This window comes from Uloborus diversus, chromosome 7 (assembly GCF_026930045.1).
Source record: "Uloborus diversus isolate 005 chromosome 7, Udiv.v.3.1, whole genome shotgun sequence".
Taxonomy (NCBI): domain Eukaryota; kingdom Metazoa; phylum Arthropoda; class Arachnida; order Araneae; family Uloboridae; genus Uloborus; species Uloborus diversus.
The window spans coordinates 21,181,739-21,253,827 of record NC_072737.1 but is presented as its reverse complement, the minus strand read 5'-3'; positions in this window follow the sequence as shown (position 1 = coordinate 21,253,827).

The following is a 72,089-nucleotide window of genomic DNA, read 5'->3' as shown; positions in this document are numbered from 1 at the left end:
TATTTTCATTTCAGGAATTTGAGAGGAAGATTTATTCCATAATTACTTCTGAGAAAATGCACGTTTTCCTCATTTGTGCAATAAAATGTCCGACGAGTCAAATTGACCCTTAACTGAGGTTGTAGGTATATTTGTCAATAGAGTCAAAAACTTATATATGCTACGAGTTTTTAAATCTGGAAGATATTTTGGCCGTCTATATGTTCGAAGGTGCCTATACCCGTTAGGATATCGTCGCCTCAAAGCAACAGTAATATATCCTAACAATTGTTTTATGCGACGATAGGCCGAAATACTAGATTAGACTTCTAGTTATTTTGTTCAAGTTAATTTTGCTATATATTTTTTAATACGGCTAACTACTGTACGATCTGTTAACTAATAACTAAATAAGGTGGCAGCTTTCTGTGCATTGCACGTTTTTATTTTTTGCGCTGACTTTACTCAGAATACATATGCAAAACGTTTTTGAAAACAATATTGATTCATTAATGCATTTTTGTGCATAAAACACAATCAATCCGACATTTTTTTTTCCTTTTTTCGACTTAATCATGTGGTCGCTTTAGTGGCCAATAACTGTACCCCTTCCCCTACATTCATAAATGTATTTTTTTCTTAAATAATTGAACAAAGTATAACATTTTACAGTCCATTAATTTCACACCAAATGCGATTTCATTTTTAACTCGTACCTACCTCCACAAAAAATATATTGTTAAGATTTTTAAATCTGCCCGTTTGTTATAACGCATTTTTATAGAGAATACAAACTTTAACAGTCTCTTAATAAACACATAATTTTCCATTTTTTTATAGGAAGAAAGTGTTCATACATGAACTGCTGTTGTTGTTGACCTGTGCCAGCTAGGCTGGCAATTCGGGATGCGTTGCTTCAATTTTTCAAATGAAACTTAATTTGGTGTAAAATCCGACTTCCACAGTACCACATATCATGCCATATGGGCCTGTTTATAGGGTAGACAACCATTCACAACACAACAACACATTCACACAAAGAAAGTACGAGGACAGGAGTGAGAAAGTACGTCAATGCCCGAATCGGGATTGGAACCCAGGACCTCCCCATCGCAATCAGACGAGTCTGACCTCTAGACAAGGCGGTCGTGTCACACATGATCTATATTTTATAATTGTATAGAATTATAAAACTTAAAAAGAAAACAGTTCATTAAGATTTAATGAAAAAAAAACTTTGGACATGCATTTTCTCTAGCATATACCAAGATAGCTGGTAACTAGGCTTTAATACTTTCAAATTTTTTTTCTGTATTTTCAGAAAATTTAGAGTTTTGAAAAAAGTTCTGGATTCAACCCTAAAAACAAGTGTGAGCGGTTTAATCTGAAGACCAGTTTTGTTGTTTTGCTAACGTAACATAACTTAGTAACCTTCGCCCACTTCAGCTGATTGACGACTAAAAAGCAGCCAACTGCCACATTTACTCCCCAAAAAAATGTTATCGGAATTATCAGTAACGTTAAACTTTACCTGAATTAAATGCTTTGACCATTGGACACTGGAAAACTGTTGAAGTTGAAACAAAAAAAAAGCGGTTAAATTATTTTTTTCCAGCCATTAAATTACTGTGAAATATTTTAGCTATATACGTTGCCTGTATTTTATCTAATAAATGCTATTTAGTACTCTGTACATGAAAACATTTTGAATAGTTAAATTTCTAAGTGAGCAATTATAGAGTTTATGAATAAATAATCACCCGATAAAGTCCATTACCTTAATTAACCGTCTTATTACTAGAATATCTTTAAAAATTGCATTTTAAATTTAGAAGTAGAGAAGAAATGCTTTCACTTTCTGAACTTCAGTAATTTGCTATCTCATGCAACAACCTCCTATTGAAACCACTTATTAAAAAAATATTATTAAAGCTTATGTACGATTTTATATCAATTTGAATTTCCCATGCAGTCATTGAAGTTGCTCCCTTAAAAAGAAAGACTGGAGAAACCTGATAGCTTATTGCGGAAACCGAAGTATGATTCTGAAAAAAAAAAAAACATCATCAATGAAGTGGAAATGTTTGAGAAAAATCGGTTTTCAGGTTCAGTTTCACTGAGACTGATTTCTTTTAAAGTTTTAGCAGAAATAGCTAACCAGTTCATTAGATGCTAACATACTTTTATAAGTATGTAAAGGTAGATGGATCTCTTAACTTCATTAAGGTACATACTAATTAGTAAATTTTTAAAAATCTATTCAGAGTTTGCAATAATTTTCGAATAAATATTTCTAAATGGGAACAAAACCCGACTAGATTTTTGTTTTATTCAATGAAACTTAAATGTGCCTAAAGATTGAATGAAGCATTGAAGAGGGATATGTTTAGATTTTAGCAATTATTTTGAGTGCTTTTGATAAAGTAAAACGATTAATTTCCCTTACTTAATGCAGAATTTCGAACTTTTAAAATTAGTACATCTTCTGGCTTACTCTGCAAAATTTTCACAAAATAAAAACATTAATAATAATAATATGACAGTTGCTTTCAATAAGAAATAAAAAAAAAAAAACTTGGATGCATTTTTCTTATGAGAAGCTGTTTTGCAGTGCTTTTTCCATAGTACTTCACACAAAAATAAAGATAGGCCTTGATATTTTGCTAATACATATTTTGCGAATCTATAAAAAGACATTCAAACCAGGTTCAAAATTTCTTCTGAAAGATGCTTTGAAACTATATTTGTACCTGGCAAAAAATTAAAGTGAAAGTCCTAACTTGTTCCTAAGATATTTTGCAGTCACTTTGTTATGATATTTTGCTTTGAATTTAGTTACCTATTCTCAGCACAAGATGTTTTGCGGCTACTTGGTCATGATATCTTGCACTAAATTAGATCCTGGAGTTTAGTAGTCCTTCCATAATACCAGCGGAGAAATAAAAGCAATTTTCAAGATAATGTTTTGTTGTTAGTTTATCATGAAACCTTGCTATAAGCTGCTAAAATGAATGCATCAAACAAGATTGACCTCATCATTGAATAAGACTCTATGCCATACAGATTAACTAAAGACTTTTGGTTAAATGATACATTTAAGCCAGATGCTTACAAAATTGTGGTGGAATGATATATTTGAGTCACAGGCCTTCACAAAAGACTTGTGGCGCGATGATATACACTGGTGTGCAAAACTTAAGCAACAAGTGCGTTTTTTGTCATAACTCTACAAGAAATCATCCGATTGACATGAAAATTGAATATGATGTACATTATTTTGTACTTAAACGATGGTGAAAGAATAATGGCACAGAAATGAATATAAAGCTTAAAGTAGGGTATGGAACAAAAAAAAAAGGCTTTATTTGACATACAGTGGCGTTACACATGATTGCCTGAAGAAGCGTAAGTACAACTGGCAGATGTTCCCCAGTATGGGATATGCCCTCCCCTTGCTGCAATTGTTGCTTGGCATTGTCTCTCCATGCTAAGCCCCAGATTATCCAGGAGTTCTTGGGGTAAACATCTCTATTCCTCCTTTAACGCATCTTTCAGCTGATGGGTGATACCAGGAGGATAATGTCGTGTCGCAAGACGTCTCCCTAATGCATCTCACACATGCTCTATGGGATTTGGATCTGGAGAGTAAGTTGGCCAATCCATTCGTCTGATATTTTCCCCTTTCCAGTAGCTCTTGAGCATTAGCAGTACAGTGTGACCGAGCATTGTCATCCATAAAAATGAAGTCTGGTCCAAAGGACCCCTCGGAACAGACGCACATGGGTTAGGATTACCTCATTGCAGTTGCGATCTCCAGTTACAGAACCTCGGTCGAAGATCTGAAGCTCAGTCCGCCCGTTCAATATAATGCCACCCCAGACGAGAACTCCAGGACCACCGTAACGATCTCTTTCCGCGATATTATTGGGAAGAAATCGAGCTCCAACCTCTCTCCAGATCAACTGACGTTGAAAATCGCATATAGCACTAAAACGACTCTCATGTGTGAAGAGGACACGATTCCATTGATGAGGTGTCCAGGTTTCGTGTTCTCTGCACCACTCTAAATGGTCTTTGATAGGGTCTGGAAGAACAAGCTTATTTGCAAACTTCATACTATTTTCAGTATAAGTGGGAAGATGCTGCCTTGGCTGGCTGATTTCCTAAGAGCTAGATATATACGCGTGAAATTTAGAGACATAACTTCAAGCAAATTCAGACTAAGTCAAGGCATACCACAAGGATCTGTACTCAGTCCAACCCTGTTCTCCTTATTTATAACCGGAATCGAGATTGGGGATAATACTAAGAAATGTATAGGACTATATGCTGATGATATAATTATCTGGAGCACCAGCGGAAGTCTAACTACTGCTCAAGAGGACATCAACTCTTCTCTCGTTGAACTCGAGAAGTTTGCTATAGAGCACAAAATTATATTCAATCCTTCTAAGTCTGTTGCAAGTATATTTACCACAAATAGACATTTTTATAATTATGAGCCTGAAGTTTTTCTGCTGGGAAAACGGCTGAAATGCGAAAAGCACCCGAAATATTTGGGTTATATCCTTGATCAGGAGATTCTCAGTCATGCACATATAAAACCTTTGGTCCTGAGAGGCAAACAGAGACTGAAAATTTTGAAATATATCTCTGGCAGGACCTGGGGAGCGGATGCTCAGACACTTCGAAACACTTATACTGCGCTCATTCGTCCCGTTTTGGAATATGGGTTTCAGGTATATCGGGCTACCACTGTCAGTAACCTTGAAAAACTGGAAAGGGTTCAGCTCTCTGCTGCAAGAATCATCACTGGCCTCCAAAATAGTTGCCCTAGGGATATTGTTCTGTATGAGGCTGACCTGCAACCTCTAGGACTCCGAAGCAGATATCTCCTGGCTAAATACTTTGCTAAGCTTGTTAGTTATGGTGACCAGAACAGGACCTCCAGTTATGTACGAAACTGGAAGAATAATCAACGCCTTAAGAGACAGAGTCCACTTAGCTTTGCTGAAAACGAGGGTTTCCTTTTTAATGAAGTTGAATATGTTTCACTGACTTGTGGTCTGGATGCTGCCCCATCATTATATGAACGAGTTTTCTTCAAACTTCATTTGTGCTCGTACACCAACAAGTGCTCCCAACACCCGGACTATCTTAGACAACTTGCTTTGGAGGTTATTCACCAAATCCCATGTGATGCATTGCAAATATATACTGACGGTAGCAGGAGTGACGGAGCTATCTCCGGTAGCGGTGTTTATATCAGAGAAGGAAACGGTATTAAGATTTGTATTAAAAACCACGATTTTTGCTCCGTCTTCCGGGCTGAACTTCTAGCTATTGAGGAGGCTCTGAATTATTGCGTCACAGAGAGTGTTAGTACTGATATTTGGATCTTGAGTGATAGCCGAAACTCTTTTCAGCATCTGTCTGAATGGTGGAAACAAGGTGACAAAACGACTCTGAACATAATCCAACATCTAAAACACTTGAGTAAACGTCTCACCATTACTTTTCAATGGATACCGTCACATGTGGATGTATTTGGAAATGAGATTGCTGATGGGCTGGCTCGTCAGGGGAGCCGAGAGATTTCTCCTCATAACGGATGCCTTTCTTTTTCAGAAATTGCAACCCGTGTTAAGCAAAGCATCAGTTCCTCTTGGAGACAGCCCCTATACATGAATGGTACAAAGCATGTGCTGCTTTACTTCGGGCAAGTAGTAGAGAACATCAAACCGTCCTAGCCCAACTGAGAATAAGGACACACTCGAGCACAGCGACATGTGGCTGGTATTAAGGCTTTCCCCTTGTGCCCAAAATGCAATTTGACTCAGGCTGCTCCCGCCCATATTTTCTCTTGCATCGGCTGTGACCTGAATCAGCTGTATTCCGACCCTTCTGCTGTTATGGAGGGACTTTGTTCGCACGGCTACATGGACTTGGTATGATGTTTCTGTCTGCCAAGTGGGACAAGCAACAACAACAACAACACACTAAACGGTGCCGCCGATGGCTAACTTTTAAAGGTATGCAGCGTTCAGGACGTCTAGCAAATAAGCCACCTTTGTGAAGGCGTCTGGCCACTGTGAATCTTGATACTTGTCGTCCTGTGGCTGTGCACAGTTGCTGATATATGGCGCTCGCTGACTGAAAACGGTTTCTTTTCGCGTGCACGACAATATAACGGTCATCTCTTGGGGTTGTTTTCCTTGGACGGCCACCACCAACCTTCCGAACAGCTGCACCAGTAGTTTTAAAGACATTCCAAGCACTAGAAAGAACACTTTTGTTGATCCCGAACTCTTCGGCGACACTGGTCACAATACGCCCCTCCTCAAGCTTCAGAATTATTCTTCCACGAGTAAAGTCGTCTAAATGATTTTTTGAAGACATGTTTCACAAAACAAATCTTTTGCACTTGCAGCGAATGTCTTTAACTACGGTGCTCTTCATCCTTTTATCACAGTTTTGACCTGCGCGCGCCGACCCACAAGGTTTACATATACTTACATCACCTATGACGTTTTATTTCTAAAATTTGCATACAAACAGTCTTTCTACTGAATTACGCACATATTATACTGCAATTTCATGCTATCTTGTACTTTGTTGGGGAGCTGTGGCCAAAAACTCACTTGTTGCTTTAGTTTTGCACACCAGTGTATTTGAGTCGGATGCTTTCAAAAAAAGAAAACTGGAGATACAATGACATTTTTGAGTCAGATGCCTTCCCAAAACACTTGTGGTGTAATGATATAGTTAAGCTAGATGCTGTCACAAAAGACTTGGGGAGCAATCATGTAGTTGAGGCATTTATTATTAAGATCAGCTAAATCCTAATATTAAAATTTTACAATAGAGCCAGTAGTAGTAATTAGTAATACAGTTAACGGGTCTTTATTGAATCATTGGTTAATTGCATCAACCGAAGAATCAAATCGCCAAAACCAGAACAGAATCCAACTTTGTTTACTAAACCTTTTTATTCATCACCCGCTTTATGGAATCAAAACTGATTAGAGCAAGCGTAATTCGTATAAACGGCGGCCACTGCGCAGTGGCCGCCGCTTATTTGAATCACGTTTGTAGTGCATATGTATCGCTGCTGAGCCTTATGAGCGGCGAGAAGTTAATAGAATTGTTAAATTGAAGATATCACAATTTCGTTTTGTAATACATACAGTGTAATTCAATATATATCTTATGGTTTTTAAATCGCATACATATTAAGAAGTTTATTAGGAATTAAAAACACACGTTTTCTAACACAAACAATTGCACAGAGAAATTATTATTCAAACTTAGGAATTCTTATCGTAATCAGATTTAAAAATTATTTTAATTTCGTCGATCATCGTCATTAATGGTGAATCTTTCCAGGAAAGTAATAATGTCAAGACTTGGAGTCAAAAATCTCCTGATAATCTCTAAATAATATATGCATGAGAAAATGATAAACCCTAATTAGAAACAAAATTGTTTTTTTGCGTCATCTCATCTGATGACTTAAAGGCAGAATACATTATCATCTGAAATGCAATACAATACTTAATAAAATTATATTCTGAGAACTGCAAGAATCATAAATATATATGAAAATAAGGTAATCAATAATTTAACTGATACATCTTTATGAATGAGTTCCGAATAAATCAAAGATTTGAGTGGTTTAAAATGTCCTTGAGTAATTTACAAGATAATGAAGATTATTGAATGATATCATGGTAGGTTGACTCTGGATATTCAATTAAGTTCTTGTTTTTTTTAAACAAACATCTTCTGTGTAAACTGGCGATATCGTTTTGGTTCATGATCCGTAATAGAGGAGGCGTATCTTCACACTGCCATCCACGAATTTCTAAGTGACCAAGTTTTGAAGCTGTACTTTTTTCAAAAATCACATAGGTGTTTATATGTTGAATTACAAAATATGCTAGTCTTTTGACATTTTTACGGAAATATTGGGCTACGAGTGTCTATAAAATTGTGATGTGTCAATTAAATGTGAGATAGTTTACGAAGCAATGCGTATTATTAAAACTTCATTCTACACTAACTGTCACTCGGCAACACAGCTCATTTTTCTTGTCTACCTTACAACGCCTTTGGTATTTTTATGTGACCATTAAATCGGTTCTTCCTATTTCATGTCTGGCACTATAGCATTGAGTTTACCATCTTTGTATTTAAACAGTGAAAGTACATTAAACGATTTTTTTGAATGCAAATTTATGAAATGCAGAAGTCTGACTCAACAGTTTGAATGTGTAATTTCCAATTCGTGACTACCAATAATCAAGTGTTTTACAATGATAAATGAGCAGTTCCGATTTCGCTTCTACATTCTGAAATATAAACTTCAAACTCTGTTGCCAGTCTTTTAGTATTTGTGCGACATGTTTTAAACATTATCTAACTTTTTTTTTTATCTTCATTTGAGTCAAGAAAGTCCTTAACCATCTTTATTCGTACTTTAATACGTGCAAGTACTGGTTTGTCTTTTGTGCTTCAAAAAGCAGATTACTGAAGAAATTGAATTACCTCAGATATAAACAACGTGTCTTGAACGAACAGTTGGAACAGTTACCACAGATATGTTTAGGTCTAAAAACTTAAGATTTTTTTTCAAAACTATCATCGTGCTACTACCGCTGGTGTACTTTCCTGCACACTTTAACGCAAGCTTAGTCACATCAAACTCGTCCACCATGGGATACGAAACAATGAATCATTTTTTCTTTCTCAAAAAAATGTTAGATACTATTTAAAAATGCCTTTGTCATGGAAAACTGAGAGTATCGGCTGATCTTGCAATTGTAAGCGAATGTTCTGAAAATCTTTCAGTGTTACAACTACCGTCACATAATTAGTGTAATCAGCCGGAATTATTGACTGGATCCAACCTGATACAAAGGAACAATATTTATTGATATGAATACATGAACTCTGGACCACGTTGGAACTTGACCGCTTTCTTTCCTCGGTTAGTCCAAATCTGAGAAGTAGAATTAGATGTCCTTTGTCACTTGTCCTTGATGAAACAGTACTGGGTACTTTGAATCCGAAAGAGTTAAGTTTTAGTGCATGCAAAATACCCTTACTGATTCATAGTGACTAATCAGTTTTTGACGTATGATCCATAAACAAACTTACGGTGGCGCTTGCTTGTATTTCTTAATAAAATTAATGTCTTATCAGTCACCCTTACCACCACTTAAATACAAATTTAGTTTTTCTTTTTAATGAGGCTGTTTATGGCGCCTTAGGTTTTTTCAGACCTAGTGCGATCCCCCGATATGACATCTACTCTTCCATGAACCACCATTAAGGCGAGGATGTCAATAAAACAAGTAAATTTGACGTTCAGTTTCCACCAGATAGAGACACCTGGGTTATCTTCATTGCGAAACTGCACTAGGATAAAATTTTGCCGAGGGCATTCGAAGAAAAAGATGTACCCATGGGGAGGGAGCATGCTACAAAATCATGGGGCATTGGCACTTACTTATTTTTGCATACTGAAAAAGTGCGATAGCTGAATCACGAGCACAGAATTTGCCTGATAATGAAGACAACTTCAAAGTCAAAAACATCAGACGCAGCCGTTGTAAATGCAGTTCTTGAAAAATGGCTAGAAAGGTTTGCACGTGACTTACTTCACATAATTCCGCAGCATGTTTCTATAATAGATTCCCTCGTCTCATGACTTCATTATAGTTTGCAGAAACTCCATTTCTGTTCATTAATGTCAACATAGTAATAACTCACAGTTAAATCTCGAATTACGCCAAGGATCCCTCACGTTGATTAAAAAGATATATATACACTTTTTTAATAAACATACCAACATATTTTAGACACTTGTAAAAACTTCTAAAACTGTTTTAAGCCATTCCTTAATTGGAAATTGCCGTTTTTCCCATAAATAACTGAATTCTAACTGTACTATAAAAAAGTTTTTTTTATTCAACATAAAATATTGTTACGATTCACAAAAGCAATGATCAGTGGGAGAAAAAGACATAAAATAAAGCAGTACGATACGTACAGTACGCTGTAATAAAAAATGCAGGACTATGATAGTATGGTACAGTAGATACAATAATTATATTTATGACTTAAAATGAAATGATGAGATTTATGCTGCTTGATTAGACTGTTATCAATCTCCCCTTGACACCGCATGGGCATCAGGAATTTCATCAGAAGAAGAGGGCGAACAAGAAAGAGTGATGAATTAATATTCCGTTTTCAGCTGAAAATATTCATCCGAAAATTTTCGCGTTGAGGGCAAGGACTTCATATTAGCTCTAAAATACATTATCTCTGAAAATCACGCGTTACCGCCATTTTGCTGAAGTTGAATCGTGTTGCAGCGGAGGTCGACAGCATACATATACAGTGTGGTCAAATTATTAGACTAATACTGTTTTAAAAGCTAATTCTTTATTAGTTACATAAATATAGACACATTAACGAATAGTGAAATAATTATGTAATATTTAGTATGCATTCCCTTGTTCTTCATGAGCATTTTAAGTCTTTTTGGCATACTTTTCACAAGGTATACACCATTTCTTAACTTTTTAAAAAAGGAGGGAAAAAATTGTTTATACTCACTATTATATATACTCACATACGCATACTCACTAATTACCTAAAACTAACTTTAAATGTTACCAAACACACTAATAAAAAGAACTAGTGAACTGTTTAAGCTGATTGAGGTTATGTTCCTGGTAGGTAGATAAACAAAGAACATAAACAAAGCAGACAGTGCTGCCACCTGCAAACATTAAAATGTTGCTAAAATAATGTAATAATCATTGTACAGTATGTACTGTACTTTAACGGTAAAATAAATAGTATTTTAGTACAAATAGTGTACAAAAAAAAAAAACTCTTTAGTCAAATAATTTGGCCAGCACTGTATATGGATGCTTCACTTGCCAAATTGATTATCTCTATAAAACAAAAAGTCGAGAATAGTGATGAAGAAGATAGTGTTATCCATAGGAGTGAAGGGGGATCTCGTGTTGCATTTTCTGCCATCGCAGGATCAGAAATGTACTAAACCAAAAGTTTAATATAAACTCACATGCTAAGCATTGATTAAGCAATATTAAAGCAGAAATGAGATTTTTTTTTTTAAAGTCGAGTTAATCGATTTGGCAACTGAGGCATCCATCTATCGCTCGTTTAGAAAAAGTTCCACAATACAAAATTTTTCATTTGTTTTACTTCTTTTTACAAAAAAGGAAGTATTGTATTCGCAAAAAAAATTTCACTCAAAAATTGACCCTTATTACTATTTTGCTCACCACCGAATGAATGTTAACTATTTTTTCCGACTCGACAACATGTGGATAAGTGACTGAGAACGTATAGACAAGTGAAATATCCATTTTGACGATTCCCGAGTTAGTTACGAGTTTTCTCGTGACGTCTGTATGTACGTATGTATGTATGTGCGGATATGCGTTATGCGTATGTATGTCGCATAACTCAAGAACAGATGTTCTAGAAAGTTAAAATTTGGTACGTAGACTCCTAGTGTAGTCTAATTGCGCACCTCCCTTTTTGTTTGCATTCGGGTGTTTTAAAGGGGGTCTTTTGCCCCTTTTTTGGAGGAAATCATTCATAGTTTCGATGAAAACACTGGTGTTACAATTTGGCGGACACTCGGCGATATATCGCCAGTCTTTTGGTCGCCAAGATTTGTAGCCAACTTGGCGACAAATTTCGCGGGTTTTTTTTATCTGATTTCAATTTGGCCACTGTTGGTGATATTTAGAGAGTAAACCATTGAATCACATTAAAATTACCAATAATGGGAAAATGACATTAAATTGGAGTAAAAGGAAGTCATGTGAGGCACACATCAGCTCGTTTTTTTAAGCTCGTTTCATTAAAGGCCTTCAAAGGACGTTATCTTCTTTGGAAAATAATTAGCTTTTTTGTTCTAATATTAACCACTAGAGTGCACAGCAAACTTACTTTTCTCTTAATGCAAATTGCCTGAAGAGTTCATCTTCAAACGCTTCTCCTGTAAATTTCATTTTTTCGTATTGTGGCACTCTTCTTCCAAATAAGCAATATACATGAATGATATATATGAATTAGAAAAATATAAATAGAAAGTAAAAAAAAGGATTATCGTGGCCTTTTTTTTACATAGATAAATATTTTTCCTCAGTTCTGGTTTAATTACAAGAGAGAGTATTATGCAATAGAAAATTATTACGGTTGTGTACGTTTAAAGATAGTTAAACATTGCTAAAAATTTCCTTTTTCTTTTAAAATTTTCTCCCAAATTCATTTTTCATTTATGTCTATGAAAATTCAACAATTTTATGCCATGACAAAAACCTAGACAAAAATAAAGCTAATAATCTCTCTACTTAGCCAAAAAAACAAATAATGAAGTTTCTAAAATGAAGAATTTCATTCAATACCGTACTGTATTTCTCGGGATGATTAATTTTAGAGCAATTTTAATAACAATATATGCTTCATTGCACATAAAAAAGCATTCAGAATAGATTTTTAAAAAAAAATCTGTAAAATCATTTTTTAACGTAATTTCATCAACTTCGTTTAATTTAATAATATTATTTCACTTTTATTCGCATTCAAAAAGAACTAGTTATGTAATAAGTGAATTTTTCAAATTGAATGCTTTTATTTTTCTCAAACTAATTTCACGCACTTCTTGCAGTTTCAAAAAATGCTCTATTTTATTTTCATAAATGAAATGAGGCAGTCAGAAGCAAAGAGATGTAAGTTCCATAATTAAAAATTTGGAGATAATCAGCACAAACAGTAGATAACCTTTTCCTCTGTTTTGGGGCAAGCGACAGTACTAGTAGCCCTGATAAGTTATGTTATGTAGCATGATTTAGGGGCAAAATTCAAAGAAAGTCTTTTTAAGGCCGGAAATTTTGGTCAAACTTTGAAAATGGCCACTTGCATCCCTTTGCTTCGCACTGCCTTAAAAGGCGACTGCTTGATTCATTCTTTTTTGAAAGAAGAGCTTTCAAATTTCAATAGAGTGTTTTATTTCATAATTTTTACATTTTATTAATTTACTTTTATTGGTAAGGGATTTCCCCCCTAACCATTCAGTCCGAATATTTGAATAAATACTTTTGTTCCGGAAAGAAAAAATGAGAAATGGAAAAGTTTCATTGCACAAATTGCAGATTTTTGCAGACACGTGTTTTGGTGTCGCAAGAAACACCTTCATCAATGTAAAAGAGGTGAGTTATTAGATGAAAAAGCTTTTGTCGTATGTCTTTTCCTTCGTAAACTCACCTCTTTTGCCTTGAAAAAGACGTTCCCGGTAACGCTGAAACATGCTTCTGCAGTGATCTGCAATTTTGTGCAATTTAACGTTGTTATTAACTAATTTTTCTAGTCATTCCTGTTCTAATAAATAAAATGGTGATTACTAGCAAATTTCAGAAATGTTCAGGAATGATATTTTTTCATAGAACAGGTTTTTCAAATACAAATACAAATACAACAGTGACGACCAGCAACAGGCTCTGGGCCCAGCTAGACTGGTCCTAGTCAATTTACAATCCCCAGTGAAGATCAATGGCCCTCTTAAAACTATCTACTCTCTTGCTAATTACCACCTCTTCCGGTAAGCTGTTCCAAGGTTCCACTACCCTGCTAAAATAATAATTTTTCCTAACATCCATGTTAGCCTGAGATTTAAATAATAACTTGAAACAATGACCCCTTGTCCTGTTTTCAGTGCTGAACTTCAGCCCCGTAACATCTTTCATTTTAACAAATTTAAACAACTGAATCATGACCCCTCGGTCTCTGCTTTGCTCAAGACTGTACATTTTTAGCCTTCTAAGCCTGGAATCATTGTCTAAGTGAGAAAGTCCATTTATTAGCCTTGTAGCTCGCCTTTGAACCCCTTTCCAATACATTAATGTCTTTCTTAAGATAAGGAGAGCAACACTGAACAGCATACTCCAAATGAGGTCTTACCAAACTTCTACATAAGGGCAGAAGAACTTCTTTAGATTTGTTTGAAATAGATCTATTGATAATCTTGTTAACTAGCTTTAACTTGCGGTTTCCCTCTCGTTGATTCAGATTTTCATAATCAAGTCAGGTTAGTGACCAGTATAGGCAAAGGATAAATAGTTACGAAGAAAAACTACACAGTATAAATTAGAATAACGTATAGGGTAAAAGTGGGATAGACGCCATACCTTCAGAAAATCAGCGATTAAGAAAGAGTTGGCTGTATTTCTCACCGTTTTTATTTACTCATAGACACTTTCTTCTTATCGTGTCAGTTCTTAATCGACTGTGTTTCAGTGTGACGTATGTATGACGAAAAGATTATTTTAGCATGAGCATTTTTCGACGAAAATTTGAGTCGCTGAGGTTTTAATAACTGATAAATGTAAAACAAAGACACCGTAATGTAAGAACTGGCTTTTGGATTTAGCATGTTATTAACTTACTTCAACTACATTTTGCAATATATGTTAATCCTTACGTACTTTATACCTATGCGGCATGCTTTCACATAGTAGGGATATGGGTTAAACTTTTCAAACGTGTAAATGAAGGCATGATTTATTTATTATTTTTTGTTTTTAGAAAGCAATGAAAATACGCGAGGAATCATACTGTAATAAGGGGGCAATGGAAACATACTTCTGCCTATTGAAAAAAGAAAAATACAAGAAATATCAAAAAAACGAAGCACAAAAACCTTATGAAATGCTGTGGGAAATGCTAGATCAGGTTTAAAAGCTTGTGGAACATTCTCACTCAATCCGAATGCTATTCCTGATCATTTCTTTGCTACATCTGAGTTAATTGAAGTTAGCTAATATCGATATTCCTCTAGAAAGTTCTGCCACTCCAACTTAATCTTTACAAAATCCATCAACTTCAGGACGATTCCCCTACAAAGATCCTTCAGAAGTCTTATCCAATCCCAGAATTACATAGCTCAACAGTGAAGCGAAAACAAGCTGCTTGTGTACACGGAATGTAGGGAAAATTATTATTTGACAAAAAAAACTGACTTGATTAAATGTTCACTACGCCGAAAATGGCTGCATGAATCAGTACAATGTACGCACCGCATTGTGATAATTGTGGTAGGGAAATAATCAGCAAACATCTCAAACCTGAGGAATAATAAAATATATGGCATCTCTCCCACACTATATGGCATCTCCCCTACATGTTATGGGAGAGATGGCCTGCTGTCAACTTACAATTTTTATTTTTTATTTCTTTTTTATTCAAGTCTAAATCACGTTAATGGTAATTTTTATACTTCATAATAGTGTAACTTAATAAAAACATACAGGATTGATTTATATCGCATTTTGAGTTTTTTATCTAATTTCTACGAAAAGTATGGCGTCTCTCCCACTTTTACCCTAGATATAACGAGCTGATGTGTGCATCACATGACTTAATTTTACTCAAATTTAATGTCATTTCCTCATGATTGGCAATTTTAATGTGATTCAATTGTTTACTCTCTAAATATCAATAACAGTGGCCAAATTGAAACCAAATTGAAAAAAAAAATCGTCAAATTTGTCACCAAGTTGGCGACAAAACTTAGCCACCAAAATACTGACGATATATCGCCAAGCGTCCGACAAATTATAACACCACTTGAGTTTACACCGAAATTAACAATACTTTCTCCCAAAAAGGGGCAAAAGACCCCCTTAGGAACATCCAAATGCAACCAAAAGGGAAGGTGCACAAATGGGCCCCACTAGGAGTCTACGTACTAAATTTCAACGTTCTAAAACATACGTTTTTTAATTACGCGAGATACATACACACATACGCACATACAGATGTACATACAGACGTCACGACAAAATTCGTTGTAATTAACTCGGGTGTCGTCAAAATGGATATTTCGGGTGTCTCTAGGTTCCTACGCATATATCCACGTGTGGTCGGGTCGGAAAAAAAAAACTCAACATTCATCGGGGTCGAGAAAAATGCAAATTAAGACCGATTTTTGAGTAAAATTTTTTTTTGCGAATACAATACTTCCTTTCTTGTAAAAGGAAGTAAAAAATACGAGTAATTCTTTAAACTTCCCATTGGAATAAGGTCAACAGTTTTAATAGCGACAAGAATCACTGCAAATTCTAGCTAGAATACAATTCCATAAAAGCCTCTCGGATTCACTGCTCTCTTACTTAATTTTTTGAATAAAATTATTGATGCACATGATTCTTCAGCGTGTTTCTGCGCCGTTTTGTTTTGCTTCTGTGCAACGCATAAGCTTAATTTCCTATAAGGTTTTCTTATATTTTAGAAACGTTTCCAAACGGAAAAGGAAATTGCTTTTAAAAACAGTTATGGCTGCTTCGGAAAAGTGCTTGTTTTACTAAAAAAATTCTGATATTTTTTACACTGCAGTTTATAATACAATTTTTTAAGTGCTGTTTCGCGCCGTGGGAGCTCCGATTCTCATCATCTGGTGGACTGTTGGCCGTCAAAATTTTAGGTGCCACTGACATTTGAACCTTAAAAATGGCGAATGAAAGCCTGAATCACACATTCGGGGATCGCACTAAATCTGGAAAGAGGCTAAGTGCTTCTTTTGCAGCTTCATTCGGAAAAAAATATTTAGTTAGGCATCATGCAATTATTTATTTTGACATTCACCTTGGTCCGTTTATCGACAGAGTACTGCTTCAAACATTTTTTCAATACCGCAGCCAATTTTCATTTTCAAGTGTTCATAGCTTCCTTTCTTTAGTTTGAGTGCAAGTTTTTCCCATTTTGCATCTGCACATGTAATCTATCGTAAAACTTATGACTTAAAAGTCTATATTTTGATTTCTTAGAAAAAAATAACTCCTTATTTAAGCTCCATGGGTTCATTCGGTTACGTAATAAAAAAAACATCGCATTAAATTCTTTTGTACTGAATTTCCTAATTAATAGCAATGTGGCGAAATGCGAAAATTGTTGCTCATCTTACCACGAGAAAAATTATAGTATCTGTACAAAAATTGTGAAATATTAGTAGTTTTTTTAGAAAATATGAGTCAACATTTTGAAAGCAGTTGAATTACAATTCGGAACTCCAGCGCTCGAATACGCTACCTTGCGGTGTTTTACAAAACTGCAAATGAAACTAAAACATTGCCACGTTGCGTTCCACGTGTGTCTGTTGACGTAAACACAGGCAGTTTGTTCTGAGTATTTATTAACGCAATCGATGTGTCTTAGTTTGCTTTCAGCTACAGAAATTAATTCGTCCCTTAGTAGTATTCTCGAGCTTCTCAAAATAATGTTAGTTTTCATTATTTCCTTAATAATTGGTGAAAGCGAAAATTCTGGATTGACAAACTTGGATAACGTTATACAAGGTAAAAATGTTTATTGTTTTGTATGAATTTGTAAGAATATGGGGGGTTTTTTAATCTTAAATTAATTAAACTTACCATATTTTACAGCAGTATTTAGTTGGATTGGACGGTATGCAAAATATTTTCTTGAATATATTATCGTAGAACAAAATGAATAACCGAGAAAGAATTTACTTTATTCCTTTTATTCTCAGCTGAAAGGTTTCGCTAAATTTGTTTAGGGTTATAGTTTTGGTATAGTGCGAGCAAAGCAGCCTTGGCGAGATTTCGCGTTTTTAGTTAAACCATTTTTAATTTTTATCATGAGTGGAATAAAATGGTAGTAAGATTACAGAATTCGATAAGTGAAAAGAAATAATGGTCAATCAACTGAAAAGAAAACTACCACCATATATCCGTGAGAATTTTGTTGATGATTTGCATAACATGACACAATTAAATCGTAACTCAGAAATTAGAAAAATCGAAACAGAAAATTTTTAAATTAACCGATTCGGGAATTCGAGAGAAATAACTCAGCTACAAATGGAAAACAATAATCGCTAGCCAAGCAAGGCAAAAAAGTATCTTCTTTCGATAACAATTTGTAATGTCATATTGAATTTTCTAGCATTAATTGTTATTATTGTCAGGCCACAATTATTATTTAGTTTAATCAAGAATTGATAAATATCGAATTCAACATCGTGGAAATGGCTGCTTAGAACTACGAACTACGTAGTTTGCATTAATCTTTGACGTTTAGTAATGCTTCTTGGATTCTCATTTCTTTCTACGTGGGCCAGAATATCCACAAGACTTTGAAAATTAATTTAAAAAGAATAAAGCGAAAAAATCATACGTACGAACAAAAATCACAACACTTTTAGCATTTTCTTCGTTACCATGTGCGTTTGTTTTAGTTTTTAAGTCCGCCATTAGACTGTGACTTCATGCCCCCTATAGTTCGTTGGAGTTGCGAATATCCTTATAACATAACTCCAAAGTATAAATTTAACTGTGCAAGAGAATTCTGAATAATAGTTGCTTTTTGAAACTTCCGGCAACATTCAATTTCGTTTTTCTGCAATTTTTTTACCGAAACGTGCAGAGATTGCTCCAAAAACGAATTGCAATACAGATTAAACAAAAAGCAGTTAATGACAACATCCTCAGTTTCATAGTAAAATATGTTTTAAAAATACAACACATGCATTCGTTTTACATAATATGCAGGGAAAGTGGACTTTGCAATGTTTTGTAAAATTATCTTCAACAAATGTTCACTCAAATCCTGTTAAAATAAATCGCACTTGCGAGAAAAAAAATATAATACGGGAACATGGGGCAAAGTGAATTAGTGAAATATTTACTCTGCCTATCTGGTATTATTTAACTATGTAATACCATATGTAGTCTATTCCAGTCAGGAAAAAATTACCACCGAAGATTAAAGCAGATGGTAATATAGACAATTTTTTAAAATTGGTACTTACATTGTAATATTTTATTGTAAGTCAAAAATTATTTTTGTTACTATAAAAAGAAAAAGCTTTTGTTATTAACCTTTTAAATATTAATTGAGACCTCCTAATACTCAATGAAGTATCAATTTAGTTAATATTAAGCTTATTTTTATTTTAAAAAAATTGTACAGCTAGTCCAGTACATGCGGGGTAAAGTGGATGGGGCAAAGTGAAATCCTTTGTTTCATTTACTCACTCAATTATTTAAAATAAATCACTTACATTTTCAATTATTAATTAATTCAATTTACATTCCTTCATTTAGTTATTCACTTTTTTATTCAGTCATTGGCTTTTTTTCTTATTAATTTTTCTTTTTTACTCTTTTTTTTCTTCATATTACTACTTGATTTATTCATTTATATGTTCGTTTATTTTATCATTATCTTTTCATTTATTCATACAACATTTTATTTACTGATTCTTTTGATAAAAAAATATGTTTATACTTGAATAGAGAATATGTCCTGTGAAAAATATTTTATTTTTCACTTTGCCCCATGAAAAAAAGGGGGACATTTTTCCACCTTCTATTGAAAACTCAAATTTCTGCCAAAAATAAAAAATTCTGTTTCAACGCAAGTTTTACTGTAAAATACAATGTTCTTTTTTTGTGTACTGTAGTTTCCAAAACAAATTTCGATTTCTTTATTTTGAAAAAAATCGGTCATCTTAACCATTTACTTTGCCCCACATTCCCTTACTTTTTATTTTTACTTTTTAAGACATTTTCTTGATTTTTTTTTTTAAATCAATTATGTTTCGTCTAACAAAATGGTCGATTAGCAAAAGAAAAAGATAAATGCTTATTCTGTTCGTACGTCAGGTTAATAAGCATTTTTTCTTCTGAGAAAAAACTTTTTAACACAAACATTTTTTTTTTTTTTTGTCAATGAATAACATGGTGAACATACTTTAAGAAAAGGCTTAAAAAATAAAAATGAAAAGTTTTCATTTTTTAAGATATATGTTACACATACATATTTCAAGTGAAATGATACCGTTGCAAGAGCTGAGTTACGATAAATTGCCAAGTGAGTGCAATTAATATTAAATTTGTCAAGAATTATACCCCCATCCCTTCTAAGGCAATAGATTCAATCGCGAGATGGGAATCAATTATGCAAATGCAGTTTTAGATTTAATATAATTGGTAACCCAAACGCTTGCAATGATACGAAAACTGCATTAAAGCAATATGCAATATTTATCTTGCTTGGATCAACTTATACACTCCCACTTTATTTGATTTGAAAATCCTTGTTGACATGAGATTTGAGTTATCGCTTAATATTTTCCTATTTATTTTAGTGTTTTCTTTAACAAAAACATGTTTTTTAATCCATAATATGAATATTTTCCTGAAACCAAAACCAAAAACAATGGAGAAATTCAACTTAAAGCGTAACACCACTGAAAAATGTATTCGAATTTCAGTATAATTTAGATGCACTTAATAGCAATAACTTACACAATCGTTTATTGCTACAACGCCTTTAACTACAAATTATTCGTTTATTACACTTTCCTACGCATATATAAGGATGGAAATAAAATAATAGTTTAAAAAGCTAAAAAGCATGCTTTTGAAGAATTTCAAACTAAAAATTGAAAAGTAATCTTTTAATATTCAGTAATTCAAAACTGGGATACATCTGCAGTTTGGAAAAAGGAAGCAAAATGAAACCGTTTTTTGACTTACAACTTTTTTGATGTAAACTCCTCCATTAGTAGTTAATTAACTAACGTGATATAATAATATTGTATTGTCATGACGTCTGAGGTTGCATACCAAATTTCAAAGACAGCGATCGCAGGAAACGGGTGAAAATTGAGTTGTAAGATAAAGTTAAGTTGCAACTTAAAGAAGTATAATATTTTGTTTAAGGCTAAGATTTGTATATAACTGTAATAAAATTTTTTTAAAAAAAAATAAAGATGCAACGAGTAAGAGGTAAAAAAGTAAGGCGCATAATAGGGCATTAGAGCAAGCAGAGAAACGAAGTACTTGAATAAGCTGATTGCCAACTAATGCTAAAAAAACAGAGAATAATGTCACAGATACCAGCAACTTAAGAGTTGAGTCTACAGGAATCTCGCTAACTATTATCTCTAAATTGACACTGCATTTGTGATCTCAATTTTGCCGGATAATGGGTCGCCAACTTGGCAATATATTGCCAATCGTCAGACCCTACAGAAGACTTTAGAAATGTTCATGCTGAAACCGCTCCAACCATCATGCGACCTATTTTCCGGTAATTAAGAGCTTTTCTGTAATAAGTTCTATGTACGAGTCCTGTCATTTCATTGATGCTTTTAATTGTAAAAAGGAAAGAATTAAAAAATTACCATTGTTCAGAAAGATTTAAAAAAAATAATAATAATAAGAGGTCTCCGTGACTCTGAGGTTAGATACTTTACTTCACAAATAATGGAAGTTGTGGGTTCGATACCCAAAGGGACACTGGATGTTATTTCATCTCTTTTTGCTGTAAATATTTCTTGCGTAAAAAAAATTTTCGAGGCAATGGTGACGAATAACTTTAAAATAATTACTATAACACGAAAACAACTACAAAGAATAATAAGTTCGTCGCAAGGAAATAATTCAAGTTTATTTTGCATCTTTTACTCATTAGGAGGTACAAGTATTTGCATTTTGATTTTCTCAATTTTCTAAAAACTAATTACTTGAAACAATAACCCAATAAAATGTACTCAAATTTTAAGAAAACAATATTACATTTTATCATTTAATTTCCGTATGAGGCAGTGAGAAGCAAAGGGATGTAAATGGATATTTTCAAGTTTTGAGAAAAATGCGTTTAAAAATAACATCATAGGTAGGCTTTCATTGAAACTTTTTCTAAATTATGCTGTCTAGCAGCAGCTTTCAGGGCTACTAGTACCATATCTTGCCCCAAGACAGAGAAGAGTTTCAACTTGAATGTGTACTGGTTATCTCCAAATTTTTTAATTTGCCACTTACATCCCTTTGCTTCTTACTGCATCATATCTGTATCACATTATTTTTGAATCAACTGTGAAAAGGGTTTTTTTTTTATTATTACTAACACAGTAGATAAGTACATAGCAGATATTTCTGCAATATATACTAATTGAGTCATAGATACATGTTTTTTTTTTTTTTTTTTGCCCACTTTTCATAAAATTAAATCATACCTGCCTTTATACTGAAGTAAATACACAAAAAAAAATCTTGTTTATGTTTTCGAAAGACAATATGCCTCATGCTGTATGCCATGTTCAGCTTGGAAGCAAATAAATTCAACGTTTTGAATCCTTCCATTTAAACTCACGCACTGACGTGCCTGGCTGACTTTAGCATCACGTAATCTGCCCGTGATAAAATTGGAAAGGGCTTTAGACACGTTAAGCACTCGTAAATATTTGTCGGAATTTTATTTATTTTTCTTTTCTGTAGTGATTCGTCAGCTGGAATTTCACAAAATGGTGAGAACTATCTTGTTAAATAACGCTTGATTCATGTAAGAAATTACTTTTTAGGGTATCTGTTGGTACAAGTAAACAAATAAAAATTAATACATAACACATTCGAAAAACCATCAAAGAGGTTTTAATTATTATTTTTATTACATCTAAAAAAAAAGAAAAAATCAAAAAGGAAAATAAGGAAAAGTAATAACAAATATATATAGATAGCTTATATATAAGTGTGTGTAAAAAATTGCTTCTTTTTCAGTCTACTTTCTCAAAAAAAACAGTTAAACAATAAGTTGAAGAACATTATGAAAACCAGCAATGAAATTTAAATTACGTATAAAAATAAAACGACAAAGTAAGATAAGCTAATCAATATTTTAAATAAAAATACAGTAGACCCTCGTTTTACGCTGGGTTTTTTACACTGTTTGGGAGGAATTGGAAGCGGTTTAGGATTTGACACCTTTATTTTATTTTACGCGGATGAGTTTCGATTTTACGCAGATGCGGCATTGCAAACAGATAAAATTTCCCTCTCTTTCCAAATCCCAACTTCTGAGAGTGTAGATGACACGTAAAAAACTGCATTTTGACGTCCTAACTAGCGAACTTTGGCAACTGGGGACATTTTTTGCGATTGGTTCCAGAGCACTTTCCAGAAGTAAAGTTTGACCATCGATTAAATGGAAAGGCTAATATACGGTTTGTAGGCGGGAATGGGCGTATCTATTAGTTTATAGGGATGTTAGTTGGTTTGTTTTAGATGCGCACTATTATCTCTCTATTATTTAGCCTTTGTTTTGTAAAAATGAAAATTTGTTCTCAGCAACATTTTTTAAATCTCAAGTATATTCGATCTATATTCTCGCGGCAAAAATTCATTGATTTATTTATTCACAACAAAGTTTTGTGCTTACCATTTTGCTTTTACGTTCCTGAACGAAATGAAAATATTTTCTTTTCCTTTGGTTGTTTCCATGGAAACTGTTTTTGGTTCCCATTATTTTATTTTTGAGAATGCAATAAATGAATAAGGCACTAGTGACATCATAAAACGTGTGCATCAAAATCCCATCGTTATTTTCCCCTCTCCCCTGCTGGATTCATTCAAATGGAATCGTCTTTACTTGGCACATTGTCAAATTACATACAACCCGTGGTCAAACTGTAAACTCACACAATTTAGAATTCACAGGAAGAACTTAAATCAGTGACAAAGGGAGAACAAAACCAATTAGAATATCAATGACACACAACCAAAAGCTTTCACCGAAAATGTTGAGCCATTTTTGCACAATGACAAATGATCTGATTTATTAGTGAAGAAAGATCCTGTCATGGAGATTAAGCGAATTATCATGGAAGCGTTAATGCCCCACATCGAACTACAGATTTTTTTTTTATCGTATGCCAAAAGAACAACATAAACCGCTTCTTTTAATAAGTATTAAGTTAATTCATGTTTTCTTTCAATGCACGTTGTGCGTACGTATTGGAGTAAGTACACATTAAACTTATTATATACATTTATCTATCACTAGAATGGATTTTTTTTTTTCCATCTACCGAACCTAACCTCTATGTTAACACTAATATTAAGTTTCAATTTACGCGGTTTCGTTTTACGCGGCATTTCCGTGGAACGTAACCCCCGCGTAAAACGAGGGTCCACTGTATAAGAAAATGCTTATAATTCGGTGAAAGGTGTGTTCTTCGTTTACGAATTTGTGCAGGTACACGTAATAGTAGGCTTAATCAACTGGTTTTTTTTTTTTTGGTTTTAGATTAAATATCTACTGCTGCAGAGAAAGATATAAAAGTTGTGTGTTTAACGTTATTTTCAGAGAGCCAAAATGTTTTGAGATTCCAGGTAATTTTCTTCCAAGATCCGCATTTCGATATACATTCTCTAAACCTTACGAACTGAAACTTGAAAAGCATATACGGGGTAAAAATATGTTTTTAACCCCTGTCAAACATTGATGACTTCGAAAACATCAAAGTCCACAATGATATTTGAAATAAAGAATATATTGATACCTGAAGCCCAATCACACATGCAATCGGTGACATCTTGGGGAAATCAAAGAATAAACGCATGACGTCTTGGATACCTCAAAATCTGCAATGACACTTGAAATAATTAAAGTCTTGGATGCCTCAAAGTCTGCAACGACACTTGGAATAATTAAAGCTTTGGATGCCTCAAAATTTGCAATGACCCTCGAAATGAATGACGTCTTGGATACTTCAAAGTCTGCAATGGCACTTAAAATGAATAACGTCTTGGATACCTCAAAGTCATCAATGGCACTTAAAATGAATGACGTCTTGGATACCTCAATGGCACTTGAAATAATTAAAGTCTTAGATGCCTCAAAAAATGCAATGACCCTTGAAATGAATAACGTCTTGGATGCCTCAAAATCTGCAATGACCATTGAAATGAATGACATCTTGGATGCCTCAAAACCTGCAATGGCACTTGAAATGAATGCCATTTTAAAAAAGTGAAAGTTGATAACGACTTTAAACTTTAAATGAATGAAAGCTTTGATGCCTCAAACTCTGGTACACAAAAAGAATGACATTTCAGAGGAATGAAAATCTACAGTGTCACATAAAATTAACTACTCTTTGACTGCCTAAATATCTACAATGGCACATGAAATGAATGACGTTTCCAAATATCGCTGTATGTCACAGGGTTCAAGTTATTATACAATTAACATAACTGTATACTGTATACAACTGTATTTAAAAGCTCGTAAATGGGTAATACTGTCAGCCTCAGTTATTGTACTTTATTAGTTTAGTTATGTAAAAAAATTACCCACAAATCGTTTTAGTGCTTCTTTTTATTTAAAAAATAAAGATTTAGGCTATACTCAAAATTTAGATTTTTTTTTTCAATGATCAGAATTTAGAGTTTACACAAACATAGGAAACGATTAACATTAGTACATTACGAATGTTAAGTCTTGTAAGATAGTTGTTGAAATATTCCAAGATATTCAGCAGCTAAGCTACTTGAGCTACCTATTCAAATTTAATTCTTGTCTTAATATTCCTCTTCAAAGCATTTTTCCCTCCATTTTTTTTCTTTAAAACTTCAACTTTTCCTGACAGATGGAATGTAAAATTGTCGTTCGTAACATCAATCTGAAAACAGATATTCAACTGTCATTTGGGATAAATCAATTCCCTTTATTGACCCTCTGAAATTAATGATAGTGGTTCATCGTGGTGAAGAAGATTAATCGTTTGAATCTTTCAAAAGAGTTTGAATCTTTTGCGCATAAACCGATAGGGGTAGCCATTTGTTGAAGTCTAATCAGGTTCAAAGTGAGGAAATACTTAATGAAGGAAACATATTTCTGAGTTTTGAACTCAAAAGTTTGTTGACGATTTTTCATGAAGAAATTTCCATTTCTTACATCTCAAAAGTTTCAGAGTTTGAAATTGATAAATCTAAAAATTTGTTCTCAAAAACACAAGAAAAACAATAATAAAATAAAAGAGAAAGAAAAAAAATAATAACAATCAATCTAAGTAGATCAGGCAAATTATATGATTAAAGTAGAAATCCAATTTAAAAAGAGGTCAAATTCTCCAGAATAGTGTATAATTATTTCCTTCAGGCAAAACAAAGTTTAACATATATTGTAGTTTTCTCCCGTTATGTTTAAAAAAAAAAACGGGTTTTAAAAAGTTTGTTGTTAGCTTAACATTTTTAAACTCCTCCCTTTATTAAATATTAAAAACAAAGAAGAAAATAAACACGTTTAGTACTAGACAAAATTATTGCAACTTTGAAAAAGTTAACATCTAAGCATGAGATCACCTAAATTTTTTCCAGTTCAACTGACACTTTTGCAAGTCGAAATATTATTTTTTTTTTTAAAGACAAGATATGTTGAAGTTACTAAACACAATTAGTTATTTAATTTCATAAAAACTACAACATAAAAATATATTCAGGTTATCAGAAATTGGAATATCAATTAAATATAAATAGAGGTACAATTTCAAGTTACTCTGAGCAGAAACAGATAGGAAGATTTATGCATTACGATAAATTAAAAAATAGGGTTTCGAAATTATTTGTAAAATAGCTTATTTTCTTGTATACTGTGCAATGAATACAAAATCATTTTTCTTATCCAGAGCTATAGTCGGAACTTCAAACTGCAGAAAATTCGGTGTTTATAACCAGCTACAAAGAAAATATAGTGGAATTTTATTTAAAAATAAGTATTTTACCATGTAACAATAATATCAGCATGTGCTAAATTACAATCTCGTTGCTCATGATTATAAACATATTTCAACACCATATATTTCCATATATAATGTAAATTACTGACAAAATCTTAAATTTTCATTTCATACATTTTAATGTCAAATATTTAAGCGTTTCTTTCAGAAACATGAATGACGGAATGTGTGATTTATTACACAAAATATGTTTGAAAATATTTAGTAGCAAGCTATTCTACTGTATAACACTTTCTGAAAATTCAAAATATATATATCTAAAGAAAATTTCAAAGTTGAAGCAAGCTTTAAAGACTTAAAAATATTCAGAATGACATTTTGATGTCAAAAATCAAGTCATACTTGAAGGAAATGCTTTTTATGTGTTAGTCTGAAATCGAGATTTGAATAATTTATGGAAAACACGAAGCTAAACTTTCAACTCAAGAAAAAGTCCTTCTTAATGCGAGCAGCATTGAAACTATTGCATTGAAAAACAGCATGCTCACTGAAACGAATGACGAAAAAAGTTGTCTTTTAAGTCAAAAATGCAATTTTGAAATGTAAACGGGATGGGGAAGAGTTTATATTCAGTCACTGTAAGAGGTTGAAAGCACTCGAATATGCTGCTATTCATAAAGGTTTTTAAAGAAGGGCAGTCGTCTTCGTATCGTGAACGAAATGAAAATCGTATATAGTAGAATCTTAAGCGATAACGATTGATGCTGAAAAGAGAATGTGGTTTGAAATAAAACATAATATCATGAAAGAAATTATGATGAGAATGCATCAACTATTACGTTGTAGGAAATGTAAAAGGAAAATGCATGCATTATGTGCATTCATATAAGATATCATTTAGCGACAATTTCATTATTTTAAGCTGCCCCTATCGCATTTTAATTATTTCATTGTACAAAAAACAGATAAAAAAGTTTGAAATACTGCAGAAATATCTAAAATTAAGAAGAAAACAACTTCAGACCTACTTCACATATTAATAACTACTTTTTACTTATATCTATAAACATGCGTTTTCTCTGACTAACAAATTAGTTTTATCGTCTAATAAATGATGATTTGGTAGATTAAAGAAAGGGTTGTAACATGCCTTCTTTACTAGTCGAACTGCCTTATTCATGACGCATGCAACAGCTAATTTGTCTTCATCAACCTTTTTTTTATGTTGAAGACATCCGACTCATTCAGATCGGACAGACTGTATCATGTTGAAAAAAAAAAAAGGAAAATGCATGAGTGTTCATTTATTTTCTAACTCCTACCCTTTTTATTCAGTAAGTTACCGCCTTATAGCCAGGGCTAAGGCATAAGCACGAAACTGCAGTCCTCGGCTGGAATTGACTGATCGGGCGGTGTATTTCATGTATTTCTGCCCTGGCTATAGGACGGTAACTTACTGAATGTACCTGCCTTGCCTTCAATACTCGAGTTGAACCGAACCATTGTTTCGGTTACTCGTCTGGTTAGTGCTAATTCTGTATTAGCTACCAGTATGTTTGGCACTCTAGGCTTCCTTATGAGATTTTCCACCTCCAGCTCAGTCACTCCTATGCCGGGCTGATGAGTGCTAATAACCACGAAACTGAGGTCCTCGGCTGGAATTGACTGAGCTGGCGGTGTATTTCATGTATCCTACCATTTTTGTTAAAAGATGTTACAATGGGGGGTCGTGAGAGTTCGCCGTGACCTCCAAAAAATGTCTTTATTTAGTAAAACTTCTATATCTATATTATTATTATTATTTTAATTTTGCCTCACAATTTTATGTGGGCATGATCATATTTTATAATTTGGTGAAATTCAGAGTTTCATTCAGCAAATTGTGAGATTTCCGTTTCCATATTCCAAGTTCATGTGCCTCGGTCTTCAATTAAAAAGTGAAAAATCTCATTAAAATTGCATAATGGAAGATTGACCCAAAGTTTGCTTATAAATTTTTAAAAAATGAATATGTTATGCTATGTTTCTATTTGTGAGAAATCAATATTTTATAGTCATTTTCTCCGAATCAATATGAGGAAAAATATTTATTTGATTTACCATTTTCAGAAATCTTCAGTTCGAAAAAATTCACTTTCAAGGTTTAGAAATTGAATTCGATAATAAACTTAATACATTTTCAACTGTCTATTTTCGAGAGTCTCAAGACAATTCAGAGTTAATTTCATTTGTCTCAGCAATCATTTTCAAAAGAAGTTTACGTGCGTCGAGAATTCCTTATTTCCCTTGAGAATTACGACACTTATGCTATGTCAACCCCGAGAAATAAATATAGTCAGAATCACGTGTTTAGAGTATAAAACCAGTTGATTTAGATAAAATGTTATCAAATATTTTTTAGATATCGCTTGCTGATTGAGTTGAACATCTAACTTAAAACGATCACCAATTATCTATGTTAAAAATGTTAAAACTAGCAAGTAAAGTAACAAAAGTAAGAGCCTTGTTTGGCAAGTTATAGTCAAGTAATGACTATAACTTGCTGCTATAAGAAAAATTCCAATGGGCAAGGGATCACAGAAATGCATTAGCTTCAATACAGATTAGGAAAACCGGTTTGAGAAACATTATGTTTATGTAGTGTGCAAACACTGTTGTTCGTTTGGAAATAAACATTGGGCCTGTTTGATTGAAATTAATTTGACAGAAATATTTTCCTTTTCAAAGCATGCATTAACACTTCAAGATTCTTAAACTATTTAGAATGTTTCTTCTTTCCGTAACTAGACATAGTAAACCGAACAAATCGGGGAAAAAAAGCAATCTTATCCTTTCCAAGATACATAAGATAAAGAATGAGCAATGTAAAAACTCCTTGCCAACAGAATGAAGTGGTGGTGAACCAATTTTGCCCCAATTTCGGCATTCATTCGCTTGCTCTTCCCGTGAAGAAATAACCTCCTTCAAGGTCAAGCTTCATCTTATCAAAATCAGACGATAAATTATCATTTGATTCACTGCTTCCAAATTATGAAAAACACAAACGTAAACTAAAATTAAAAAAAAAAAAACATTTTTGAATATGATTCGGTTTTAATATCTGTTTTTAATATTAAAACAAAAATTAGTTGTAGTTGAATAAATGACAGATAGAATGCATTTAGTATCACATAGTTTTTCTTTTCAAGAAAAACAGTCCATATAGTAGTATTATCTCATTTTTCAAGAAACGCATTGTATAAATGTAATCTACTCTATGAAGTTTGAAAGCAGAGCAAAGATTCATTTCGGAAGCATTTTCTCTGAAATTAAGTAAACTCTTTCACTATACGGAAACTAGTACTTCCGAGGTAAAGAATTATTTGTCTTTCAAGAATGTCACGCCACTTTACTAAAATACCTACCTCGCAATGTCACAAATTGGAACAATAAGAATGAAAGCTTTTAAAGTGTGCATTACGAGAGTCTTCCGGACTTGATGAAATTATTTTAGTTGGACTGCGTAAATAGTAAGCTTTAGCAAAGCAATTGTTTAAGCTTTTGTTTTAAATACCATATTAGAGAAAACACTCTAAAAGTAACTACTCAATTTTCCCGTTTTACTCTAAAATAAATCCAATTAGATAATTTATTTTAATTATTAAAAGATTTTGTTGATTGATTTCAGCTTGGTGACTTCGAATTATTTCATGCCAAACAACTTCTGGCGAATTTTCTCTCTTTTTAATGTCATGGAATCGGATTGCGAGAGAACTTTTGAATTTATACTTACAAATCAAATCGTGTCAGTTTTATCCGATGCAGTCTAAAATACAAAATCATAAATCAAAATGTTTCTTTATGAAAGACTACTTCTTAACCTACATTATCTGTCATAATCCTGCGTTTTACTTGCATTTTTTTATTGTTGCCAGAAGCAATGAAAATTAATAGTAATTTTTAATTTAAAAAACTTCCGCTATTTAATTGTTGCCATAAAAAATAAATAAATGAATTTTCAATTAATTTAACAAATCGTTTTCAAGGCTAAACTTAAGCAAGTATATATTTGGAGGCGTTTTTAAAATCTTGCTTTTTTAACTATACTTTAGAAAAATTGATTTTGTTTGAGCATACAAACCAGCAGTACTGAAAAAAGATAAATGACAAAAAAAAATATCCTCTCTTTATGCACAAAACATTTAGATTGAAATAAAACTCCATACCATTTTTTCTCTTATTTTTTTAAAAAATGAGGACAGGTAACAAGAAAATATGTTTGCCCTTTCAAACATTTTCACCTCAAATAAATTTTAAAGCCAAAAAATTTTTAAAATAAAATATTAAAAACAATTTTTTATTTCTAAAAACTATTTTATAAACTTGCTTTGCGCTAAAAAATATGAAATAAAATGAGTATATGTCTTTTTTTTTTTTTTTTTTTTGAAACACTAAAAAGTTGTAGTGGATCTTAATATTTTTAAATTTAAAGCAATTCTAAAGCAACCAATAAAATTGAAGTTACAAATTTTAGAAGAAGAAGAAATAGAGACTGTATAGTAAAAGCTATTCGTAAAAAGCTGTTTATGTTCTCTCAATTTTTAATTTAAATTTTATTAACTGCTTTAGAATTACTCTAAATATAAAGATATTAAGATCAACTGCAACTTTTTAGTGTTTAAATCAAGAAACAATTATACTCGTTTTATTTCATACTTTTTAGCGCAAACCAAGCTTATAAAAATAATTTTTAGAGTTAAAAAAATAATAATAATAATTTGAATTCTGAAATTTTGAATTCAAATTATGTTTTTCGCAATCACGAACTGAGACGGGACCCTACTCATTGGAGTTATCCTTTCTAGAAACAGCTCCTGTCGCCCCCCCCCCTCCCCAAGCCTGCCTCTCCTCCTGGGCGGTTACGTGTGCGTAGTTGTGTGTGTAGGCTTGTGTGTGTGCGTAGACCTGTGTGTATGCACGTAGGCGTGTGTGTGTGTGTGTGTGTATGTGTAAACGAGCGTGTGTGTAGGACATGGACGTCTCCGACCAGGAGAAGTGGATAGTTTAGGACCGGAGCAGCCGCACCGCGCCGCCTGCAGAGGACGGTGGGCGGTGGTGCTACAGAGGCTTCTGGTCCAAGCTGAAAAAGGCACGGACCTCAAAAACGGTTAAATGAGAACAATAAGCAATCGTGATTGCTCAAAAAAAAAAAAACATTTTTTAAATATTTTATTACAGTTTGCGTTGTGTAGTTTAAATCAGTTTTTTGTAAGTTTGCTTACAGTAGCAAATTAGTCCTGTTTCTATCAGTCATAAACATTTTTTTTTTCTTTTTGAACTTCTGAGCTCTACCTGCTTGTCAAAAGAAGATTGTTGCCCGTACACTTTAAATGGGGAGTATATAGCATTTGGCAATCTATAGAAATTATTAACCTATTTGCCTTCTGTTTCTTCAAGTAAATCCTTTTTGCCATAAAATATAAAGAAAAACATACATATCAAAAACCCACAGCCTAAATTAAGTTTTGAAAAAAAAAAGAAAAACAATAAGAAAAGAAAAAAAATCAGCACGGTTACTTTAGCCTTTGCATTTCAATACAAATGTTTTCATTTTAAAATAAGAAAATTAAAACAGGGGCAATATTTTTTTTACCAAGTGCTCATGGGGTGTAATGTTTCCGAACAATTATACTGCTGTATCTATAGCAACGAACGAAAGCAAGCGAGTAATTGTTTATGGACGATGTGAATTGGAAATACTAGTAACAACATGGTATTAATTATAGTAATCGGTTTACTTTCGCGCAAAATTCTCTTAATTGGTAATGTTACCATTGTAAACCTGTCAGCAATTTCGTACCAACTGCATCATTACCTTGGGAGACAGACCAAACGCATGTTCAGTATTCCTAGATGATATTTATGCGTGTCACGTTACGCTGTAGATTGATTGGATATATATTATCTACGAGCAAAGAATTAATGAGAGAAATTAAGTTCATATCACCGACTAGCTCTTTAGCAAAATTACCAGTAGTGATTAGAATGGACAATTGTTTCCTTCTTCTTAAGCAACATATCTAATAATTTACTAACTACAACTTAAAAAGTTCACTAAAAAATTCAATTGATAAAAATGTTTTTTTTCGGCTATAAATATGTAAAGATTAAAGAAAACAGTCGAAAAAGAGACATTTTTTATAATCGACTTTGAATAGTAAGAAAAAGTTGTGTATGGGTATCCTAAATACAGACAAAAAAGTTAAAAATAAATATGTTTGTCTTTAATTTGTGGCTTTTTAAGAATAAGCCTCAAAATATGAATAAAAGGGTGAAACATGATCAAATTTCTTTATTAAATTAAAAATATTAAATTTCTAACAAACACAACACATTACAACTGAAACCAAATATTTTGTTTTTAATTCTAAAACCATAAATGCTTCATTTTATTCCCTTTCGCGTATCATTTCAATTATTCATATTTATGTCTATATTTTAGGAAGCGAGTAAGCCATGAAATTTCTTGAAAGTAATATAAATTCAATTTTTAGCGCTTTTTCTTTAAGGTTTATGCAATGAAATGTTGCGTTTAGTTTAACTTTTCAGCACAAAGCGTATTTATTTTTTTATAATTGCAGTATTTCGTCTTTAATACTCTAGTTTTGCATTTTTCACAATAAATGCGCACTATGCCTTTTTTTTTTGGTAATGCAATTACATTTTTTTACATTATTGTCTAAAGTTCACAGCGATGAGGGGGCAGCATTCCGTGCTCTATCTCGCCCTTTCACCCACCAATCTTACTCTCTTAGGAAGATAGTTATTTACAGGATGTACTACCACCTTCATCTCATTTTAAAAATCAATGACTTTAAATCTGTTAATTTAAATAATTATATCATATCGCCGCCTCAGAGCAACGGTAGGATATCTTAGTACCGGCAATATACAAATTATCATTATTTAAATTTACAATAACTTTATCATTTTAAAGAGGTTTCAACGCTTGTATGAAGATTTGAAGGTTTGCTATTGATGATCGCAGGTGTAAAATTGTTAAAATAATGCATATCTTGCTTCTTTCCCAGTTGCCTTCTGAAGATTCAAAGACCACTTCCAAAATCGTTTCAGCAGTCTGTGTGTGATATGAGAATTTTTAAAAATTCAAAACTTTCACGATTTTTTTACTCTTAGAAATGCAAAAATGCCCAAGTGTTTTTCACATCATTGAACGTGGAGAAATTTAGCACTTTCACCAGTCAATCAACTCTTACGTTAGAAACTACAAAACGTAATATTGATGGAAAAAAAGAGTCTCTAATATGTTTATAAGTGATTCCTTAATGTTAATTTTTTGCCTTGTGTATTCTCCTTAAAACTAAGAGAGAGAAAGATACCGAACCATGCTGAAGCATAATGTTTTACGATATAACTAAAAAGTATCTTAATCTCATTAGTAGTTTACAGAGGGTGGCCAAATTATTACAATACACGCCACTAATAAAATCACTGGACTATAAAATCAGCCGCTTTTTAAAATCAAATCTGGAAGAACAGAATTATTGCAATACCAAAACGTGTTAAAACCATCTTTTAACATAATCACTATCGCCGTTTTATGAAATCAATCTTTTGGACATCATAGATAAAAAAAAATTGTTAAAGAAGCACCAAGAAGTGAAGGAACCGGTCTCAGAAGATGAGAAAATCCCAGAGTTGACTTTGCCTCCTCAATAGATGTCAGAAAAGCGTTTGAAAATGTACGATGCACTTTAGAGCAAAGAGGAAACTATAATGTTTAAACGTTACAAAACACATTGTAAACTGTCAAACGATATTGAATCTTTGCTTTTCCAATTCTGTTAAGCAAACAACAATACGCCTTTATTTTAAGAGATCCTTATCCAAATAATAAAAACAAAATGTACCTTATGTTTAGTTAAAATGATATTTGTATTTTGAAATACTTAAAACAGAAATAAATGAAGCAATTCAATTAATTTTTAGAGTATTTAAACTTGAAAACCTTTCATTATCAACAAGTGCAACAGATGACTGAACAAAATTGCTTAAGCACTTTGAAGCATAACAGTACATATTCTAAAGATTGTATGTTTAATTAGTATGAAACTGCATAGTTTGAACAATACACTTAAATACGTTAGTCAAAGAAAATAAATAATTAAAATAAACGTCTACATAATATACTTAATGATACCTGTATAAGCTTCACAAAATTAAAAATCTTGCTTTTATGCTTCTAATGTATTACGGCTGATGTATAACGAATATTATAAGTGCATTAATTGTGCTCTACATCCTCTTATTTCAGTCAATTCTAACTGATTCGGCATTATATATTGTTCGTCCATTTATACAAATTTCATGATGAAATATTTATTACGTTTTTTGCTTAAAGTTTGTTTTATGAATTATTAATTATTCAATATTTTCTAGAATTTGAAATATTACAATTCAATTTTTCCGTACTATTTCTCCGAATTTTAATTAAGTAAACAAAACTTTTCTCTTTTATTGTTCTTTTTTCTTTAAACATAAATCATAAAGTAATATTTTCCCTCCCCTTCCTCATTACACTATGAAGGGAAAATTTCCATTTTAAAGCTGTTGTCGAGCATTTGATGACGACCTGGTAATATTTCACCAAATTCGAAGACAGACAATGTGCCAAATCGAAGGACAAACTTACAGGAGCACAAGTACGCTGGAAAAAAAGCGAGCTGATGTGTGCATCACATGACTTCCTTTTACTCCAATTTAATGTCATTGCCCCATTACAGACAATTTTAATGTGATTCAATAGTTTACTCTCTAAATATCACCAACAGTGGCTAAATTGCAACCAAATTTTAAAAAAATAAAAAGCAAATCGCCAAATTTGTCGCCAAGTTGGCGATAAAACTTGGCGACCAAAAGACTGGCGATACATCGCCAAGTGTCCGACAAATTATAACACCACTTGAGTTTACATCGAAATTAACAATGATTTCCCGCCAAAAAGGGGCAAAAGACTCCTTTAGAAACACCCGAATGCAACCAAAAGCGGACTTGCACCACTAGACCCCACTAGGAGTCTACGAAACAAATTTCAACTTTCCAGGACATACCGTTCTTGAGTTATGCGAAATACGCACATACACAGATACAGAAAACTCGTTGTAATTTAATCGGGAATCGTCAAAATGGATATTTCGCATGTCTATACGTTAGGCACTTATCCACGTGTGGTCGAGTAGGAAAAAAAAAACTCAACATTCATTCGGGGGTGAGTAAAATGGAAATTAAGGTTAATTTTTGAGTGAAATTTTTTCGCGAATACAATACTTCCTTTTTTGTAAAAGGAAGTAAAAAGCTACTCTTTAGAACGAAATACTGGAACGAAACATACCTACACTGTTGTGGCTGAAAAGCGCGGTAAGAATATCATGGAATGTTACTGAAACATCGTTTCCAATCTTGCTATGACGAATTGTGCACTCTTTGTGCTCCTATTAGTGATGACATTGAACGAGTATCAGAAGTTAAGAAAAAGAAGGATACTGAAGACTTAGAAGATGATACTGCATAAGGATGAGAAATTTCTGCGCCACATATCTCGGAAGTGAAGGCGTCAGCAAAAATTCTTTTAAAAAAAATTTCAAATGATATAGATACCATAAAATATTGGATTTTTATCTAATTTTTATTTAAAAATTTATGGCTATTTAAAATCGAATTGTAGCCGATCAAATTTTTTTTTCATGCAATATTGAAGAAAAATGACGTTTTAGAAACTCGCTATTTTGCTTTTAAATACCTAATTGGTTTTCTGATTAATTAGTTAATTTATTAGTAACTTATGTTTAATTGTAATCGTTATTTTCATAGTTTAGGAGCTGACATGGGGATAACAGTAAGTCACAAAAAGTAAATTTTACAGGGAACAAAAAAAAAAAAAAAACGCCAGGCCAAGTATCGTGGATTACATGCACATTCTATATCCTGGCTTTCGTAGAAACTTAACCATATTGGCGTTTGGCTTAATGTTTTATTCCATGCCGTTGACGTGAGCGTTTTGTGATTTTTTTTTTTTTTTTTTTTGTTAAAAAATTTAAAACACGAAATTTGCGACTCACTATTTTTCCCTTGTCAGCTTCTCAGTTGTAAAAAATATGTTTACAAATATTTTGTATATACATCACCATCGGTCATAGGGTACTTACGTCTGTATCCAATGACGGGATCTTAAGCGGGGTTGAACTGCAATGCATACAAGAAAAGTTACCTGAAGTTATTGAGATAGATAACTAGTTGATATTTGTGGCATATGGGGAAAAAAAAATTCTCTAGATAAAGTTTTATCTAATTGTTCATTGAGAGAGGCGTTCTATATTACCTTTGGCGTACTATACAATACACTCTAAAAAGCTTGTTTTGCAACAGATAAATTGTTTTGCGGGATTTTTTCAAACAATGCAGGAATTTTAACTGAAATACAGCAATTTTTACTTCTTTTTACCAAAAAGGAAGTATTGTATTCGCAAAAAAAATTTACTCAAAAATCGACCTTAATTTCCATTTTGCTCGCCCCCGAATGAGTATTGATTTTTTTTTCAACCCGACCACACGTGGATCTATGCCTAAGAACGTATAGACAACCGAAGTATCCATTTTGACGATCCCCGAGTTAATTACAACGAGTTTTCTCGTGACGTCTGTATGTACGTAGTATGTACTTATGTGCGTATGTATGCATGTGCGTATGTATCTCGCATAACTCAGGAACAGTATGTCTTAGAAAGTTGAAATATGGTACTTAGACTCCTAGTGGGATCTAGTTGTGCACCTCCTTTTTTGGTTGCATTCGGACGCTCCAAAGGAAGTCTTTTACACCTTTTTTGAGGGGAAATCATTGTTAGTTTTAATGCAAACTCCTACAAATTTGTCGTTTTTTCCCCCTTTTTTAAAAAATCTGGTTTTAATTTGCCCAAAATTGGCGATGTTTAGAGAGTTAACCATTCAATCCCATTAAAATCGCCAATAGTGTTACAATTAATCTGTATAAAACTTTTTTTTTTTTTTTTTGCTTCGGTTCGCAGAAAACTTGGGGTGAAAATATTTGAAGTGTTTATTTGCATACTCCAAGTCCAAGGCACTATTGTCGTTAAATTAACGTAAAAGGAAGTCATGTGATGCACATATCAGCTCGTCTTTGTTAAGAGATTGCAGAAAACCTTGTTTTGATTTTTTTACGGGCATGTAAACAATTCTATGCAACTTTGTCAATTCTATGCAAAAAATATTTTTTTTTTTTTTTTTTTTTTTTTTTGTTACAATGAACGGTAAGCCTGTTGATCTAAAAATTTGCTTTTCCTATTTCATACTGCCCGGATTATTCGGATTTTCGATCATCCGGATTGTCACTGGACCAAGTAGTTGCGGATAACGAGATTGTACTGTGTTTACGTTTTTGCCCGCTGAAACATGCCATAAAATTCTGACATGTATAGCACAAGTGAATCAGATAACGCAAAGTATAAAAAAGATGACGTTATGAGCTTTAAAATATAATAAGAATTAAATGATATCAATAGTTCAATGACCTATACAGGGTGTCCCAAAAGGTCGTTTACAAACTTAACATGCTGGTCTGTCGTATCATGATGAACAAGCTTTACACAGTAACATACGTTCGTAAGCACAATGCAGGCGCACTGTTTGCACCCAAAGTCAGACACTAACGAATGCACAACATGTCGCATATTTATTACACTAAGACGATTTTACACAACATTTTAGTTTTGAAGGAAGGCTTATAGCTTGTTGCTGAAATTTGCTACCTTTCACGCATCGCAACAGCAAAGTACCGACCGTCGTAATAACGATGCATTCCGACATGATTTCATCGATCGCTGCGTTGTCGCTGCATCGTGATTATGAGAGCTGGCGGGACGCAAATTTTAGCAACTCTCTGCTTTAAGCTTTCCTTAAAACTAAAATGTTGTGTAAAACCGTCTTTGTATAATAGATAATAGACATGGTTCGTATCCGTTAGTGACTGACTTTGTCTGCATGTAATGCGCCAGCATTTCGTTTCGCGAACACATGTTCCTACGTAAATTTTGTTCATCATGATGTGACAAACCAGCATGTTAAGTTTGTAAACGACCTTTTGGGACATCCTGTATACGCAAATTTGACTAGGAAGAGCCTAAATACCTAAAGTACGTCAATTTTATCACTTAATGACAAAGGGTTTTGGTTTTAATTTTCATCACCGCAATTTTAATATCACAAAAACTTATTGTGTTTTAATCTATACTATTCATGTATTCATTTATCTCTAGAAACAACTTTAACAAAACTAAGTCAAAGAATTAAAGTCGAAAGATACAGTAATTTTAAAAATAAACTGGCAATTAAATAAGATAAAGTGATTTTTTAAGAAGGAAGGAGAAAATTATGGCAAGCACAATTCCAGAGTTGCTATGCTTCCAGATCTTTAAGCTTAAAAAAAAAATCCATGAATGAAAAAAATTTGGTCTAAAAAACAGTATTGTACTAATGATAAGCATGGTTATTAAAAGTACAGTAAAACCTGTCAAGTTGACCACCCTTGTAAGTTGACCACCTGTCTATGTTGACCGCTTTTGTCAAGAACGGAATTAGCCCTATCTCATATAATGAAGGAAAACCTCTGTAACTTGACCACCTCTCTATCTTGACCACCTGCCTATCTTGACCACTAATGTATGCCAAATTTGGTCTGGAGTATTGTAAAAAACCCTTTGTAAGTTGACCACTTGGTTTATTTTTTAAAACTTTCTTCAGCATATTATTTTATTATTTATTTATTTATAATAATAATAATAATTATATATATATATATATATATATATATATATATATATATATATATATATATCTATATATATAAAAATCTCGTGTCACGATGTTTGTACGAGGTAAACTCCGAAACTACTGAACCGATTTTTATCAAATTTCATACGTATCTGTAATTTGGTCCAACTTAAAAGATAGGATGGTTTTTATAATTTTTTATTGCAAATAAAATGTTTATTATGCATTAATAGTGTGTATTGATTGTTTGGTTCTGTAAATTCTTACTAGATGGCGCTGTAAGTTAATTCATTCGCAAAACTTTTATTTTTAAGTTAATTAAAAATTAAAGATGATACTATGTTACGGATATTGATGGTTATCAACAATATCGCCGTAGAAATGAGGAGTATAGAAGTCACACTTTTCAACCTAAATATTTAATTCTATTAATCAAGTTGAAATTAATAAGCAGCGTGTAGTTCCGTACTCACCACTGCTTTTAAAAACGTATGAAACTCATATAAATCTCAAATTTTTCAGTAAAGTGTGATCCATTAAATACTTCGTCAAATACGTTATTAAAGGTTGTTATCAGGTAGCATTTAAAGTAAGAGATATGGACAAAATTGCCGAAGAAACGCGATAAGTGGACATAAAAACTGCAACGAAGCTATCTGGCTTCCCCATATACGAAAGAGACCCTTCTGTACAGTATCTTGCAGTACATCTTGAAAACGGTCAACGAGTAAATTTTCCGATGATATTTTCTACGGAGAGCACTTGAACCACCAAAAATGACTCTGATTTTTTTTTTTTACTTTGTCAAAAACATAATGTGTTTGGCCCAATTATCAGAAATAAAAATATTTACCAATGTTCCACGCTATTTTACATGCACTGTAAACAAATCCGAAATGTCACTGATTATTTCCTTGGAACATGTTGGATTTCACAGGCCCTCAACAATTTTATTTGGAAATCAAGTATCTGCTTCAAAAAAGTTTCTGAATTACTACAAACGTCATGAATGCAGAATTCTCACTGTTGCGAAAAATATTTTTAGTTTCCAGTTTAAAGATCAACTTAGCTTATTTCTTAAGTGTATCGGCTTCAGTTCGATTATGGTGAGTCTACATTGTCTAAACTCTCAATGAGAGTGAATAAGTCTCTGGATTCCGTAGCTGTGCAGGAAACGCAGACGAATTACAACCATGATACTTACTTGCAAGTCTGTCTTACCTTTCGCCATGCTTGCAGCATAAGTGTTGGAGCTTTCTATTAAACTTACCTAATCTTTTTCTGAAGGTCCAGCGACACGACTGGCTTTTAGCCTGGGATAGTATTGAATTCTTCAAAGATTCAAGGATAATTTCAGGAAGGTTAATGAATTTTAGTGATGAACTGACTTCATTACCGTCGTCGTGGCCAGATTGACATAACTCCCAATGGGAGGAAGGAAGTCTCTGGATTCCGTAACTTTCCAAGTGTAACAAGCTTTTGGTACTTTCTTGGTGAGTCGAAAAATGTGCCAAGATATTAGTTTTAATTTTACTTCGGTTCTCTCTAAAGGTTTCAGAGAAATGATTGTCTTGAATCAGAGAGGTTTCGGAATTCTTCAGAAAGAATTCAGGATAATTTTATGAAGGTTTCTGACTTTTAGTGGGATACGCTCCTATTTTTTTCTAAGATATGTTGCAGGCAGAACTTGGGCGTATTCGCTGCTCATTATTTCTCAGGACGTTTCTTAATTGTTTTTTACTGTGTTGAATAAAATGAAAAAAATCTTAGAAGCCACGCAAACAAAAAACACAACATTCATCAATCTCAGGCATAATCAAAAATTAAAGCCAAGACATTGGGACCTAAACTCCATCCAAAACAAAACTGTGCGTCCAAAACAAAGTGAATGTTGTTTTTGCATTAGTTTTCGTTAAACATTCCCTAAAAAACGGGAATATTTCGGACCGTTAATTGTCGAATGTTTAATACATATCACGATGCATTTCGCGAATTGTAATTATTGGTAGCACACAATCATAAGGAGTTGCATTTTCTAATGCAGGTTTTGCATAATGAGAAACAGTATTCGTCATTTGTTTAAGATAATTTACACGACATAATATCCAACACAATCATCATTTCTGTGGGGAAACTATAAAATTTATGCTTGAAGATGTACTCATTAGATTAAACAAACACACCGATATCCAAATCTAGATTTTACACAAAAGATGTATAATGAAGCTTTAGTGTTGATTGAAGATTTATACATTTTAATTTCAAATTTGTTGTTTAGTCATTACGGTGTGATATTACCTGATCGATTGGTCACCGACTTAGTTGACACTGATTTGCAACGAGAAAAAACAGTGCAATGACGCTATCTTAGCTACAATTATTGTGAACAATGAGCCATTACAGACAGCTGAAAAAAAAATCATAATCATATTCTGCTGACCGTTGATGCTAAACAAGGTTATACAGTTGTCGATGAAAACAAAGCCGTAAACATTCCAGCTGAATTTTTAAATTCTCTGGATATATCAGGAATGCCACTAGACGATTTTCGGTTGAAAATTCTTTCACCAATTATTCTTTTTCACAGTTTAAACACACCTAGATTATGCAAAGGTACACGTTTCTTCAACAAAATTTCAGCAATTTTGACTTAAAAGTTAAAAGGAGAAATTTTTATGTTGCCACGTAAGCGATTAATAGCGTCATAATTTTCAAACATATTTGGAAGGCCTCAATTTCCGATTTGCTTAGCTTTTGAAAAGACATAAATAGATCTCAAGACCAAACAATGTCTACTTTCGGTTTGGACTTGAAACATACATGTTTCTCTCATGGGCAAGTACAGGGTGTCCTGAAAAAGACTGACTGTTTTCAATAATTCATAACAATAAAATGGTTAATGATAAAAAAAATAATTTTTGCAGAAACTTCATGTGGTGGGCTGTAAGTTTCGTCCCTTAAGTTCCAAAATTTACTTCAAGAAGTGTCCGAAGTAAATTTTATGTGTATCAATGCGAGAATATCGTGCCCAGCTTAACGATGGCACAGCAGATGTAAGACCTTAAATCAAAGAAAGACAGAAAATTACACCATAGTTTTTCGCAAAATGTTTTAAATAAATAAAATTTCATAAAATACAATATTTTCAAAATCTCTGCCCCGGCTGCAACCACGTGTCGCAATTGGAGGAAAAATTGGTGAATTCCAACACTTATTTTTTGACTTAGAGGTTTACAATCTGCAGCGCCATCTATTGAAAAACTTTTGAACTAAACTTTGGAGCTAAGGGGGACAACACTCACGGCCCACCACATAACTTTTCTGAAAAAATTATTTTATTATAATTAACCATTTTCCTGTCATAAATTTTTGAAAACAGTCAGTCTTTTTCAGGACACCCTGTATCTATCGCCTACTCACGAGTGGGGACTTTGTCATACCTATTCGTGTTAGCAAAAGACAGGTAAAGCGAGAATATCGTGCCCAACTTAATGCTTAGATAATTTTCAGTTTTCAAATAATAGAAACAATAGATCGAAGTCAATGTTATCTACCTCATTTATAAAATTTAATTTTTATATGTTTTTAATTTAGTTAATGTATTTTGTAAAAAAGTTATTGAATACAAACTACAGATAAATTGAGAGGAATAAAATTTAGTGTACATTCTAAAAGAGTATGTTGGTTTATGTTTAATTTCTACGTTCTGATATATTATAATCAGTTTCGATATTTACTATCATTTTCAAGTTATTTTGCTTTTATTTTTGGCCGAAGTCATACTTGCAAAATTTACTAAGCGTAAGTATAGCGCTTTAACCATTGAAAATTTAGTTAGTACTTTCTAAATTCAATAATTACTTAATTCAGCCTAACGGGTACATTATCAATCTCATTTGTTTTAAAATTGGCTTGACTATTTTAAGCTTTACTAAAAATATCAATTAGATTCTATCAAAATATTGAGTAAAAAAATATTTTAATCCAACTACTTCGCCACAGCAACGCGTGGCTGGGTCAGCTAGTATATATATATTTTATAGCTTTTAAAGAATGTTTTTAATGCTTTGATGACATACTAGCATTTTACTAACTAAACAGCAGCATAAAGCTTATGCTGCTTTTTATTCTCTTTCTTGTTTTTCATTTGTTGTTCTATTTGAGATAACTTTTTGTACTCTGTTTAATGAAAATAGGTGTCAGTAGAAAAGTTCAAAGTCTTTTCTTTCAGTTGCAATACGTTGCGGCAACACAGGAATTCTGCTAAAAAGAGCAGGCCCGGATCTATACATTTTGGGCCCCCTGGCAACAAAATATGTAGGGCCTTTCCCTAGTGGCCAGCAGTGTCTATTTGAAAAGTGAATAAGCCTCAGTGCTAGTTTTTTTTTTCTCTAGTTTTTCGTCCATTTCTAGGGTCCCTCGCACTGCGGGTAGGCAGATCTGGGCCTGCTAATGAGTAAAGTTACATGTTTCTGGTGCAAGGGATTAAGAGATAAGACATTTTAATTTTGCCTTTATGAACTGGGAGAGTTGAGCCTGTTGCTCTTTGTGCTATAAGTTTTACGTAAAAAGGCTTCAAAAAGAAAGTTAGTGGAACTTGAGATTAATAAAAAGTATGAAATATGAAAAGTAATTGAAAATGGAGAAAGCCAGAGAAAATTAGCTGGCATATATGGAATTTCTAAAACTACAGTATCTAATATAGTTAAAAACAAGGGAAAAATAACAAAAGTATTTGAATAGTATTTTTAATTATTGTTTCACTTTCAATAATGTTAAACAATGAAAGTGGAACTGAACAGAAAGAGTAAGGGTGAATTCCTCAAAAAATGAATACATGGTGCAAGAAATGACAAAAAAAAAAAAAAAAAAAACATTACCGCCCTTTATAAGTTGACCACCTGTCTAAGTTGACCACCAAAGTACTGCACCGCGGGTGGTCAACTTACACAGGTTTCACTGTATAACAAAATTACCAAATGCTTAATGAGTAAACAATGCTTTGCACATAAATGGCTACTATTTAGTTTTTTCATAAAATAAATGTAAAATATCTCGGCAGCAAAAAACATTAAGAGGTCAGCGCTAACAATTTAAAAAAATGAGGTAATTGTAAGTTTTTGCTTCACATTCTATTTAGCATTCTAATTACTATTTTTACATTCTAGGATAAATGCGAAAAATAATTAGCGCTCTCAATTATAAATAGTTATTTCTCAATTTAATTACTTACGAAGTTATACTTAGGTAAAACAACATTTGCAATTCAAAAAAAAAAAAAATTCTGAGTTTTGAGAAACATGGTTTTTCAGAAATTAGTCCATGTATATTTCGTTTAGAGAGAAAATCCTTGGGTAACTGACTCACATTTTTAGAGCAAAACAGTAGTAGTTTGTAACGCAAAATATACGTTTTGCAAACGATCTTTTCTCCTGGACTACTGTTTTTTAAGCTGAATTTATTGGTTTAGTTGAGTTCTCGAAGTACATTTTGGATAATTTTTTAAAAAGTTGTTTAAAACACGGTAACCGACTGATATTTTAAAAAGTAGCATTAAAAAGTAGCATGTCAGTCAGTTATCGTACTTTTGATGTTTTTTTTAATCATCCGAAATGTTTTTTGGGAATTCAGTTATAATATAGCCAAAAAATACAGAAATCAAGGACAAAAAATATGTTTTACAATGTATATTTTGCGCTAAATATTACAAAATACACAGTTCTGCTTTAAGAATATCAGTCAGTTACCTGTGGAATTGCCCTACAGCAAAACGTTTTTTAAGCAATCGAACCCATGCTTTCAACTTTTAAGAAAGACGATTTATCACAGTCTAAACACAAAAAAGTAATAAAATAAAGAGGTCATAAAAATTACAGGAAATAATGGAGAACATAATGTTTTCTCTAAAAACACAGACTTTATTCGCCATTGACGAAATGTTTAGTAGCTAATAAAGGATAAGCATTTTTTAAATGTTTTCCTTTGTAGCATTATAATGCCTTTATAAGTGGCAAAACAAAAGAGCAACATTTGCTTACAGTTATAGAATGGCCCCCGGATCATTCGATAGGCAAAACAGTTTGTTGATTGTGGTAGACTAATTTATCCTATTAATGGGGAACATTCATTAACGTGTTGGGATTTAACGCAACTAATTCAGGAATTGCATTATCCTGCTAATTCCATAACTTAGCACTTCTGATACTCACTCGTGACCTTTGTTTAAACTATGATAGCAAATCTACAGCAAATTTCCTAAAGGCCGTGAAAATCGTGTTGTATTTAATTAATAAACTTTATGATTTTATTAGAAACTATACATGGATTATTAAGCATTTTATAATGCCTACAAACTCGTTTATATACCTAAACAAATTTGGACAATATTGCTTTGTCACTGATTTCTAATAGAACCTAATTTTGAACTTTGTCCAAGCACTTAGCAATGTTTTTGCAAGTCTAAATGTATTTTTTTTTTAAAAACAAAGTTTTGGCACAACGTCGGTATATAATACTTGGTCATTTTTCATTAAATTCTGTAATGTCCAAATTTAATCTAAATGAAACTTTTCTGTCTGTATATGAGTGTGTCAAATTGTTACAACTTATGTTAGCATTTGTTTTAATTTATTTGTGTATTCATGAACATACTTCCTCAATAACTTATCAGTGAATCAACTTATTTCAAATAGATCTACTTCCTTACTTTTAATTTTAGTTTATTTACTTTTAAAATTCTCACTATATTTTATTTGTTTTATTATTTGATTAATTTTTTGAGACAAGTTTGGAGCATAATGTTTTATTTATAAAAAAAAAAAAAAAGCTTGTCAACAACAATTGTTAATCTCGTCTACTCCAGATAACAACTCAGAAATTCTCGAAACAAAAGCATTAATTCCTTTCAAGCAAACTGAATCCTAAGGCAAGAAGGGAGGCATGTGTCTGTCACTCTTTTCTGCAGCGCAAGCCCTCAGAGGGTCGTCTTTCTGCGGAATCTTCAGTGTGTTTCCTGCTGTCTAGATTGAAGATCCGGCCATTCCCAGGTGGTACAACATAATAAAATTCATAGCCGTATGTGGATGCCTTGGAAATAAGACACCTAATCGTAAATTAAGATGGAGGAGAACTTTTTTTAGACCTTTTATTCCGTGGCTGTTTCTTTTTCTTTTCTTTTTTTCTGAACATTCCAGAACTTAACTACATTTTCACCCATCTAAAAGCAATTAAATAATATAAAGGATTTTCTATTAGGTATATGTAAGTAATGCTTGTATATAGCACAAGATTTTATTTTCTCAATAAAAACAAAAATAAATTTAAATAAAACCCTTCTCTCCGTGTATGTGAGTTTGTGACACTTACTTTACCATTTATTTAGTCCCTTTTTTAATTTTTTAACTAAATCGTCAGTCTGCCAACTTATAGACTTTATTCATGTACATACGTAATTACACTTCCATTTTTTTATTATGTTACTACAATGTTCCCTTAAAATTCTAATTCTATATTAATTTATCTATCCTTATTTAGTCATCTCTTTTTCATGCAAGTTTAAATATAAAAATATTTGATAAAAAGGATTTTTATTCAAACTAATTTTAACCACAGTATATGTGGTCTGTTCCAGGCAATTCTCGAAACAAAAGCATTATCGTTGGCATTTATTTCCTCTCAGGCGAATCAAATCTGAAGTCAAGAAGGGAGGTGTGTGTCTGTCATTCTTTTACGCTGCCCAAGCCCTCAGAGGATCGTCTTTCAGCAGAATCCTCAATGTGTTTCCTGCTGTCTAGATTGAAGACCCAGCCATTCCCAGGTGGTACCAGATAATAAAACTCTTAGCCACATGTCGATGTCTTGGAAATGAGACACCTAATCGTAGATTAAGAAAGAGGAGAACGTTTTGTTTAGACGTTTTCTTTGATGACTGATTTGTTTCGGAATCTAATTTCAGACACAGCAATGTTTTTACATGACTGAAGTCTTGACAAAAAAATAATAATAACGCAATATATAAATAACGCATGTTTACTGAATCAATGTCTGTTGAATTTAACAAAATCTACAAAATAATAATAACGATTACAAATAATATCCAATCCAAAAAAAGTAATAATTATAATGAAAGCATGTTATTTTTATATGAGAAAAAAGCAAACGATGATATTTGCTACAAGGTAATGGAAAAATATTTTTTAATCAATGTTTCTATTTCCATTCGCAGTAATAGAGATTGGACATGCCACCTTGCGGTGATTTAAGGAAGTAGTTAAAGAGGTAAAACATTTCAACTTTGCTTAGACAAGGCACACTGTAAAGATATTAGTGGATTCGACTATGGTCCTACTAAGTTTCGCTTACGCTTATAGGTAGTGACAATCGCTGAAACTCATGGCAACAAACAGGGTGCTACAGGTAACCAGTGTTTCAACTACGTTGTCATTGATTGGTGGATGCAGGGGTTACGTTCAGCGCCTCTTGTGGTCAAAATGGGCGACGTCCAATCAAAAATAAACAAAATTTGAAACGTTGACATTGATTGGTGAATGCATGAGAGAATCATAGTTGCATTTGTTTCAGATAAATAAGTCAGAAATTGTCATGGCCCGGTAAGCATCAGCGCCATCTGGTTTGCCATGATTCGTCTTTATTTTACCTCTTTCAGCAGTCATTGATCAACGAATGCAGCGCCTTAGCTTATTAGAATAGCACATTGGTTAAACTTGTCAAGAGTGATAGGTATCACCCAATTTTGACGAAAAGCAGAATTAAGCTCGCGGTCCACAATAGTAATATTATATTTTTTTTTAAGTTGAAAAAAAATGTGCCAATACATGACATGAAAGACATCTAACATTCAGCCCACAACTTCTTGCATCCAGCCCCTGGCATTCATTAAAATTTCGACGTCTCGAATAAAAATTACGTTTTTCGAAATCGTAAAAAGTTATAAGAACTAGTTGGATTTCTAGTTTCTTCAAACGGTTGATGTTGCAATCAAAATTTCGAAAAACATAATTTAAAGTAGCCGAAATCCAATTAATGCCAGCAGCTGATTGATGGATGTTGCATATCACATGTTGTTTTTGATGAAAGAGGATTGCGTTGAGTTGCGAAAATCGAGCATAAATGGACGCCATCGCAGATGAAGCGGGACCCTTGCGGATTCCCATGGACCAGAGGAGTTTTCATTATAAGCATTGGAAAATAGAACTGAATTTTTAGCATTAACTACGGTCAAAAAAAAAGGTAATAAGTAATTTGTGCTAGCACACACACAAAAAAAAAACTAAGCTATCTTTCTTATGCAAAAAGTGAACAGTTTTTTGTGCGAGAAAATTGCTTTTTTTCACATATGGTTTAAATCTGAATTATGTACACTCAAAACTGTTTTTGTACGGTGGATTACGACCACAAAAAAAAATCATTAGAAACTTCACGAGTAGCTATAAAAAATTATTTTCGCAACACAGTTTAAAAAAAAAATTTATAGGAGTAGGCACAGCATAAAAAAAGTTTCACGTCGAAAATAACCAAAAAACTTACGAAATAACTAAAAATGTCTTCTTTAAACGAAATCTAAATAAACCAAGTAATGATAAATTCAGTAAATTACCGCCCATTAGCCAGGGCTAAAGCATAAATACATGAAATACACCACCAGCTCAGTCATTTCCAGCCGAGGACTGCAGTTTCGTGCTCATTAGCACTCGTCAACCCGGCATAGGAAAGTGACTGAGCCGGAGATGGGAAACCTCTTACGAAAGCCAAGAGTGCCAAACAAACTGGTAGCTAATATAGAACTATCACAGACCAGACGAGTGACCGAAGCAATGGTTCGGTAGCACAAAACTGCAGTCCTCGGCTGGAAATGACTGAACTGGCGGTGTAATTCATGTATTTCTGCTTTAGTCCTGGCTAATGGGCGGTAATGTACTGAATATACCATCCTTGCATTGCCTTCAATCTTCGAGTTGAACCGAAAACCATTGCTTCGGTCACTCATCTGGTCTGTGCTAATTCTATATTAGCTACCAGTTTGTTTGGCACTCTTGACTTCCGTAAGAGGTTTTCCATCTCCGACTCAGTCACTTTCCTATGCCGGGCTGATGAGTGCTAATTAGCACGAAACTGCAGTCATCGGCTGGAAATGACTGAACTGGGGGTGTATTTCAAGCAAGTAATGATAACTTCAACGAATCGTCAGACAAAATTTCCCAGAGAAGGACCTTTTTGGGAAGTCAGTGATCTCGCATCGGGGTGCCTCACAGTCATCAGTAGAAGACGGTACCTCGAACTTATTTTATAAACAATTTCGTCAACCAAGTCCCAATTTGATTCAAATTTTCATATAAGGCACAAAAAAAAAAAAAAAGCGCACAAAAAAAATTACAAAAAAGACCGCACAAAAACAGGTTTAAAAATTATTTGTCCGTGTATTAAAACAAAGACGGGCAGATAATTAAACTTAGCGATTAGGTAGACATTTGCTTCCGAATTAAACCAAACTGACTTCAAATGGAAGCACATTAGGCTGGGTTTGAGTGACAGAATAATTTTGGGATCCAATATTTGATTATCGTGTTCTATCATATTCGCATGTTTGCTGCAGTCAAATATATTCACCAGGATTGTCTTAAGAGCATTTATATTAGTTCAATACGAAAGGTACATTAAAACGATAAATATTAACTGCCGGACGTATGATATCTTGTCAAAATATTTTGCTTTTAGTAACCAGATTTCAATTTAAAAGTTGCACATGTTAAAAGCAGTACGTTTGACGAAGTGAAGAGTACGCTGAAAAGCTAAACATGATACTTCGAATGTTTGATTTCTCGTCCAGTAGTTCCCTATTCAGTTATCAGTTTTCGACAAAGAAATAACGGTTCTTAAATCCTTTTTTTAAATAAATATCACAAGTAATGATGTTGAACAATAATTGTCATCAAAATAAAACTTGAACAAGCTAAAGTTAAAGTAATGACTAAAAGCATTAAAAGATTATGTTTCAAATGTTGAAGGAAAATTGTATAATTACTCTTCTTTACGTTTAGGGGAAAAAAACTTTCTATCCAGAATTTTGGCATTATTTCAGTGTTAAATATTATACAATACGAAATCTGAAATGCCAAGTGTTGCTAACGAAATGTCAGATGTCTCTTCAAATTATCTTTTTTCTGATGCCAGTTTTGATTTCTAAAAAAATAGTAAGTTCTTAGAAAACAAGTTAGAACAAATATGAGTACACTATAAAAAAATGTGTTAGGTTACCAGTGTTAAAGGGTGTAACGTTACCCAAATTCTAAAGTGTGTAGCATCATTGTTTTAACAACTTAAATTGTTGGAGAAACCTTGCACTATGGTTTCACTAGAATTCAAAACCCATTCGTAAAGATCAGAATCGACCGAAAGCAGCTAAGTTCTTTTGGAGCGACACGAATACTGCCTTGGTAGCCTAGCGATAAAACGCTCTCGCTTTGCTACCAGTCTCGTGTGTGAGATTTGAGTTGAATAAAAATGTCTTATTTCTATAGTGAAATAATTAACCACTGTGCATTAAAATAATTGGTGTATATTGCTTGTTAAAAATCATTTAAGAAAGTCCGTGAAAACTTAATTTTTGCTTTCAAGCAATACTGCAAGCATACAGAAAATTCTGGTATAACCGTACTCAGAAATTAGTGAGACATTACGCTATACTTGCATTACCATGGAGTAACCTTCTATAAGCAATATGTAACTTTACTCCAGTTATATAAGTTTTATGGAGTAAGGTTACACATTTTTTTACAGAGCAGTTATGTTACAAAAACAAAATTGTTCAGCAGAATATTTTTTGAAAAATAATGAGTTAATTGAAAATAGTTATGGGTTTGATGTTCGCATATTGCCTACACTGAATTCTTCTGTTTATTTATGAGAAACAAAATAGTTTAGATATCAGAGACATTGACAAATCTTTTACCGTAAATTCCTGTTTACTGAAAAATTCTACGGTAAAAAAAAGCAAGAACAGTGGCAAGTTCAGCTGAATAAATAGGAGGAAATGCGAGCAGTTGGATTCGAACCTAGATCGCTTTGAGCGGAGGCAGCGGGTGGGTTTGCGGGGAGAAAGGGAAAAGGGAAATTTGTGTTTTGCTCAATAAATCACGTGGTATAACAATTGGCGCTGCAATCGTTTGCTTTTTCCGGTACATATTGTTGTAATATTTTCTCTATACTGTAAACTCTTTATTTTTCAGTACAATTTAACTTAAAATATTTCCTAAATTTTTAAGTTTGGCATTCTGAAAATTTTCAACGAAAAATCTTAAAGTCATCACTTTTAATATTTAGCTCCTCAATGATAATTCTCAAGTGATTGCTATGCAATCTGATGAATTAGTAATGTATCCCTTTTCAAAAGTGTCCATAGTAATTTGTTGCTAATATTACACGTTTAGGAGCTACAGCTATCAGAATGCAAAAAGTCAAACTTGCTCAACGTACCCTACAGATGAGGCGAGTTGAGCACTTATAATGTCTAGGCAAACCATAGGATAAATGATGACCTGAGATGAAATAAAATTTCTGTTTGGCAATCAACTCTTTATTTATATTCTCTTAATGACAAATTAACAAAACTTCAAAGTATTCTTTTTAGAAATAACTGAAATGATTCTGGTTTTTGGATGGATAGTTCCAGATTTCGTTTTAAAAACTTCGTAAGCAAGTCTTTTCAGGCCATCTTATTTGAAGTATAGGCAGAAGGAATTTTAATGCTAAATTTAACACAACACCCGTGAGCAAGGCTACGAACGTCTTTTGGGAAACATCTATAGTAGATTAATGCCATTTGCAGCAAGTATGTTTTTTATAGCGTTCTCTTGTTGGGAAGAAAAAAACTGCCTCGGTTTTGCATAACCCATAGATGAATCACCACCTTTTTAATTTCTTCAAAAGTCTTGTCATAGTCATCCGTTTGATACCGAATTATTTTGCGGCGGCATTCACACTTTTTCTCTCCTCATTTGCAACAATTATTCAAGTCGTCAGTAGTGTAAGAACATCGTGTAGTTTTCTTTTTAAAAGCCTGCATTTTACCAAAATCAAAGATTATATAATAATACTTTTATTTTAAGTCGCGGGGGTCACTTGAACAATACTTGCTCAACTAGCCCCGAACCGAAGTCTTAAAATAAAAGTGAAAATATAAAAACAAAACTGTAAGAAGTTTACCCATAATTTCTATACATATCAAAAGTACAGTAAATTTATGAAAGAATAAACGGAAAGCAGATAACATTGGACTAATGAAAAGAGATTTTACTTTTTCTCACAAAATAAATAATGTGCACGTATACTTCATTCATTTGTCGAGCTGCAATTGAAGATCGCGCGATGAGTTCCCCTCTCATAACCCTTTCTTACCGTCATTCGATGCCTACACGTTTGGTGAAAAGTTTCCGAGATATATCGATTGCTCAACATGCCCCTATGCTCAACTAGGCAAGCCCTACCCTACCAAAAAATTCAAATGTAGAAAATAATTTCGGACAAAATTTTCGGTATATACATAGGGACTAGTTTGTGACAGAGGGAATATTTTTTTTTTATAACCATAATTTTTCTACAGTTACTTGAGTTATCATCAAAACTGCTATTCCCATCGCATATGGAAATTGCCTAGGTTGTGCTGCTTTTAACTCAATGTTTACGAAAGCTTTTATATCAATAACGGAAACTCGATTAAAGTTTCTTTTAAAATACATAAAGGAAACTTTTCTACAAAAAATAAATTAAAGGAAATAAGGGACTATTAATGTAGTTCATGACATCCAATGAAATAGACGCATCAGGTTTTGCTTTTAAAAAAAAGGAAATATGGAAAAGGTTTCTACTTTACCAAAAGAAGCGTAATTAATCTTCAAAGAAAACATATACGTTGTCTGAAATAAGCATAATCCTTATAAACATTATTCTCTATTAACTTAAGCGAAGGTGCTTTTTAAGTATGCAAATTGCATGGATCCTTATTTTTACTGTTATTTTTAGTTCATGCTATTACAACCTCTACTTTTACTTCAAAGGTAGTGTTTGTTTTTAAATCAGAAGAAACACCATGTTATAGCGATAAAACGCTTAACTGTGATACTTCGTTATTTGCTTCGGGAAGTGTTGTCTCTTTTACTTGTTTATTTATGCGTTTATTTTTAATTAGAAGAGAAATTGCTGTAGGAGTTTCGATCTTTTGAGAGCATTAGTAGTTTGCAAAATTAAAAGCAAGAACCGTTGGAAAGGAAATTTATAAAATAAAGTGTTATTTTATCATCTTTCTTTGCTCTTTATGTATAGGTGACGCAGACGTTTTCTCTGGTCGAATTAATTATTGTCGCAGGCACGGAACTGTTTATTTATGTTTCACGGAAAAGATGCTACTAATTAGGAACGAAACGGGAGGAAATTAAGGAAATAAAAAGGAAAAGGACGGTAATAATAAAAGTAATAAAGTGAAGAATATAAAGTGTAAACATCGAAATAAAATGTCAGAACATAAACGTTAAAATTAAAAATAGCAAAATAAGAAGAAATTTGTTAAATTAAGGTTCACAGGTAATTTAATTGGCAAAATTCACAAATTCATCTCTCCTCAATTCATCATGGCTTTAACTAATTGCTTAGTATTTGAAAGCTGTCCTTGAAACTAACCATTATTTTCAAAAATATATACTTGTAATTTACAAGGCATTAAATATGATAAAATAACACAGTGCACTTTATCTTACCTAGAGTGTTACTCCAGGTTCACTCCCACTGTTTTGATTAGTTATACGAACAAAAAGGTTCACTTCACTTATCAGTAAAGCAACGGACATCTGGACATCATTATTAAGATAAAACTAACATTATTGTTCAAAATAAAGAATTGAATAAAATCACCATCACTGCTACTAAATAGGGAAAACAATATTAAAAGCTAAATTGCTCTATTACGGAATTATTATTTTGAAAAATAAACTAGGGATGGGATAATGCCTGCAAGAAATAGAAATTACTTATGGTGTCTTTATTACTGACTAGCTACGCCGCACGGCGCTGCAAGGTCTTCCTCGAAAGTAATTGATGTCAAGCGACATCAGTTCAACACTCGTGCCTAAAAAAGACAAGAAATTTAGTGCAAAATTCCAAATCAGAAAAATGACAACTGTCCTTAAAAATCTATGTCCAGAGTTGTGCGGAAAATCTCAAACATTCCTCTTCATTTGGGGTGATAAAAAGTTCATGTCAAGTGACACATGTTCTATTTTTGGCTCGAAAATAGAAGAGAGGAAATTTCATGAAAAGGTTCGATTCCAAAAATAAGAACAACAGCTCTTAAATATGCCCATTACAACAATAAGAATAATCCCTAAAAACCCAAATTAACATTAAGCCAACAGTGCCTAAATGAAGTCGGCAAACCCAATATAATACCCATTACATTATAGTAATGCGTAGTTAAAAGAACTAAATAAACGCGCTTTTTTAACAATATGAACTAAAAAGTGAAACAAAAATAAAAATATTTTAATATAAAGTATGTTCAGTAGAGATAAAATTACCCAAGGCTTTTTTTTTTTTTTTTTTTTGAATTAGCCTAAAAAATAGGAATAAAATAACTGATCAAACAAAAAAGCTTTGATCAAAAAAAAAAAAGAGATGCTCTCCATTTACATTTTTTAAAGGCTTCTGCCTCATTGCAAAATGCTAACGTCTCTGACTGAGAAATGCAAGTCGTCTCATATCAAGCTATCTGTGAAAGAGGTTTCCACGCTTTTTTTCTTTTAAGCTATTTGTTTAGTTTATTATAGTTTATTTCTATTAGTTTTAGTTTTTTTTTTCTTTTCAAATTATACTTAGCTGTGGGTAATCCTCTAACTACTGAGCATTTACCTTTAAATGTTATATTTTACTTTTCAGTCTAGATTGCTTCAAAAGCGTGTTTGCTTAATTTTATAAACTGTTATTTTTTGTTATTGGGTAATATCTTTACAGCATTATCAAAACAGAGAGAGAAAAAAACTCTTTCAAATAGGAACAATGTTTCATAAAGCCCTCATTAGATTAGGGAACTTAGTCCCTAACAGTTTCTAACAATGTTAACTATTAATCTGAGAGCCACAATCAGATAAAAGGCTGCAGTACGAAGTCTTTAATGTTTTCGAAACAATTAAGTAGCAAAACAAGATCAAAAGATAAAACGTCTTGAACCCCTTACCATGCTAGAAACGACTCAATGCTAAATACAAGTCTAAGGTTTTTACTGTACGCATTCAAGAAAAAGTGGCAGTAGAAAATTATTCAGCTATTTGTGTACACTAATTAAATTGCTTACCGAAGTGATACAGTGATGCCATGGCATAAAATGATCAATTCAATGCAATTTTTTAGTTTAAGATTCAAATTTTAGAGTGTACGATTTCGAACTTTAAGAGAAACGCAGCAATGTTTATCAGTACTTGCACCAAGGTATGACCAAAGTTTTGTTCCTTTAAGAGCGTTTACCCCGTACAAAAAAAGACCATTACAGAAGCAAACACATAAACAAGCTCTCGGTTTTATTTGTTAAGAAATGCAAAAAAAAAAAAAAAAAACATCGGTTTAAAAAAACGAGCTCATGTGTGCATCACATGACTGACTTTTACACCAATTTAATGTTATTTCTCCATTATTGGCAATTTTGATGTGATTCAGTAGTTTACTCTCTAAATATCACCAACAGTGGCCAAACTAAAACCAGATTTTTAAAAAAAATCGCAAACTTGGCGACCAAAAGACTGATTATATACTGCCAAGTGTCCGCCAAATTATAACACCACTTAAGTTGCATCGAAATTAACAAAGATTTCCCCCCAAAAAAGGTGCAAAAGACCCCTTTAGAAACACCCGAATGCAACAAAAAGGAAAGGTGCACCTTTACACACCACTAGGATATGTGCCAAATTTCGACTTTCTAGGACATTCCGTTCTTGAGTTATGCGACATACATACGCATGTACGTACATACGGACGTCACGAGAAAACTCGTTGTAATTAACTCGGGGATTGTCAAAATGGATATTTCGGGGGTGTATACCTTCTTAGGCACTTATCCACGTGTGGTCGGGTTGAAAAAAAAAACTTCACATTCATTCAGAGGTGAGCAAAATTGGAAATTAAGGCCGATTTTTGAGTGAATTTTTTTCGTGACTACAATACTTCCTTTTTTGTAAAATGAAGTAAAAACAAGAGCCTCAAGTATAATTAGCATCATCATTAAAAAGAAAACACCAATTAAAATATTACAGTTATGATTAAAAAGATGAAATTCTAGAAATAAAAAAAAAACTTATAAGAATGATTAGCAATAACAATCGGTTAAGTTCATGTTTATTTATATAATTTTGCTGCTACAATTAAATTTTAAGTTACCTTTAAATAATTGATACATACAAAAGTGATTTTTTTTTAAACTTGGAAGACTGCCCGAATGCTATGTTTTTATTTCTTTTCTTTGTTTTCAACTTGTGATTCAGAGAATAGTCTTATTTAGCGTAATTCATAAAATATTTTAAGTTTGACATATACATGCAGAGGGTGACAAGATAAAAACTTGGACACACATAATCTACTCATTAGCATTAAAATTATAATGTATTAAGATCAAATTTTAAAATTAATATCAATACATTATTTCGTCTACTATATTTACAAATTTACAAAATGGCTACCTTTAGCCTTAATACAGAGCCTTAAACGTCTCAGAAAAATTTTCGGCTACGGACCAAAACTCATTGATATTTTATCCCATTCTTTGCATAAGGATTTCTTTAGGGATGCCAAAGTTTTGTGAGTATTAGCACACATCCTTATCTCCAAGATCTCGCAATTTCGAACGGCGTTAAGAACTCCAATCAAATATTTTGGCGAGGGAAATGCGCTAGTAAGAAAATATAACTTGCTTTTGTTGATCAAGGTATAAAGATTAAATCAAAAAATGTACCGCAAACACATTTTGGAGGATTTCGACTTACCTTGGCAACAAAACATCTTTGGAAACATACGATTTACCTTCCAACAAGATTCCACACCTACACACAGAGCTAAAGGCCACAAGATGTGCAAGACACATTTTCTGGACTTTACTGAAGCTCAAGAATAGCCACCCTATTCCCCAGATTAAAACTCAACGAATTCTTCAGTTTGGTAAATCGTGGAGACAAGTTCGTGTGCTAAAATTCATAAAACTTTGGTATCTCTAAAGATATCCTTATGCAAGGCATGGGATAAAATATCAGTGAGTTGAGATCCAAAGCCGCAAACTTTGACACGATCAAAGCTATGTTCAAAGGCTAAATGTAGCCACTTTGAAAATTTGAAAATATAGCAGACGAAAAAAATGCATTCGTATTTATTTTGAAGTTTGGTCGTATCATTTTCTTTAACATCAAAATTATAATGTATTATGTGTCTCCAAGTTGTTTCTTGTCACCATGTATATACACAGGTGCCGAAAAGTTAAGCAAAATTGATAACGATGTAAATGTTTAAGGTGTAAAGCGTGGAATGCGAGAGTGAAGCTGTTATAACAGAAGAAAACAGTGCAAAAGAAGGACATTATTCACCATTTAAGCTAAATAAAAAGTTTGAAAGAAAAATGGACTGATGAATTGTTTAAACTTTAGTTAAAGAATTTAAAATAAAAAGTGCTCACAGTTATTTATTAAAAACAAATGATGTTTAAATATTGTCATAGATGAATATTTTAGCATAAACTTACTACAGTCAACTCGCGCTACAACGCGAATCGACTTACACGGAACGGCTATAACGCGAGTTTTTCACGAGTAACGATTTTTCGAGCTAACGTAAATTCCTCGCCCTCAACCCGAAAATTTTCGCTAAGGAATCGATGGGCGTAAGCATCGTCGTGGTATATTGGTCTCGTGAAAGGAGGAATGACTGGAGTGGGAAGGCTACCACGCCGTACTAGTCGAATAATCGCTTTGTTACTGTATACAATTAATCACTCCGTATTTTCCATTCTAAATGTGAAATTTAATTTAACATAATAGTATCTAAGTGTGCTGTTTCAGCTTAAGCTAGGGAAGAGAAAGTTTCGTAAAATTAAAGAAAAAGTGAAGGTCCTCGATATGCAGGAGAACATTGATATCAAACGGATGAGTTTCACAGCACCAACCATCATTATATTCTGTTTTTTAGTTATACCAATTATTATTTTTTTATCTACTGTAGAGTAGTGTAAAGTGTTGCATTTCGTTATTACTATTATTGCGTACAGTTCATACATCATTGCACTTTCTCTCACTCTCCCATTGATCAGTGATTTTGTGCATCATAATAGTCGGAAAAATTGAATAACGTAGTTTTTATTAAATGTAATATAATATCAGTTATTTATGTGGAAAACGTTGACATATACTTAAGAAATGTTTTAAAGCAGTGTGAAGAGTGTTGCCAAATGTCTAAAATAATTTTTTTTGTTTATCAAAAATTCGTAAATATACCCTTTGCTACAACGTGAAATTTCGAATTACAAGAGGAATCTTGGTACGTATCCCTCGCGTAAGTCGGGACTCGACTGTATTTGTATAAATATAGTTTTACTAAAAGCAGAAAAAAGAGTTTCCGAAGAAATAATACCAAAAGATTTAATGAATGACTACACAACTAATTTAAAATGAATATGAAAATACTTTTGGTGGGAAAATACATAGTAAATTATAGCTAACATATTTTTCTCCCAGCACTTATTTTAGTAGGTTAAATAGGTTCAATTATTCATTAGTTTAAACGAAAAAAATATGTATTTAAGGACACATGGATGTGTACTCAATAGAAAAAGGTTAAAAACATACCTTTTGTTTTGAAGTGCAATTAACAATACACTTTGCATTTTCTTTTACATATATTAAATTAAAACTAAAGCTTCTTTCTCCCCTACTTAAAACTAATTGTTTCTTGTACACTTGTTCTTTTATTTGTATGATTTTCTTAAAAACATGTCAGAATCGCTTTGTTTCTATTTAAACAAAGAAAATATCTTTTCAAAAATTTGTTGTTTTTTTTTTTTTTTTGTTACTTAAAAATAAAACTACGAATTTAAATCAACCTCCTTTCCTCTCTCTTGGTGTATTAAGTCTTCGACATTAACATTCCATTTGTTTGTCGTTTTAACGGCTGCCTGTCCTTATTTGAACTCATTCATTAAAAGGGCCATTCCACGGAAAACGATCAGTTTGTTCCGCAAGTAACGCCTCATATTTTTATTAAAAATACTTTGAACTATTCATTACAAAAAAATTTCTCCTTAATAAAAATTACGAAATTGTATTTCTTAAATATGTATTTCCTAAGCAAAAATTTCGTCATCAAAATGTCGTCATCACCCTTTAAAAGTATTACTTTTGAATGAAATATATGAACCGTCACGTGCGTGACTTTTTCGTGGAAAGGCTCAAAAGTACTCTAATTAATATAGCTTGGCAACTCACTTTTTAACACCTCCATTTTCCACTCTTCGAAATAATACTGAATGATTTTTTAGTTATTTTCCGCAGGTCACGCATCTGTGTTTACGTTAACATTACGTTGCACTAAAATTTCATGCGTCAACATTTACATATGAGGCAGTGATAACAAAGTGATGTAAATGCCAAAATTAAAAATTTGGAGATAACCAGTACAAAAAGTAGCTGAACGTCTTCTCTGTTTTTGGGGCAAGAGATAGAACTAGTAGTCCTGGCAAGTGCTGTTATACAGTATGATTTAGAAAAACTTTTCAATGAAATCTGACCTAAGACCCGAACTTAAAACGCGAATTACTCAAAACTTGTAGGTATCCACTTACATTTCTTTGCTTCTCACTGCCACATATGTCATGAGTATCTCGTGTGTGTTTACGAATGAGAAATATATTTACTCAGTTTTTCCTTTTAATTTACAAGTCCAGTATACTTTTTTAAAAATTTAAAATAAATGTAATGTATAAATCATAAAATGTGTAAATGTATAAAAAAAAGCGTATTAAAAATATATATGTTTGCTTTGTATTCACAGCCATATTTTGACTTAAAAAAATAGGCGCACAGTTTTTTGATTTGTCCTCGTATATACAGCACGGATTAGAAAAACCTTTCAATGAAATCAGGCCTAAGACCGGAACTTTAAACGCGTTTTACACAAAACTTGAAAATGTCCACTTACATCCCTTTGCTTCTCATTTCTTCATATATCATGAGTTACTCGTATGTGTGTGTATTAATAAGAAACAGATTTACAAGTTTCTTCACTTTAGTTTACAAGTTCGGTGTTAATGAAAAAATGTATTAAACCTTTAACTTCATAAAAATTTTAATAACTAGCATGGGAGTGATGAATTAACAGCTACATAATAGACTTTAAAGCTGAAGACTCGCAATACAGTGATTGATGCTGTTGACGCGACACATTTATTAAATGTAAGGAAGCCAGGAACTAAGAGTAATTAATACGTTCGGTCTAACCTACTCCACTGATTTCATAATTGATGATCACAATGTTGTGTGCCACAGCCTAACAGAGTGCTTGGCTCCTAATATTATACTCATGAGTAAATTTCACCTAACACTGTTAATGTTGATATATTTTAAATTAACATTAAAACCGAATTACACTTCATAATAATGTATGATATAGAAATTTCTGCGTTGAATTCTGACATGTATAGAAACTACATGTATAAAACTGACTTCTTGCAGTTTGGTGCATGCCTCTATTTAGGTGCTTCTGTTGATAGATTATCTATGTATATTTAAAAGAAAACGAGCTGATGTGTGCATCACATGACTTCCTTTTACTCCAATTTAATGTCATTTCCTCATTATTGGCAATTTTAATTCGATTCAATTGTTTACTCTCTAAATATCACCAACAGTGGCCATATTGAAACTAAATTTAATAATAAAAAAAAATATCGCAAAATTTGTCGCCAAATTGGCAACAAAACTTGGTCACCAAAAGACTGTCAATGTATCGCCAAGTCTCCGACAAATTGTAACAGCACTTGAGTTTACATCGAAATTAATAATGATTTCATCCCAAAAAGAGGCAAAAGACCCCCTTAGAAACATCCAAATGCAACCAAAATTGAAGGTGCACAACTAGGCCCCACTAGGAGTCTACGTACCAAATTTCAACTTTCTAGGGCATACCGTTTTTGAGTTATGCGAGATACATACAAACATACACACATACGCACATACATACGTACATACAGACGTCACGAGAAAATTCGTTGTAATTAACTCGGGGGTCGTCAAAATGGATATTTCGGGTGTCTGTAGGTTCCTAGGCGTATATGCTTGTCTGGTCGGATCGAAAAAAAAAACTCAACATTCATTCGGGGATGAGAAATAGAAATTAAGGCCGATTTTTGAGTGAAATTTTTTTCGCGAATACAATACTTCCTTTTTTGTAAAAGGAAGTAAAAATAACGTCATATAGAAATTGTGAAATTGTATGTATTTATCTCACATCCAAGAGACTCAATAGCTCTCACAACCTTCAAATGTGGCACAAAAACAAAAAAAAAAAATACTTCGGACCCCGGGGGCTTGCACATCTGAGTTAATTTTATTTAAATTTTCTTTATTTATTTGCGACTCGGATCTGGAGCTTTCCTCTCGGAGCGGTTTTATATACTTTTTATTTTATACTAGAAAGTCGCCCGTCTAGGTGTGACGGATGAAAATTGCTTCTACTATATTACATTTGAACGAAGCAATTGGCTGTTTGGTGATATTTTGATATTTAGAATTTTAACTCTAACTGCAGTAGAGTAACCCAAAATTCCAATGGATAGCGCTAATATTCAACCACTTTTTTTGATTCTTCATTCCCTTAAAATGTCTGTATTATCAGTAAAACAGTTAACTTTGTTACCTTAGCTGGTTTACTGGTCGAGTTCAGCCTTGTCACATTAAAACCTTTCCCTTCATGTTAAACATTACAAAACATATTATCAAATTATCATGCCGTGTAGCGAGTTTCATTGTTGAAACACGCTGGTTACTCGATCATCGGCTATTATGCATATGCGTATTTCGAATTTGTTTCTTTGTAATTAATAATTTGCCACAGTTTCATTTAAAATGCCTATCAACGAGATTATATTCAAACACGACTTAGAAAGCAATGTCATTCGAAAGAGTTGTTTTCGGCCCTAGAAGAAGTTTGTTCAAAACTTCTCAATTTATTAAAACAGGAGATATAAAGCCGACCGCCTAGTCTAGTGGATGGGGAGGTTCCGGGGCTCTAACCCCGCCTTGGGCATGGATGTATAAATTATCTGTCCTGATCTTGTCCTTTCTTTGTGTGACTGTATTGTGCTGTGAATCAGTGGCGTCGACCCCATGGGGCTTGATGGGGGCCTAAGCTCCCTCAAAAAAAATTTTGAGGGGGCAGAGTCCCCCCCCCCAATAATTTAAGAAAATTATTAGCTATTTAATTCTTTCTAAACTCAAATTTGTCTTAGTATTTTTTATTTTCCTTGTTTGAACATAGTTACCTTGTAAAATACATTCCGTAACGTGCAAAAACAAATAATTATTACGGTAAAAAGCAGGTTAACTGAAAACGTGTGGTGTGGATAATCTTACGGGGCTGCGAGCACTTAGAATTTGTCCCAGTGTGCGAACCTGCGGATAAAGTCTGTCCGATCAACAACGGGGCAGAAGAGATTGAACAACTTGGCTGTTCTTCATAACCACCGAGATATTTTGGATGAATTGAATATTTGACCAGTTGTAGACTTCAAATTCAGTAATCTAGTCAGACGGTCGACATTTGCACCTTTCTAAAGACAGCCCTAATATTGGTGTTTAGAACAATTTTAAAAAATCTCTGTAAAATAGAGAATTAACTACATACAGAATGTTAGATTTAAAATTTCAAAATATTAGTACTATTTTATTGCCGTATTACTATAGTACTGAATTAGTTATTTTCACATACTTAAATATTTTTAGGATATAAGACCCTATAAAAACCAGCTATTTACATACTATATTAACTTTATTAACTAATATTAAACAAATCAACTTTGGAATATTATTTTTATTTAATGAACTCTGAGCCTTATTCAAAGCAAGTTTAAATTAGCTATTTCACTTATTAATCAGTATGTCCCGTACCCTACCAATATTTTTTGTGGGTAGGCGCCACTGGGATGCAAGTCAAGTGCCCTACTTTATATCAATGCCTAGCCACGGCACTGCACTACGACTTTCGCCAAAATAGAACTGTAAAAATGTCCCACATGGAAGACAAGTAACATGATCTAATTGAACCAAAAAATTTGTGTGCCAATTCTTAGATTGACTTTGAAAACGCCATGCCATATATTGTATGTTTGTATAAATCAGAAAATATGTAAATTGGCATTTTCAAAGTTCAAAAATCTTGAAATTTCATTTTCTTTTTTTTGGAAAAAGGGGGGGGGGGGCTCCGTGGGATTATATACCCCCTGGATCACCGGTGACGTTTAGCCCCCCCCCCCCCAATAACTTTTGCAAGTCGGCGCCCCTGCTGTGAATGGTTGCCTACCCTACAAACGGTTCCTTATGGCATGTGGATACTGTGGAAGTAAGAATTCACAAAACGCCAGCTTTGAAATTAATTCGTCAAATTTATCAACAATAGATTTATTCACTTTTCCATTGTTCTTTTCAGCAATAAAAAAAACTGGAAACAAAGCCAGGCATTGTGACAGAGAAAGTAAACTGAGAAATATTTTTTATCATTTTTTAAAGGTAATTTCCTCTTCATAGAACGACAAATTTCTCTATAACGAAAGGTTTTTTCTATTGGATCATTTAAATGTCGTCGTATTGAAATTTTACTGTATTTTCATCTACTGTAAAGCTGTTATTGCTGTAAAAGGGAATCGGTCCAACTTTTTAAAACATTTTCTCTCACCATAATAATCACTTAATTTTTATATACCCAAGTATCAGTTTTGAGTTTCAGAATAGTTCATAAGCTACAAGACTCATTTTATCGGGTATCTTACATAATAGAGAGGTGATAAGAAATTTACCTATGAATTATTTATGACTCAGTCGATATAAATTGCATTAGTTAAACAAACATATGCCCCTATGTATGTACAAAATGCTTTATTATCTTTAATATATTCAAATTTCGTTAAATAAGAGTAATGACGTCATTGTGACAAGGTATTTATGTTAAATAGTTTATTTATTATTTTGTATGTATTGATCCATGTCATGCGACGGACAGTTCTTGTTACAGATCTAATAATCGTGCTTAAAATATTACTTGCTGGTAGTAAAGTTGTTACCTATGTTTTCAGAAAAAAAAAGATTCACTCATTAAAATATCTGTATCTAAGAGCCAGATGGACGTAAGTCACAATATGGTAACTTGACAAGAGAAGAACATTTTTTCTGTCGCATGCAAAGAATAGGACGCACAATCTTTTAACACTTTAAAAAATTTTAAAAGATTGTTTTTTTCAAAAATTACCTTTAACTGCCTCGATGCGGAATAGTCGTCTACATACAATGCACGAATAAACGGAAAATCGCAATTTTTGGATTTACGCCCATCTGGCTCCGAGGTACACATATACGAGTAAAGGGGAGACAAGAGATACTTGATCCCTGGGAATATATGATCCCACAGGTAAATTTGTACCAAAATCGTTAAGTAGAGATTTGAAACCTGACAATAATGTTAAATTTATACTTGTACATAAAAACTGGCAACAATTAGTTTTTTTCAGAGACTATTTCAAGACATGATGACTGAATGTGTCAAAGGAAACTTTTTTTTAAGGAAAGTATTCTGAAGTTTACATTATCCATTATATACAATATATATATATATATAGCTAAGTGTAACGTTAAAGTATAGACAGTCTTTAATAATTAAGACATATTTTTAGATAACTGCCGCTGATTGTAATAATAGAATAAGTATGTTTGAAAAAATCTCATGATAGGGTTTCCTGATTCCTTTGTTTATAGGGATAACTGATTCTGCGAATCAAGTATCCCTTCGACAATATAAACACAATGAAAACAATATATCTGTTGTTAACTTGGTTGACTTTAACTTTACGCATTGAAAAGCATGTTAACGTAATAAAATTGATCATAGTAACATGTGATAGATTTAAACACTCATTACACTAAACATGCTAAGTAATTAAAATATCAGTTCACACTTGTAACCCATAATAACGCAAACTCTAACTAAACTAACTCCCTCACTAACTCACTAACACAAACTAACTCTACTGATGAATTATGTTCTGATCAGCCAAATGAGCTTGAACAAGTTTAAATAGATGTCAAATCCTTGTTTGAATGGAAAAAAAATGATTTTGCTATAGTTAGATTTACAACAAAAAAGTGAGTTGCCCATTATGTAGACACAATAGTGGATGTAATACAAAGTTGAATTTCCAGAGTTGAAATAAGTTTTTTAAAGTTAAAAGGTAATATTCTTAATTATTTTTTCCTGAAAAATTGACAAAAGTAGTAAATGAGAATGATCGTGTTAAGCTGCACACATCCAGTTGGGTTGAACGAAGTTTTAATAAATGCGACGAACGAATTATTTGCATTTGATTTTTCAGGTTTTTAAAATATCAGCTAGGTTTGTATACTGATACTTATATTTTTGAGCAATCATGATTGCTTATTGCTTTCATTTGACCGTCCTTGGCGTTCGGTTCCTTTTTCAGCTTGGACCAGGGACACCAGCACCACCGCCCACCGACCTCTGCTGCTCCGGTCCTGAGCTATCCGCTTCTCCTGGTCGGAGGCGTCCATGTCCTACACACATGCGCGCTCATACACACACAAACGCGCACGCACACACACACACACACACACACACACACACACACACACACACGCTCATACACACAAGCCTTTACACACATACACACACGCTACGTGCATACACACAGGTCTACGCACACACACAAGCCTACACATGCACGCATGCGTGCCTACATATACACACGCACACACACACACACACATACACACGTAACCGCCTAGGAGGAGGGGTAGGCTTGGGGGGACAGGAGCTGTTTCTAGAAACAATAGCCCCTAACGAGTAGGGCCCTGTCGCAACTCGTGATTGCGAAAAACATAATTTGAATTCAAAATTTCAGAATTCAAATTAATTTTGAAAATTCGAAAAGTTTTTTTCATTCCCTTTTCTTTTAATTTGATTCAGTTGATAAAATTCTTAATTTTATTGTTGCAAGAAAAAAAAAGTTGGTTGATTTTTTGTCTTATCGTCCTATTTTTTTATTATTACTAGTTGTTTTAGCTTCATTAAGCTACTTTAAAAAAATTGTTAGTTTTATTTGTGAACTAGTGGTACCCGCACGGCTTTGACCGTAATAAGAAATTAAAAGGTCTTTTGGTTCGCCTGTATATCTACAAATATTGTATAATGAATTTTCTAGCCAATTGACTTGTGCCCATGTTACGGTTCCACGTTATGATAATTTCGTAATTTACTCGTCCATCTTATAATTTTGTTCTTAAAATTTGGAATGGAAAAAGAATAACATCGAATTTTCGAAAAATCGCTTCGAGGTGCACATCCCCATGTTACAAACTAACTTTGTGCCGGATTTCATGAAAATCGGCCTAACGGTCTAGGCGCTATGAGCGTCACAGAGATCCGGACAGAGGGAGATCCTGACAGCAGAGAGACTTTCAGCTTCATTATTAGTAAAGAAGAATATATTATTAATAACTGTATTGGAGAATAAGTAACTAATTAAAGCATTATACGTTCGTTAAAGTTGTGTACATTTTTCTTTTTTTTTTTGGAAATTTCCTAGTGCCACTCATGGCAGTTCAAAAAAAGGCATAATTAAAAATTGCCAGTTTTTGAGCAATGACGTTTTTGAAAGGAGTGATCGACACGTTATTTCTGATTAAAAAAAGGTGTTTATGACACTTTTTGAAACAGAATAACGAGATATAACCAAGTGGAACAAAACTTTGCAATTTACTGCCAAACGGTACGACCTTGACCAATGCAACCGTTGCTGAAATAGGAATATTTTAAAAATCTTAAATTTCCCGATTGGACAGCGGACGCAAAGTCTTCAGAAGATTGGAATTCACGTTTGTATGCTTTAACCCCCCCCCCTTTGTTTTTCGAATAAATCTAGAATATCTTGTTTTGAAAGAAAAAAATATTTAGATCATGCATACTAGCTTTAAAGGAGATTGATAACGTTTTTACATGTTAGCCAATTAGTAGTCTCGGAAACTATTTCATGAACTCTAACACAGTAAAGTTTGTTTGCATGCCATCTGCATACCATTTCTGATTCGGGTCAATTCATATAGATATAAACCCAAGTAAAGCAGTTTGACTGCATAGGCGCTAAGCTGCTAGTTTGTCCACAGAAAGGCAATGATGGTTTAATTCGAAGTGATAGCTTGGGGAGAATATTTGCTTTGCTATTTTTTCTTTTTTTTTTCAGTAACTTAGGGGATGGGGAATTCATTTCACGGTGAATACATTGAAGTGCCTCATACCTCGCTGCTAATGTAAGAGATTAAAATAGCTAAATCTGTTAGAAACGTCCTTGAATTTCCTCAGTTAAAACCATGAAATTTTGATCACCGCTGTGTCCAAACAAGGACCTACGCAATCAAATCGCCATACCGGGGCTCATAACTAGTGCGAATCGACTTAAATCCTGAATTTTGTACAGATCCGTGCCCCTCAATGCCGTGCCGTTTAGTAAGTGATTACAGTCTGATCCCGCAACAACGCAATCCGACTTACGCGAAATGGCTATAACGCGAGATTTTCATGAGTAATGAATTTTTTAGTGCGGACACAAATTACTCGCCTGTAACATAAAATTTTTCGGAAAACAGCGGCGGAGAGTTAGAATGGGCTTCGTTGACACTAAATATTGGTTTTGTGAATGAACTTTCATTCCTTTAGCATCACTGAAAGCGGACTGCGGTTCACCCACTGTATTAGTCCAAACAACGCTTTGCTTCAGTTAATACAAGTAACCGCTCCGATTCTTAACTTTTTTTTTTTTCATTTTACATATGAACGTTGATAAAATACATTGAACGTTGATTACAGTCTGATCGCGCTGCATAAATCTTCTTCCTTTTTTAAATTACAAATATATTTTCTATATCTATACTGTTAAGTACTATAATAATGCTGTAGTGTACATACTGCAAGCACCATACTGCTTTATTTTAAGTTTCTCTCCCCCATTAATCATTGATTTTGTGCTAAATTACAAAATTTTATGTCAAATAATAACGTTTTTTCTAAAATACAGAAAAAGTCGGTCCTTTGTAAAAGATACTGCAATATATAGTTAACAAATGGTTTGAAACAATATGAGGGGTGTTTACAAACGTCTGACACAATTGGGTATGCTTATAAAAAATTACTAAACATACCTTGTTCCCCAACGCGAAATTCCGACTTACGCGAGGTGTCTTGGAACGCATCCCTCGCGTAAGTCGGGACTCGACTGTTTTAACTAATTCAAGAAACATCAGCGTCATGTTTGTAAAAAATCGAAAGATTGTAAAATATGATTGTAACTATGCTACTTCCACAATCAGATCAATAGCCAAATAGGTACTTTAGAACATAAATCTTGCTTTTATCCATCAGCTAATAGAAATTAACAATAATATTCAACTGTAATTAAAATTCCCATTCAATTAAATGCTTGACCTGTAATTAAAGATAACGCTGCATACATTAACTAATTACCAACAGTAAAGCACGTTCGGATCATCATTTATTTACTCTACAAATGTTCAAGTTCTAATAAAGCCCAAAGCTTTTTTTTTTTTTTGAGATCTAACGAGTATCATTCTCAAAGCTAATTAAAAAATAGGATTACACGAAACGTATTAATAAATAATATCCTTTAAAGAAAAAAAATAATTGTCCTAGAAACTTTCTTTTTGTTAATACTGCAGAATGTCTTGCAAAAAAAAAAGTATCTAAGAAAAGGTAATAACACTCGTTCAACTAAAAATTATTTTTCGAAATAACTAAATGAGCCATTTAAAAGAAACCTTTTGTTCCATAAATGCATTATGCATGTATTTTTGTGTCGTTTTCATCTAGACCAGGGGGAAAAAATATTCAATTGGCACAATTGATACCTAAAAAAACATTTAAATATGTACATATTGCTTCAGGAAATATTGTTTAACCGTCCAATTCAATTTTTTATACATTCTGAATGTTTAACTAAGAAGAAATATTCCTTGTCCTCAATTAGAAATAATTGCTTCCGTGCTAATTATTTGGGAAATTTAAATGTTTCTGAATGCCGTTTAAAAGATTTAGGGTCCATTATTTTTCCTTGTTTTTTTCACTTAAAATATTACTGAAAACGGATGTGAACTCACGTTTGAATTTTTTTAGGTCGGTAATTAACGAAATAAAGAATGCAATTATTAAAAAAAAAGATGAATTATTTATTTGTTAATTTGAATTTAGCATTTTGTGAGGCTGGAATTAACAGTTGCAAAAAAAAAAAAAAAGAAATTTAACTATATTGTACTAAGTATGGTTTCCACAACTTTTACCCCAAAGGTACTAAAAATCTTAAGCAAAATGGAAACTTTTTGTGTTGCATTGACCTAATGTAAAACTTAAGAGAAAACCTTATGTTTTTTAAGTATGTTCCGAGTACTTATAATCCTAATAAAACTAAACAGTACATAACTTTGCTACGAGTTGAAAACAAATTTTCCATTCCGTACCAAAAATGTAACAAATTAAGGTTATCACGTTTCTAACATATTGCTTCAGATAATTTCACATGTTTTACATCTCGCTATTTTTTTTATCCAAAATTTTGCAAGTTGTTTTGCTATTGCCTGATTTTATCTTACTTCTACTGCATACTGTCGATCTGTTAAGCATCAGGAAAAATAAACATTACAATGTCTCTATTCTTTTTCGTGTTTTGCACTCGTTTACTGTTCTTTCCTTTCAAAATTAAAATCGTTGTTTCTTACAGAGTTAGAACAATTCTAAAATACTATACAATCAAGAATTAAAATGTCTGATGGTAGAAAATTTTAATTAAGTAAGTTCTTCAAATAGTTTTATTTGTTCTAGAATCCTTGAAAACAATTAAATAGCTTTTGAAACCCTTTGGAAAATATTTTAATTTCATTTCTTATCAAGTGTATAAACTATGAATTGTCCCAATAGTCAGGATGTTACTCTATCACTACCTATTTCCAAAACTCTAAACCATTTCTTTTAAATCATTTTATGCATTTTTAGTATTGATTATTAAAAATAGAACTTACTTTTGTGTTTGTCGGTGGGCTGGGGGAGGGGATAATGAAAAACTAGCTAGATACCGAAAGCTGATGAGAGCAAGAGACAATGCGTTAACCTTTCTCCTCCCTCATTTTCTTCTCTGTCAATTAATGTCAATGATTTGTCGAAATAAAAACATTTTGATTCATCTTAATTTTTAAAAGAGTGTATAGCTTTAAAAAAGCTCTTGTCCTCCAATTTTCCCGCGATATTTTTGTGGTCACCCAATTACCATTTACAAGGCTTCAAAAGGCAGAATTTTAAATTTTGTTTTCCAAAACTTTCCCGGAGGACAAATTCACGGACTGCTTAAAACCGGGGATTTTCTATAACTTACTTTAATGGTTGGAGGGGCGGGGGAGGGCAACTGCATCAATCTCCAGATACAATATCACCTTAAGTCAATCCAAAAAGGAAGCATTTCAATATGGAAAAAATATGTATATGCACAAGTGAACAGGACACACATAGTCAGAAAAATACTTTAAAAATGTACTGTTTTCATAAAGATATAAAAAAAACTGCAAGGACTAAAAACGGGCCGCCATACCTTAATAACTTAGGGTTCCGTTAAGTCTAAATACGACCCAGGGCTTTTTTTTAAGGGAAGCTTAATGTTGGAAAAACCCGTACGACTACACAAATGCAAGCAGACGAGTGGCGAAGTGGCACCAAAAAAGCTTCCTGATAACCCTTGAAGAAAATGAACGAAGTCCGTTTCTAAGGCAGTAGACGGGCTCAGGCTTGACGGCGGGAGCTTTTCTCGTGAAAGACAGACAGTAAAAGCAGCAACAAAGCAAGAAAAACGGTTACACGATTACCTTTGTTTTGTTATTTTGGAAATACTCTTCCTTTGTTGATCTAACACAAGTGTGAGAAGTTCTTTAGAAAAGGAAAAAAAATATAATGCCGGGGACTCGGCTCTTCTCGTTACCATATGAGCCTTATAACCAGGGCAGCGGAGATGAGATTGAATTCGTAAAGTCGAAGCCGGACTGATTTTAGTGTAAAGGAGTTGGATTCGGTGTCAGGAGTCGAAGGTTTAAAATTCGAAGAGTTGGAGTTAGTCATTTTCCCACAAAGTCCGCAACTCTGTCAGAGCTTGTGGGATCGGAGTCGGACTGATTTTGGGGGAAAGGAGTCGGAGTCAAACACTCGATGATTCTCGGAGCCAGAGCCGCTCATTAACTCTCCGATTCCGGGAAATTTAATCAAAGACTTTTTTCTAAACAGTGACGGCCTACTGGAAATGTAACGAACTTGGAAT